The following is a 70,983-nucleotide window of genomic DNA, read 5'->3' on the forward strand; positions in this document are numbered from 1 at the left end:
TTCTAACTTATAGTGCATCAACCAGACTTACTTGACCTTTAAGCTATTTAACAAACAAGTTGTTAAAATCTTGATAGTCACTTGAGTTAGAAAAAATTAGTTTGAACAATTACTAAGTATTTTCTTGACCTTGTGTTTAAGTACCATAAATACTTTATCATTCATTGTTTAAGAAGTTGAACTATCGTGTTAAACTCAATCTTTTTGCAATTATATTGTTTAGATAATATGATGTATAATTTGTTTTTCTATGGTACTATGATAGATATTCGATCCACATTTATCAATAATGCAAGCATTATAAAATGAAATTGAACATCGTAGAATCATAAATGAGTTTAGAAACTGAATATAAATTCATTCTAAACAAGACTGTACCAATAAAAAAAATCTCTAACATCAAAACAAAACAATAAAGTGAGCATAAATAAATAGCTCCCACTGCAACAACTGCCCAACCGGATTAAGATCCCTCCTTTAGAAGTTGCATTGTTATCTAAGCCATTGTCATTCTTTAGAAGAGGTCAATCCAACTTACAATGTATCTTCTCTTTGCATTTTCACCAAAATTTTTCTTGTCTTTCTGGCTTTCAGCAGACATTGATGACAATTCAGCTCTTCCCTCTTTCCATTACTATTCTTCTGTTCAATTGAACTAAGACATAGGAAAGATGCAGCTTTAACGAATTTGTCATCTATCATGTTATCTTCCTCTATTACTAATAAAGTGAATATCATGTAGAAGGTTTCCAACTTTTAAGTAACAACATTCATATAATCACTTCCTATTATATTTGGCGATGAACTGAGTGTAGAAACTATTTGAGTAACTGAATCAGAAGATTCCTCAAAACATTCTATCTCTTGTGGATATTCCAATAGAATCTGGACATCGTCCTTATTGGATATTCCTCTTTCATCAATATAAACCAAGACGTGTCATACTACTTATAAGAAAGTAGTTTGACCTTCTATCTCAAAGAACTTGTCAGGTACATGCATGAAATGCATTCTTAAACTTTCTTTATAGAATTTTGTCAAGGAAATAGAGGACATGAATTGGTGAATACAAACTTTAAGTTTTCATCAATGAGAATCTTATCCATTTTATATTTCCAGTCTACATAATTTTGGCCTTCGAGTTTGATTTCTTTAAGGTTCGCAGACATTATTAAGAATTTGGCTGAGAGGAAATAAAACTGTTTATCACATACTATGCTTGAAACATAATTGCAAACAACCACAAAACAATTTATGTATCTCGCAACTGCCAAAACCAAAATAAGTACGCTTCTAGGGAGGTCATACAAATTCGGATTCCAACAATTTCCTGGTCACAATATCGACGAATAGTCCAGAGACCACTAAGGTGGCATGGCTGCCAAATATTGCCTAAGCATTTACCATAAATATTTGCATCTAGGAATTTCATTTCTGTTTTGATACTCCTTCTAGGGAAGGTCGTACGCCACTAACAAAATTCCGTAGCTATCTTATAAATATGCTTAAACATACGAACTTGCAATTTTGTAGGATTATGGCTCCCACTAGGGTGGGTCGCGATAATATTAGAAACAAGCTTCTAGTTTAAGCAACCTACTATAAAGAAGTCTAATCTTATGAACTTGCTATTACGTAGGATTATTGCTCCCACTAAGGTGGGTCACGATAATATTAGAAACTGCTTCATATATAGACTAATTTATGGAGACCATATACAACATATTGTTGTAATTATCGCTTAGTCATTTTAAATATGGCTTTTGCATAATTATCACATAAGTAGATAAGGCAGATAATCCACTTAAAACATATTAACACCAAATAAATAGATAAATCCATTTAATTCATGGTGATTAATCACACTCGATAATTATTGAAATTATTTAATAAATCTAGGGAGATTTAAATAAATAATTAATTCCTTATCTTATCCAAAATATGAATTTCGGATTTGATAAATTTATCTTGGATAATGACTATCCAAATTAATATAGGATTTATGTAGATAGAGTTGAATCTATCTAAATCCTTTTTGGGATTATTTTAGATTTTATAAGAATAAAATCAAATCCTTAAATTCAAGATGAGACTGATATTTGATTATCATTATCAAAATCGTACTAGGATGTTTCAGGATAGAATCAAATCTATCCAAATCATTCTAAGATTTAAGAAAATCTTAAATTATTTAGAATAAGAAACTAGAATATATCATATCTATTAGGATTTATTCTAGATAAAATTAACTTTATCAAAATCCAATTAGATTAGGATTATCTTGTATTATCTTTATCCAAATTTATCTAGGATATTTTCTAAATAGAAATAAATCTATTTATATCCATACAATTAGGATAAACTATAATTAATATTAATTAATTCAACTAGGATTTAACTAGATAGAACTAAATCTATCTTAAATCCAAAAGATAATTACAATACTGGATTAACAATTATCTAAATCTTCTAAGATATATTCTAGATAGATATAAATCTATCAATATCTATAAGATAGAGATACATTTAATTATCTAAATCTACTAGGATATTTTCTAAATAGAATTAATTCTATAAATATCCACAAGATAAAGATAAACATGGATTTTAATTATCCAAATCTACTAAGATATATTCTAGATAGACATAGATCTATCAATATCTACAAGATATGGATAAACTTAATTAATATTTATCTTAGTCAATCAAGAATTCAACAAGATAGAATAAAATCTATCTAAATCCACATGACAGAAATAAATTTAATTATTCATCCAAATTTATCTAGGATTTCTCTAGATATAATTAAATATATCTAAATCCATAAAATAAGGATAAAATCTAAATTTAATTAATTATTTATCTAGTCTATCTAGGATTCTTTTTCATAAAATTAATTTATATAAATCCATGAGACAAAAGAAAATAAATTAATTGTTATTATCCAAGTTTATCTAGGATTTATCAGGATATCTATCCAAATCCATAAAATAAGGATAAATTTCAACTAATCCATAATTTAATTAAAAAAATAAATTTTAGACCATCCAATTAAATTGATATATTCAAAACTTATTCTAAATTATATCTTGAAATTAACACCAAAACTAATCCCTAGGGTTAAGGAAACCCTAATTAATTTTGAATATGTCAACAAAATTAGTTCTTAGGATTTAGAAAATCCTAACTAATTTCAGAAAGCTGTGCCGCCACACGAGCCTGGGAATTGCCACCAACGGGCTCCCACTCGATCCGTAGCAGCAGCTGTTCGGGCGCTGCTGTGACAACATCGTCTGTGCAGTTGTCGGTGCTGCTGAGTCTTCAACCAGCTGCTGCACGAGACTGTCCAGCATGTATACTCGCCCAAGCTTGCGTCGCGTACAATTTGCAATTCACATATCACGAAGACACAAAATCGATCTTATATGTAAATAATTGCAATCAAATCACGCCGCATACAATTGCAAACAATTCACGAACATGCAATTACCCAATTATATAAAAATAAACATAGGTAATGATTACTAATTACGAGAATTGAATCTCCCAGAACATATTCACATAAATTGATCCTCACAATTTGGTGAGAATTGATTCTCGCAATATATTCATTGCGCAATTCTCCTTCCGTCGAAGCCGTGGCTGGCCAGTTCAGATCTTCGTATTCTTGGCGTTCTTTGTCATCGAATATTCATTCAAAAATAAACAACAAACACACAACGAAGAAATTCATGCATTCAAGCAATTCCAATAACATGAAATTAATCCACATAGTCAGAGCAAAAAATTGGCTCTGAGACCAATTGTTGGGGTTTGGAGCCCCTTGCACAGCGGAAGACATGCATAAACAAATAAATCAAATCTACAGATCTATTTGACCGATTATGAGTTTAATTGATTCACATGTTAAACAATCAATTGCATGCTAGAACGCACATTAATTCATGCTTAAGGAATTTAACCCTAATTCATGAAATCCTACGGTTTAGAATTACCGATCTGATTCTCCAAAGAATCGACGATTGCTTGCGCCTTCTCCACGTGATGTTCTTCATACTCAACCACAAACCTTCTAATCTGTATCCCGAACTCTGATAATGACCTTTGGGTGGGCAAAACTTGTCAAAATCGAAAAGGGCTTGACTAGGCAGAAGACAGAATTCCCACCAGAAGGGAATGAAAATTTCCGTCTCCTCAGGAAAAGAGGGAGCACGAAATTTTATGATTAAAATCATTAATTTTGTCTTCTATTTAGTCTCCTTTATATAGAGTTATGATGGGCCAGATTAGGGATCCATGGAGGTTGGACTTGGGCCAAACCCGTTGGACTTTTACTAATTAAATTGAGCCCCAATTTAATACAAGTCTAATAGAATATTATTAACATCCACTATAGTATAATAATATTGACTACCCGTCCAATCCCAAATTACGAGTAATTCGGGCTTTACCTCTTTAATTTATTATTTCTCGTGTTTAAGATATAAATATCCATTAATTAATTTAAGTATGCTATTTGACTTTAATTAATTAATATATTTTTCCAAGAGTTGTCTAGTTCAAAATCTTTATTTATTATTCTGGAATAAATTCCAACCGGCCGGGTTTCTGAATAATAAAACCTTTTTCGAACACCTCTTGAGGATATTATCAAACTGGACTCACCCAACACACGATTCATTGCAATAACAATACTAGCACCTCTAGACATTAATCACCACTACCCAAGATATCAGGATTCTTGGATTGTGAAAAATCCGCACCATTTGATAAATCAAAGTAGTGCATAATCAATATCGTATGCTCAATGTTATGTCAACAATGATTAAGAAATAACAATCACCGAGACCTCGTCTTTTAGTAAATAGCAAGAAAGACTTATCTCAACTGTTAGATCCTTCAGTGCTATTCCACACCAGTGTCGTTCATTTCCAAAGGTAAGGAAACATGCGGACTGACACTGCAACCTTTCACGATAGGTAGCCAAAGCCTATCTAGGTTGTGAAATTATTTTTCTCTTCTACAAAGAACCGACTGCGTCACCTTCTGTGAACGTCGTTCGCGACCAGTCTACTATGTAGAAGAATTAGACTTATTTGCTTCTTATACATTTAAATGTTTGAGATACATCTTATAAATGCACAAGCAAACATCAATGCGATAAAATTAATTCTTCTCGCCTTGGGTTAAAAGTGGATTGTAGAGTTTATTGTATACAAACAATTCTATCCGTGCTACATGCTCGAAATATGCTTTTCAGTATACCAATCCTAACACTATCCTAACAAAGTAACCAACTCAAAAACAATACAATCTCGTCTCTTATCATGGAGAACGTGTGAATCCTAACTTCCTTCCACTCTTCACGTTCAGTGAAGGACATAATCCTTGAACTTTCCAGGTCTTGACTTCTTCCTTGTGGGCTTGGTCTTCTTCTTCTTTTCTTGGGCCTTTTCGACGCTGGGCTCGTATTCTTCTCTGGCTGGGCTCGAGTTACGCCGGTTCTGGGCCTGCAATCCATCTACCTCGTCTTGTTGGGTGCAATCCGTTTCAATTCCCCCTCCCATAGGAAGCGCCTTGTCCTCAAGGTGAAGATGAGGAAATTTGGCACGCATTACTGCAGCAGGCTCCCAAGTTGGTGCGGCAGACTTCACCGAGGACCAAGAGACCAACCATTGCTCTTGCGGTATCTTGTCGACCAGTACCAGCCAGCTGTCTGTAGCTTGAATAGGAATATGCATAGGTGTGTGGAGTCGAAACTCCGCCGGAAGAGCAACTGAAGTGTCTGTAGACTCGATAAATGGCCGTAGGAGGGAAACATGAAATACATCATGGATTCGGCTATCAACTGGCAAACGCAGCCGATATGCCACTGCACCGATTCGTTCCGTAATTTCAAAAGGACCATAAAAGTGACGTCCCAACTTGGTCGATAGCGGCCTACCAACCGATTTTTGTCGATATAGTAGTAGGCGAAGTAGGACTTTTTCCCCGACGCAGAACTCTATATCCTTTTGATGTCGATTTGCGAATTCAGTCATATGCTTTTGAGCTCGTGCGATGCGATCCTTAAGGAATTTCAGAGTTGCTTGTCGTTCCTCGAGCAGCTCCGCCACTGTTTGATTATGTGACAGGCGGGAATAAGTTTGAAAGATGTTCGGCGGCGGGCGGCCATAGAGGGCTTCAAACGGCGAAATGCCGATACTCTCATTTGTTGAGCAATTTAGAGTGAGCTCTGCCCATGGCAACAAATCGAACCATCGTGAGGGGCGGTCATGTGTGAATGCTCGTAAGTATTGTTCAAGCTCGCGATTTGTAACCTCAGATTGTCCATCCGTCTGCGGGTGATAAGCCGTCGTGAATTGCAACTTGGTTCCACTTAATAACAATAACTCATCCCAGAAATCGCTCATAAAAATTGAATCACGGTCAGACAACAACTTGGCTGGGAAACCATGTAATTTTACCACCTTGTCAACGAACAAACGCGCCACCTGTTGTGCATCAAATCCTAGCCGAAGGGCTCCAAAATGAGCGTACTTCGAAAGGCGATCGACGACCACTGTAATAGCTGTGTACCCATGTGATGGTGGCAGCCCCACAATAAAGTCCATTGAAGCTGCTTCCCAAACCATGTTTGGTATCGGTAGTGGTTGAATTAGGCTGCTGAGGCTATATTTCGTAGATTGACATACGAAACAGAAGGCCACATAGTCGTGCTCGTCTCGGCGCATTCCGGGCCAATAAAATGAGCTTGCCACTCGTGTGAAAGTGCATTTTTCCCCTGGGTAACCAGCCGCGCGAGAGGAGTAGCATTCTTCAAGAATTTGTAGTCGGACTGATGAGGCATGACTAAGATAAATTCTGGTTTTATAGTACATCATTCCTCCATGTGCAGAGACGTTTGCAGGGGCATAATTCTTTTTGAGTGCTTCGTGTAGATGACATAAATCAGGCAATGTAGAGTTCTCTCGTTGGATGATCTGCATTACTTCGGGGATCGGTTGAGCAAACAAGGTGAACAGCTCGCCTTCGTCTCGTCTAGATAACGCATCGGCGACTTTGTTGGAGGCTCCCACTTTATATTTTATTGAAAACTTGAAACCCATGAGTTTTCGGAAATAGAATTGTTGATCCGGTGTTTGGATTACTTGAGATAACAATTCCTTGAGACTTCGTTGGTCGTTTCGAATTATAAACTCCCGACCTAGAAGATATTGCCTCCACTTGTGTCCGGCCTCGACAATTGCATAGAGTAGCTCCTTATGGTAAGTAGAGGCGAGACGTCGACGAGGGCCAAGTTTCTTGCTAAAGTAGGAGAGGGGATAGCCATTTTGTAATAAGACCGCCCCTATGCCAAAGTCGCTCGCGTCAGTTTCAACCACAAACTGTGAGTTGAAATCCGGCAGACTGAGGACAGGTGTTGAGCTCATTGCTTTTTTGAGCTCCTCAAAACTCGTACTTGCTGCGTCCGTCTAGGAAAATCCCCTTCTTCAAGAGCTCGGTCAGCGGGGCTGCAATCAATGAATAGTGGCGAACAAAACGGCGATAGTAACCCGTCAGTCCAAGGAAACCGCGGAGTTGTTTGACTGTTTTTGGTCGCGGCCAAGCCAACATTGCATCAATCTTTGACGGGTCAGCTAGGATTTCGCCCCTGGAAATTATGTGTTCCAAATACTCAATGGTAGAAACGCCGAAGGCGCACTTAGATTCTTTTAGGAAAAAGAATTTGAATGCAATACCGAGAGCACCAACCGCAGATGGACAAGGTGATGTTCAACGTCGGGACTATAGACGAGAATGTCGTCAAAGAAAACAATTACGAATTTTCATAGAAAATCCGCAAAAATAGCGTTCATTGCAGCCTGGAATGTTGACGGGGCATTCGTGAGTCCAAACGACATCACCAAGAATTCAAAGTGGCCGTCGTGAGTGCGAAAAACTGTTTTGTGGATATCATCGACGTGCATCCGGATTTGATAATAACCGGATCTAAGGTCCAGCTTGGAGAACACCCTGGCATCGTGTAGCTCATCAAAGAGCTCATCAGCTGTGGGAATGGGAAAGTGGTCGGACGTAGTGGCAGTGTTGAGGGCTCTATAATCCACACAGAAATGAAAACAACCATCCTTATTGCGCACCAAAAGGACAGGCGAGGAGAACAGACTTGTGCTTGGTTGAATGACTCCTTGTGACAACATCTCCCGTACTTGTTTCTCGATCTCCGTTTTCTGAAAATATGGGTATCGATATGGACGGACATTGACTGGTTTGGACGAGGGATGCAAATGGATGCGGTGATCCCATCGTCGTTTTGGAGGTAGACCTGTGGTAATTTCAAAAACCATCCAGAATTCGTCCAGTATCGGCTGCAAGGGAATGAGCGGTTGTGATTTGTCTGCGTCGGGAGGAGTCGGTTGCTCCACGAGGGGAGTGATCTCATATAATTCAGCTTCTGGTTCTCGCTCCAGGAGAGCGAAAAGTCCATGATAGGAAATGGACTATGGGGGCTTGGCTTCTCCCTACAAGGTGATCAGTCTGTCTTCCCATTTGAATTTCATGGATAAAGTCTTGTAATTCTTCGTCACCTCACCAAGATCTTGTAACAATTGGACACCCAAGATGATGTCTGGACCTTCGACTTGGAGAATAAATAGATCAATTGCAAACATATGTCCATGCAGAGAAATTGGTGTGGATAAGCAAACATATTTGCAACGTAAAGAATCACCGTTTTCGACAAACACCCGAAAAGGAGTAACCGAGTGAAGAGATAAACTTAGCTTTTCCGCTACGGCAGGTTTAAAAAAATTGTGTATGCTGCCGCCGTCAATTAGGACCGAGATGGGTGACTCATGAATATGTCTTGTTAGGCGAATAGCGCGCGGACGCAGTTTGGGCCCGATGACATGAATCGTGGATATATCACCCGTAATGACCATTGTATTAGCCTCGTCCTCAGAGTCAGAGGCATCTTGTGTCTCCGGAATTTCCTCCACATCGTCCTCACCCATGAAGGCGTAAAATTTTTTCTTGCAAATATGAGTACGAGAGTATTTTTCAGGGCAATAGAAACATTCACCTCGTTTGGCCTTCTCAGCCTTCTCTGCCGGCTGAGACCCGCACAATTGGGTAGTCACGAGGTGGACCATCACGATCGTTACGTCCCAGAGCCGGGCTTGGGTTACCCGTCGGTCGAGAGTGCGGTGGGGTATATTTTGTGATTTGTTACGTGTCGCGCGAATCCATTGAAGGATTCTGGACTGGCATCCCAATCGAAGCGGCTGAGTGACAAGCCGAAAGCTGCTGAGCGAGGGCCATAGCGTCGCCTAATGAAGTTGGGCACCGCGTTAATAACTCGGCATTCAAAGAGGGTGAGAGACTTGCAATGAACAGGGAAGTTAGAGTAGAGTCCCCTACATTGCCCACCTTCTGGAGAACCGGTTCGAACGCCTTCAAATAATCATTCAACGAACTGGATTGCCGAAGAGTCGCTAAACGACCCACATAATCTTCGTAAAGGTCTGGGTCAAAGCGCAGTTTTGCCGCGATGAGAAATTCATCCCAGGTTTTGCCGTTGTTATTGTCCTCCCAATAGCTGAACCACTCTGCTGTTGCGTCATCCAATAAGAACTCGGTGAGATATAGACAGTCTGCCAATGGCGTGAAGGAATGGTTGTAGTACTTTTGGATTCTTTTAATCCATCGGACCACGTTGTCATTCCCAAATCTCGGGGGATCAAATTTCAGTTTTGGCCATGAATCTGGGTCGAACGTCGGTGGTTTGGAGACTACTGACATCGGGATTGACCACCCACGTGAAGCCGGGACTGAAGCAGTGGGTTTAGGTTGTGTGGAGCCCAGGTTCTCGACCGCTACCAAGAGTTTGGATAAATGGTCTTCCAAGCTCTTATTAATCATTGCTTTTGTCGAGAGAATGCCTCCTGATCAAAACGGTTTGACATCATCGTCTTCTCATTATTCGACAATCGGACTTTGACGTCGAATAGCATTTGACCCAGCTCCTGAATAGAATATTCCGCCAACGCATCCTCTGATGGTTGCGACGCTGAAGCCATGGCGTACAAGAATGGAGGAAGAGGTCGAAATGAAGGCACCAAATGATACGAAAATGGGGTGGGTATGGTGTTTGATGAAATGTGTGTATGAAAGTGTTTGTTGAATTGTGCAAAAAGGACGTAAGCTGGGTTTGAGAAAGAAGAAACTGTATTTCCTTAATTCTCAATGCTGACTCGATCTACATGAATTCCATTATATATAGAATTCTCCCTACTTGGTTCAGACATGCGACTCGGGAAAAAACCAAGAAGAAAACCCGAGAAGTGGACTCGATCTATCCTAACAAAGTAACCAACTCAAAAACAATACAATCACGTCTCTTATCATGGAGAACGTGTGAATCCTAACTTCCTTCCACTCTTCACGTTCAGTGAAGGACATAATCCTTGAACTTTCCAGGTCTTGACTTCTTCCTTGTGGGCTTGGTCTTCTTCTTCTTCTTCTTCTTCTTCTTCTTTTCTTGGGCCTTTTCGACGCTGAGCTCATATTCTTCTCTGGCCAAGCTCGAGTTACGCCGGTTCTGGGCCTGCACTCCATCTACCTCATCTTGTTGGGTGTAATCCGTATCACACACTCACAATTCATTATTCGAAGTCTCAATTTCCCTACAACATTCAACGAAGCGGTAACCAATTTCCACCCATCTCTCTAAATCAAAGGTATAATTTCGATTCCCAATTTCACATCTTTCAATCATCATATGCTTATCATGAAAATTGAACCAATACCCACCAACTCGAACAACACAAATTAAAGAATGGAACTTTAGAAATAAAAATCGAATAAAGAACTTAACTTTCAACATGAGATGGGACTGCCTGAGCCATTTTGTAGTCCAAAATTTGGCAACTACAAACTTCTTTGTACCTACGTCATAACTACGGTACTTTGTCTCTATATTCTCCCATATTTATTTCGATGTGTTTACAATACAGTATAGAGACTATCATCTAAATCACTTGAAATAAAGTTCTTACAAAGATAGTCTCCTTTATGCCAAGTGTCATAGTCGAGGATGACTCCAAAGTTGGTCTCTTCCTCACTTGGAGCGAGTGGCTTGTCTTCCTTGAGGAAATGCACGACACTCAAAGTTGTTAGGTAATACAAAATCTTATGTTTCCAACTCTTGAAGTTAGTTTCTCCAAACTTCGGTGGCTTCTAGATAGGTGGCATCATTATTGGTGTCGAACTCGTTTCATGATAGGAGCTAGCATTTGTGTTGACCACAGAGGACCCCACATTTGTGTTGACTCTGAAGGGTCCAACACCCATGTCAAGCCCAAAAGCCCCAACACTCGATTCAATCAAGGATCCTAAGGAACCACTAACGGTGGAACCAATCGATCTACTCGATGTGGATTCACCAGTGAACCCAAAAGGGTTTGAAAACTCCCAAGGGTTGTTGGTGAAGTGGTAGAAGCGTCAGAATTGGTCATGATTGTTGGGATCGGTGATGAACTGATTGGCTTGGTGGTGGAGATGGTGGATGGAAAAGTGGTAGCGGTGATGCTTGATTTGGTAGACATTTCTAAGTGAAGGTGTTAAGTTTCGAAAGTTTTAAAGGTATATCTGGCAAGCATCTCGTCTTGCGATTGTTGTGAAAGCTGAGTGCACCTGATCAGACATCATACAACCAAAAAGAAGAACAAATAAATACACGAAAATAAACCAATGGAAACACAATAATCAAAACTGATAAACCTTAAAAGTAGTTTAACTGAGTAGAGGAGTCGTCTTTTGGCAAGACGAAATACGTCCAAGTAGTGCTCTCGGATTGACGTGTCGTCCCCAAAAATAAAATGCCTATGTCTTGTTTGACGCAACACCGCAAACGAAACAAACTCCGACGAACTGGATGAAGGCGATGTCAAAGCTTCGATATATGAGATAATGAAGAGAGAGAACATTTATCTAATGCTATGTAGTGAATGAGTTAGAGTGTAGAATGCATGGAATGACTAACCTATCTATAGACATAGTCCTTTGATCGGTCACGATTCCAATAAACCTTATTAGTTACATACTCATTCCGTCCTACAAGAGTATCCATTCTTTCCTTTCTAGTCTGTCCCATAACAGTGCATTTTTTAATTTTGAAAACTGTTTTTTATCACTACTGAGGTAGGACCCATTCTCCACTAGCAATACTAAAACTCGTGTCCAACAAAAAGTGCATACTCTTGTGAGACTGGAGAAAGTAATTGTTAAGACGCGACAGATATAAAACTCGCTTATGAGAAGAGTAATAATAATAATAGTAAAAAAAGACGATTCCAAAATTATATAGAGGTGCAATGGAATTTACATTTGTTGTTTCCTTCCACAAGCATTGTACATATGAAATGAACATATTTAAGCTTGATTTCCATTTTCTAGAGGTTGGCTATGATGAGTATCTCCTCAATTCCCACCTCGTTTCGTCCCCGCCGAGCCTCCAAGTGGCTCCACCACCCTTTCACCGCCCACCACACTGCCGATGGCCAAATTTCCGCCCGCAGCACCCAGGACGACAAGTGCATCGATATGCAGTATCTCGAAGCGATCAAGGAGCTCAAAAGATTAAGTCTTGATCACACCCCTCTTCACACCGTGTATATCTCTTGCGTCCCCGAAGAAGAAATCGGTGGATTTGATGAGATGACGAAGTTTGTTGAGACTAGAGAGTTTGAGGAATTGAATAATGGACTTGTGTTGGATGAAGGCCTAACCTCTGTAAGTGATGAGTTCAGAGTGTTCTACACTGATCGCACATCTTGGCACGTCGTGATCAGGGCGCGGGGTATGCCTGGCCACGACTCCAGGATGTTCGACGGTAGCGCCATGGAGAATTTGGTGAAGAGTGTGGAGATGATGACGAAATTTAGGTCAAAATGTAATCAAAATGCTTAATTGGGTAAAAAATCGGCTTAACAACCGTTGATCGTATTTTTTTCTCGGCATGGACTGATTCTGGCTCGATTTCAAATGTGTGGGATGCAATAATTCAAAATGTAATATCTAAGGCCAAAATCATAAAACTTCAATATGTTTAGGAGCACATTTGGCCCATACTCAAAATATTAACAAAATTGTATTTCTTTAAAATAAAATTAAATTTGGTAGTAGGATATATATATAGGGATGTATTCATTTCCTTTTCCTATATTTCCTCCTTTTTCCTTCTTAATATCAATCATTAGATTAGAGAAATGGACGGTCAAGATCAACATTGGGTAATTAATCCCGTGTTGCATTATTTGTCCTATTTTGTGCATTATGAGGATACAATAGTAATCTAATAATGGCTGGAAACCGCTACGAATAATGCACCACATGGTCACGAGTAATGTATATAATTGTCTATATAATGCACAATATGTGAACTGCAATGCATACGAACAAGATGTGTTGTGTTATGATGTTTGACACACGTTTCTTGTTTCCCCTAAGGGTTTAATAAGCATAGGGGCTAGGGTATAGTACGTAGACATGTATGTAATCTTCACATGGTAACGAGTAATGGATATAATTGACTATATAATGCACAATTTGTGAACTGCAATGCATACGAACAAGATGTGCTGTGTTATGATGTGTGACACACGTTTCTTGTTTCCCCTATGGCTTTAATAAGCTTAGGGGCTAGGGTATAGTACGTACGCATTAATAACAAATTATAAAACGATACGAATAATTCACCAAATTGTCACGAGTAATGGATGTTATTAACTACATAATGCACAATATGTGAACTGCAATGCATACGGATAAGATGTACCATGTTATGATGTTTGACACACGTTTCTTGTTTCCCCTAAGGGTTTAATAAGCTTAGGGGCTAGGGTATAGTACGTAGACATTACTAAATGCACGTATGTAATCTTCAATCCGTTGATTAACCCATATACACAATACCTCTAATAATGCATAATATACTGAGATAATGCCAATTAAAAGCTACATAATGCACTACCTAAACCAAATAATGCACATACGTATATTCCAATAACAACAATTTGTTAGTAATGTCTACGTACTATACCCTAGCCCCTAAGCTTATTAAACCCTTAGGGGAAACAAGAAACGTGTGTCAAACATCATAACATGGTACATCTTATTCGTATGCATTGTAGTTCACATATTGTGCATTATATAGTTAATAACATCCATTACTCGTGACAATTTGGTGAATTATTCGTATCGTTTTATAATTTGTTATTAATGCGTACGTACTATACCCTAGCCCCTAAGCTTATTAAACCCTTAGGGGAAACAAGAAACGTGTGTCAAACATCATAACACAGCACATCTTGTTCGTATGCATTGCAGTTCACAAATTGTGCATTATATAGTCAATTATATCCATTACTCGTTACCATGTGAAGATTACATACGTGTCTACGTACTATACCCTAGCCCCTAAGCTTATTAAACCCTTAGGGGAAACAAGAAACGTGTGTCCAAACATCATAACATGGTACATCTTATTCGTATGCATTGCAGTTCACATATTGTGCATTATATAGTCAATTATATGCATTACTCGTGACCATGTGGTGCATTATTCGCAGATACCAAAATGTGGCAGTTACTTTTCCGTCAAATGTCAATAATATCCCTGTAATGCATACAACCACCTTCTATAATGCAACACGGAACCAGTTTTATAGAATCAATCTGATCCGTTGATGCCTTAGATCTAACGCGTAATATTAAGAAGGAAAAATGATCTAAGATGTGAAAAGGAGAATAACGCTCCCCTATATATATATATATATGTATACATATATATAAATCCTATATATATATATATATATATTTATTATAGAATTGGTTTTATTGTGTTCTTCCTCCATTTCCGAACAAAAATTTTGATTTTGTATGAATAATAAAATGTAAAATGGAAAAGTTAATTCAATATTGATCTAATATATTGATTGTACTATAATATTTCTATTAATAGATTAAGTTATGAAAATATAGTACTAATTGCAATAAAGAAGAGACGTTACCGGTTTGGTTAATAAACCGCCGGAAGGAAAGAGTGCACTAAAATAAGCTTCTCGTTTTCAAAATTTTGAAAACCCCTCGCTCTGTCTCTGTCTCTGTCTCTGTCTCTGTCTCTGATAATTTCGGCGCAACTTTATCTCTCTAGGGTTCCAAATCCGACATTTCTGTTCCTCTCTTTATCTACTCTCCAACTCCAGTAAGTTCCCAATTTCTGTTCTGCTCTCTCTCTTTCTCTACGAATTTCGAAATTCTCGACCAATTTTGGACTTTATGCATACTCGGAAATATCTGCATCTTTTCTCGGGAGAGCGGGGTATTGCAGTTTATTGATTCTTGAATTCTAACTTAATTCAATTGTTTCTTGCACTGTAGGCGTTGAATTCGTAGGGAAATTTGGAATTCTCGACTGCTCTGGGTCCGAATTGTTATGTCACTATTCTTTGGTGGCTAGCGTTGCTTAATTGAAGATTAGATATGGTGGATGCTCTTAAAGAAAGTAATGGCAACGGTTGTCGAAGTTATTTTGAGAGTTTAGTAGAATCCTCTGATGTTGAGGAGGTGAAGGCTAATGGCGTTGCAGTCGATGCTGAAGCTGGTCCTTCTGGATTGGGAGGCGATAGTTTGCTTACTTACAAAAGGCGGAAGTGTATCAAGGTTATGGAGTGTGGGAAGGTTTCTGATGATTCGGCGAGTCAGCTGAGTGAGAAGGTGCGGTAATTTCTTATTTCCTAATATTTCACATTATAAGACTAGTAGCGAACTAAGTTTAATTTGTTCACTTTAAGTTTAAATTTAAGTATTTTGCTTTCCACTGTTAGTTATATAATTAGAAGTTATAAGCTGTAGACTCTCAGTTGGAACAATCTTGCAAGACTAGTGACTGCAGTTTTTGGAAAATGATATTTAGACTTTAGTTAGAAAGATAATGCTTTGCTGCCGCACTTTAATACTCCTACTAAGTTAAGGACTACTACTATGGGTGCACGTTAGAGAGTTATGCATATTGATGAGTCATATTTATCATTCCCTTGGTTTTGGGATTTAGTATTGGACTTCTTCTCTACTTCCTTTTCACTTCAAAGATGGCATGTTATAATATCACCCATGTTTACAAATAATTAGCTACCTAATTTTCATTTTCTGATTCTACAACCATCCATCTTTGTGGGTGTCTGTCAGTTTTATGTATATTCTCTGTCAGGCTGCTGAGGTACTTTTGATTTTCCCAGTCAATGAAGTGCTTACTTGACCTAGCTAAATGTTCTCAGAAAGATGCAGATTGTTCCAATGATTGCTCACTCAAGCACAAAAGAAACATTATTCTGGATCAAATCTGCCAGCCGCTCAATAGTGGTGGATTGAAGAAATGCATTAAAAATGCCCTTGTTTTTCCAGAAGGAAGTGGTACTGGAACTTCTGCGAAGGTATTTTTCGTCTTGGAGGCTAACCTTCAATTTATTCACTTTGTCATATTTTTATTTCCTATTTACCAGAACTAAGTACTCCTGATTTTATTTTTTGTGAAAATTTGTAATTAAATATTATTTGTACTCAATAAGACTTATCTTGTAACTTGTTTTAATTCAAAGATAACAAATTGGTATGTTTTGGTCTCTTTCAACCACATCCTCTATTTAGTTGTAGAATCTTAACTCTTTTATGCGATTTGTTTCTAGGATTCTGTTTGTTCTAGTGAAGACTGGGGCAAAAGCACATCTCAAACTGGGACTGTGCTTGATGGTCTCCAGAATGCAACTAAGTCCAATTTTGGTTTGACATCTAGCGGATTAGTCAATGGACCTAATACTACAACATTCACAGAGCGCTGTACTTCCACCTTTGTGGATGTTTTTATGTCAGAACAGTTTGCACAGCTATGCAGTTTACTCCTTGAAAATTTCGAAGGCATAAAGGCTGACATTTTTTTTGATTTGAATCGTATAAACACAAGGATGAAGGAGAAAGTATATGAAAAGTCACCACTGCTATTTCAGTCTGATGTTCAAGAGGTACTTTTCTTTGAAGTTACATATATCTGCTTGTTGGGTTGGGTGTGATTCTTGCTGCATTAGATGTATTTATTTGGACACATTCCTTGGAATTCTATTTATGGACAAATTATGGCTACTCTGAATATTTCATTGTGGAAATCTTGGATTACGAAATTGAAGAAGATACTTCATAGTTTCATATGTATCGCATTTGTTTGAGCTTCAGTTATCATTATTGAATTTTCTTGTGTAGATTTGGGCGAAGCTCCAAAAGATTGGCTCTGATATAACTGCTCTTGCAAAGTGCCTATCAGACAAAACTATAACTTCTTTCCACGAACAGGTAAATAATTTGAGCTGCAAATGCCGTTTCCGTGTTTTGTCTCCTGGTTCTTGCCTGATTGTCTTAATTTGCTGGCTTCCTGCTACTTATGCAGCTGGTATTGACATATATGTATTTTTAGTATCCTCAGGCAAGCAACCCTGATCAAAGCATCTCCGAGGGTGCAAAACATGAGGTATTTGTTTCTTTTTCTATACTTTTTCATTAAGTTAGAAAAGCATTGGGGACTTCAAACTCAAAGTTTTTCCTGTGCTAAATCCTTTTTCTTTGTTACTGTTTCATCACGATAATGAAATTAATGGGACTTCCACTTATTCAATGTATTTGATTTAGTTTCTGCTTATATGAGAATTGAGCTGAAAATATATAATCGATTCAGTAATATTGCACATTCTGCTGGCCAGAAATGCAATTTTCCTGTATCACTAATGTATTTATGATGATAATATGTTTTTACTTATTATGGTTGAAGTCCCTGACATTAAATTGTAGTCTATTTCGGAGCTAATTATGCCTTACACACTTACAGAGGTGATTGAAGACTTAGATGTCAGTGGAAAATATATTTGAAAACTAATTTGGCTTCTATCACATCTTGGGTAATTAAGGGGCAGATATGACTTTTACTATGTTTGTTGACAGTTCCTTGTGCACACTAAACCGGAGGTGGCAGAGACATGTGGTCTTGATGAAGCCCATACCTGCAGGCGTTGTAGGGAAAAGGCAGATGGAAGAACTGGTTTAGTCTGCGATTCATGTGAGGAGATGTATCATATCTTCTGTATTGAGCCTGCCATTACAGAAATCCCTAGTAGAAGTTGGCACTGTGCCAACTGTATAGCAAAGGGAATTGAAACCTCACATGAGAACTGCGTAGCTTGTGAGAGGCTAAATGCCTTTTTGTCACCATGTGATGGCAGTGGTGGAGAAGATGGGCTTGGGAATGACGTAACAACAGAAGAATTAGAGGGGAGTTCAAATGAGTTTGTTGCCAATGAAGAGTTTCAGCACTGCACAGTATGTCGAACTGAAGTTGGCGGTGATGAAGAATATAGAATTTGTGGGCACAACTTTTGTCCTCACAAGTTTTACCATGAGAAATGTTTAACAACTAAGCAGCTTATCTCGCATGGCCCATGTTGGTATTGTCCTTCCTGTCTGTGCAGAACTTGCTTGACTGATAAAGACGATGATAAGATTGTTCTATGCGATGGCTGTGATCACGGGTACCACATCTATTGCATGCAGCCACCACGCTCTACCATACCAAATGGGAAATGGTTCTGCCGAAAATGCGATAGTGGAATTCAGCGTATCCAGAGAGCCCGGAGGACATACGAGCATATGCAAAAGAGAACCTTGGATGGAAAACTGAAAGGCAGTGAGGCTTTGAACAAATCTGGTGGGGTGGATATGCTTCTTAATGCAGCTAAAACTCTGAATTACGAAGAGAATATGGCTGCAATGGAGTTAGACAGCTAATTGAGCTGACAAACGCTCTTTTTAGGAGGAAAACAAGGAAGTTTATGCTTGTACATTACTGCATCATTCGAACAACTGACATTTTTGCTACAGGCTAACTTTTGACTTCAATCATCCCTTTTGTAGGCAATGGGATCCTGCTTTTGTTCCTCAAGGTAAATTCTGTTGTGAAATTGTAGACACAGTGCAAGAATCGATTTAGGTGTTGTAGTTTGTAGTAAATATTCTTGTACAAGATCATGATACTGAGTGTTCCGTGATAAATTGATCGGAAAGAATCGCTTCTGCCCCTGATTTGGAGTTGAGGTAGGCTTAACTGGATATCCCTTGTATTGAATTGAATGGGTGGTTGTTGCAATTGTAATAAGCTTCCCTGTTTGTTGAGATATTGCTATATTCTTGTTTAACAGCCTAAGACTAGGCCAAATGCTCTATTCTGTATTTTATGCATTTTCCTCCTACATTATCGACAGATTTTCTCCTCCCCTATTTATATACTCTCTCTGTCCCATTGAAGATTGACCACTTTCCTTTTTAGTTTGTTTCACCTAAGATGATCTATTACTAAAATGGAAATCTATTTATCTCTACTTTATTTCCACTATTTTACTTTACTCTTTTCACCCAACACACAAAATAAAACTACATAAAATCTCGTGCCGCCCAAGGAAGGGGTTATCTTCCTTGGGATGAAGGGAGTACCTGATTATGTTGATAGGATGCAAATTTTCTCAAGTGAGAATATGAAAATTTGCTACATTCAACTTATTTGCGAGTATATGAGAATTTATTGATGAAAGATTTATCTTATTTGCAATGTATTGTGATAAAATTAAGATGTACTTCATAAAATATATGGAGAATGACTAAATTGGAAGATAAAGAACTCAACTAATTGAGAACTTAGAGTATATAAACTCAATGTAAATTATAGTTAATGAGAAATCCTAAACTTATGGAAAATAAAACTACAAGGAAAATAAATAAAAGCATAATAAACAAAAAAGGAAAACCTAATTTGGTTGAAGGAAAAACATTTAGGCCATCCATAATAGGAATAGCCCAGCAATAGCCCAGTCATAGCCTAGCCACTGCCACATCATCAGCACTAAAAATCCTCCTGCCACATCATCAAAACAAGCAAATAGCCCACCAATAGCCCAGCCATAGCCTAGCCACATACTATCTACATTACTATTAACAAATATATACAAAATGAAATAATTAACAATCACACAATATACAGAATTAAATTTACGACACAAAAACAAGAAAATTCACTAATATTAATAAAATTTAAAAAGTACATTAATTAAAAAAAATTACATAATTAAAAAAAACTAACGGCGGTCAATCCTCCGCGCCCATAACTCTTCAATTAAATCCTTTTGGAGTCGAATATGAGCCGTCGTTTGGTGCATGTCGGCATGTGCTTGTAGGAGGCCGGCTTCAACGTGAGGTACCCCACTCCATACGTTGGGGGCGGCCACGCCGTGGCTTGGACGGGCTTCATTATCGTCGTTGACCCAATTGGTCAGTTCGCCACCTTCATCTTCGACAATCATGTTGTGCATGATAATACAGGCGTACATTATATCAGCAATGCATTGGACATTCCACAAACGCGTTGGACCCTTAATTGCCGCCCATCGAGACTGGAGCACACCAAATGCGCGCTCCACGTCCTTGCACGCCGACTCCTGCCGTGCCGCAAAGTAGGCCTTCTTCTCATCTCCTGGGCATCGGATCGTCTTCACAAAGACGGGCCACCTAGGGTATATCCCATCCGCCAAGTAGTAGCCCATATCATATTGGTTGTCGTTGGCGACAAAACTGATGGCCGGACCGACGCCCTAGCACTGCTCGTTGAAAAGTGGCGACGAGTTGAGGACGTTGAGGTCGTTGTTCGAACCAGCTATCCCAAAATACGCGTGCCAAATCCAAAGCCGGTAATCAACTACGGCCTCCAGGATCATCGTGGGATTCTTTCCCTTGTAGCCGGACGTGTAGAACCCCTTCCAGGCCGCGGGACAGTTCTTCCACTCCCAATGCATACAATCTATGCTGCCTAACATACCCGGGAACCCATGCTGACTCCCGTGCATCCGCAACAGATCTTGGCAGTCTTCGGGGGTAGGCGTTCGGAGATACTGATCACCGAATACTTCTATCACTCCCAGACAGAAATTCTTCAGACATTGCAGGGCAGTCGTCTCACCGATGTGGAGATACTCATCCCACATGTCTGCTGCGCCTCCGTAGGCCAACTGCCGGATTGCCGCAGTGCACTTTTGAATAGGTGTGTGGTCGGGTCTGCCAGCCGCATCGTGCCTGAAGCGGAAATACAGATATCGAGACTCCAATGCGTTGACAATACGCATAAACAGGTCCCTGCTCATCCTAAAACGACGCCTGAAAAGGTTGGCGTTGAACCGAGGCTCCTGTGCGAAGTAGTCTTCGTATAGGCGCTGATGTGCAGCTACGTGATCCCGATCAATCACACTGCGGCGGTGGACCACTGGGGGAGGTCGAGGTATCGCCGGCTGCAAGGCCCTTTCCATCCATTGGTTTATCGCGTTGGTCGTATAGGCGTCCAACGCTTCGGCCATTCGACGTTCGTACTCCTCAGCATCCCCTCCGCTACCACCACTACCACCACCAGCGTTACTCATTTCGCATTGTTGCTCTTGTACAGATATTAAGATAGAGAGAGTACTCGTTAAAACAAGTGGTGCGAATGAAAATGACGAGCAAAGCGCGTATATATAGTGTTTCGGAAAAAAAAAATTTAAATTTCGCGCTAGACGGTGCGCTGGGCGATCCGGGCGCTGCAATAGCGCCGAGCGGATCGCCCAGCGCACCGCCCAGCGCCACGCGACCGCCCAGCGCTGCGCGGTTTCTCTCTCCATTCGCCCGCTGGGCGACTGCAATAGACCGCTCAGCGCCGGCGCTCGGCTGGGCGCTCGGCTGGGCGACATTGTGGATGGTCTTACTCCTAATATTTTTCATCTACTAATTCTACTAACTATGAAATATAAAAAATCTAAACTATAAGTCATATTCTAGAACTACATCATACTACCTTTCTTGGAAAAAAACTCCTCCTTGAGTTTGGTTTATTGAAATAGCATCTTAACCGAATCAAAATTTCTCCAACTACATCAGTCATAATGCCATCATCCCATTCTGCCCAATTTTTCAAACTGTCTTATATTTTTCCTCTTTTTATTATGATTAACTTCCAATATCTTTCGAACCCTACGGCCTTCTCCTCTTCTCACTCCCAAATCCACCACCATTGCCTTCTACAACCAACCTCCTTATATTGTACAAAAGAAAAGGACTGCCCTTCTTAGCAGCCAATAGAGCCGTAGCATCAAAATTATCGGGGTCGCTAACCACAAGCAAAGCCACATTCTTATCCCAAAGGAAAACATACCCAAACTCCCGATTAATGAATGGTACAGTATAATCCACTCTAAAAGTGACCTCCTTTCCAATACAAAGCTTCCTCATGAATTCTCTGCTCAGCCATGGAAATGGTTCATCGAGCCCACCCCTTCGGGGATCCAATGCATGAGCCATTAGAGAAGACACAGTAGTTGTCTTCCCTGGGGGAACCCATTATCACCTAGCAGTCACCAGATGGAATAGCTTTTACTATTCCTCTCAACCATCCTGTGGCTCCAGTCGTTGATGCCTCGTCGTACACCTCATCGTCATAGACGGCAACGCCCTCTTCCTCGGCATCGTCGTCAAATTTCACGGAAGGAGGCGGAGATTTGCTCATCAATCCGGGGAGCTTATAGAATATATCCTCGTCGTATACGGGCTTATCATATGCCTGCATCGACAATATATCCTCGTCGTATACGGGATTATCATATACATGTATCGACAATATATTGTTGTTACTATTCTTCGGTGGTTCGGGGAGCTCATAGAATATATCCTAGTCGTATACAGGCATATCATACACCGGTATCGAAAATATATTGCTATTACTATTCTTCGACGACTCATCCGCATCAGATGATGTGAAGACGTCGCTAAATAATGTATCGTCCATCGGACGACGCTCCAACGCATTAGACCTCATCGGGTTGGATTTCCCCCAACGCTCATCCAGTCGCGCCAATGTCGTTGTAGGTCTCGAACCTGTTGTTGCAGATCATCGTTTTCGATGTCTCGCAGATCACACTGTCGTGCAACCTTTTCGTTTGGGAGATCTCCACGTCCCCCACCACGACCGCCGCCACGAGCATCGCCACGTCTGCTGCCATGTCTACATTCAGCCATTAATAATCAACCTGGATCGTAATACCAAATGATGCAGAGACGTATGAAGACTGGTTGAACTGGTAGATAAAGAACTCAACTAATTGAAAACTTAGAGTATAAAAACTCAATCCAAAATTAATAATCAAAAGTCTGTTTTTTTAGTTGGACAATGAGGCCTTTTATATAGGCAAAGAAAAATCCTAAACTTATGGAAAATAAAACTAAAAGGAAAATAAACAAAAAGAAAACCTAATTTGGTAGAAGGAAAAACAATTACTCTTAATATTTTCCATCTACTAATTCTACTAACTAGAATATAAATAAAATCTAAAATATAACTTGCTTAGCCTCCAAGTCATATATTCTCGAACAGCGTCATACTCCATTAGTTCCGAATTACTTGAGTCATATTCTATTTTGGTTTACCCTAAGTTACTTGAGTTATTTCTTTTTATGCCTAAACATACTCTATTCGTCCCAATAAACATGAAACATTTGGTTTCTGGGCATGAGATTTTATGCAGTGTTATTTTGTGGGTTCTTGAAGAGAGAGTAAAATAAAAGAGATGAAAAAGTAGAGACAATATTGTTTCCGTTTTAGGAAATATTTCATTTTTAAAAGAACAACCTAAAAAGGAATACGTCCATTTTTAATGGGACTAAATGTGATTGCAAAAGCTCATTCTTTCCTCCCTAAACGCTGCCGTTTTAGAAACCTTCATCCATGCTCAAATACAGCAACCAAAAGGTAACCTAAAAATTCCAAAGATGCTGCAGCAAGAAAGGAATCGGGTCAAGATAAAATCCATCCGAAAAATATCACATTCCTTTTCTTTCAATCAAAAACCTCAAAAATCAAATATCAAGACATAAAAAAAATGAAGAATTCAGTCCCAAATGAGGAAACAAACATCTTCTAACCATTCCTCAACTTGTCATCATCTAAACATCCCATTCTCCTTCAACAATCATTTTTCTTGATCGTTTTCATCGTCGGATCGAGTTCCTCTTGTTTTGGTAGCTTAAATTTTGGGTGTTACTATGCAAATAAAACAAAGATATATTAAGGTCATTACAAGAAAAAGGTACATGATATAGATGACTATAATAAGAAATTACATCTTAAAGTATCAGCTAAAAAAAAGCTTCACACAAATTTCACAAACGAGAAAGTAACATGATACACATTCAAATCCACAGTGGGTATACACTATTTCGTGACAAATGTTTCTTGATTGTAATTGTAATTGTAATTGTAAGTGAGAGGGTGAGGAGGGTGTATAGACTCCCACTCAATTTGATATTTCGGTACTGACCAGATCCAGTCTGAAGACAATGAAAGTGGTAAGACTGATCGCAGTGATACATGGGTTTCTTTGGATGCATTTCCCTTTCGCAAAACTCGCAGAAGATGGTCTGTAGAGGCATCTAATGTGAATAGCAATGGGTGGTGATCCCACTCGGCCTTTCTTACAGTCGCCGGCAGCTGAGCGCATCATTCGCTAATGCTTTGCCCTTGTCATCTTCTGAAATCAAACTCAATGAATGTTTGTGATAATTGAATAAGGTTATGGTTCTTGGCATGTCATTCACATTTTATCACATCATCTATACTCCTAAATACAACAACACATATTCAATGCAATCAGTATTCGGGGCTGTTAAATTAACAAATTGCGTAATACGACTAATTAATACTCCCTCCGTCCGCCAATAAATGTCCCATTTTTCCTTTTTCGTTTGTCTGTCAATAAACGTCCCATTTCACTTTTACTATATTTGGTAAGTGGATCTTACATTCCACTAACTCATTTCATTCACATTTTCTTATAAAACCAATATATAAAAGTTGACTCCATATTTCACTAACTTTTCTATCCACTTTACTTCATGAATTCAAACAATTTCTTAAAACCCGTGCCAGTCAAATATGAGACATTTAATCACGGACGGAGGGAGTAATGATAATTAAGAATTACTAGTATAATGCAAGTAGTCTTACAAAATGTCTTGTTTGGTCTGAGTCAGTGACGGATCCAACGCATTTGAGATGGGCAAAGTATCTGCAATCACCACAGAAATAGAGCCAACATGCCATGTCAAACTCTTTATCACAAACGTCACAATTGTATATGTATCTGCGATGTTCCATTGGGAAACAAAAGGCTAGAGAAAGTTGGTGTTTGTGTTGGTGGCGATCTTGTGGGAGAAGGATAGGCAACGAGGCACAGCTCGCGTGCACCCAATATTCACACATGATGCATATGTACGCCATGTCCACATCTTCAGTGCCACAACCATCACAGCTAAACGGAAAGGTGTGTTTTCTCATCAGTGTCAACGGATGGATGTGGCTCAGGTGTTGCAGCTCCTTTCTCTCCTCCAACAACCCTAATTTGATGCATTCTACACGAGTGTCAAATTCACAAATAGGGCACCTATATCCTAACTTGCTGCCTATTATGTAACGACAAGGATTACAGAAGTATCCTTTAGGCATAAGTCTATAATCACATAGGTAAAGAGGATGATCAGGGTGTGAGGGATGAGAATGTATTCGACGAGGTAACTCTCCACACATTTTATGGATGATAATTCGACTATTACTATTATAATGAGGTTCTTTGCAAGTATATTCTAACTCACAATTAGTCACAACATTACCACATACGTAACAATTTAAAGTCTCCTCATCGTGTTGTTTAGTGAGAAATAAAGGATGTTCATGGCAAAAATGATGAATAACCTTCTCCATAGATAAATAAACTCCTAATGTACAAATGCAGTATATATAAGATCACAGAGCTAGAGCAAACATGTGTACATATATGCCAAATATTTGTGATTTGTGCGCATGTATCAATGGATCATGAAATCTCAATGGATCATGAAATCACAAAAGTTAGTTAAGAAAGATAGTAAAAAAATATAACAGTAATAATTAACGGAGAGCTATATATGGGATAGGAATTGTGTAAAAATTTGTATGAATAACAGGCCATAAGCACCACATGCAAAATATATAGACATGCATTCTGAAAAAGTATATATAAATGGTAGATTGGCATGAAAGCAAAGAACTCTTACATGGAGTAGCTTTTATTTTTATTTGTCCCACTTTTAACATTATTGAATACGATACCTTAAAAATACTTAATTAAAAATAAACCTTGAATAAGACAAATGGAAGATGTGTGTGTGTAATGTAAATTAATTTGTAATTATGAGACTTGTGTTTGCTTAATTAGTTAAATTTATAATATGGCGTGTACTGTCACAAGTTAGAACCACTATATTGACATCATACATGCAATCGTCTATGTAACAAAAGAATTGTGCTTGGATTGATAGCAAAGATAATAATATTTTCTTTTTTAAAGTATAAAGTGGATACGTATACTCATTAAAGTTAATGGTGGGCCTTTATTAGTACCTTATAACACAACGAAAGTTAACTATCTTTGATTGAGAAATACATGAATAACACTATTCTTTCTATCATGTGTAATAATGCATGGTGATAGGTATTAATTATGGATTCATTCTTCATAGTTCATTCTTAATTCTCATTAAATATTTTCAACATTTATAATATGTGGAAATACAAAAATATATTTAAAAAAATAAATCTATTAATTATATAGAAATTATCAATTCTCTTTCGGAATAAAATAAAAGTCTAGGTCCTATCACATGAGTCGTCATAATGTAAGTATTAATAGGTGTTTGGTTGCAAGATTGTATCTCAAAATTAATATAGTGTGTTTGGTTCATGAGATTAAATCTCACAACTCAATCCTAGATGGATAACCATAGGATAATTAGTCATAGTTAACCCCTCCAACTAAAATAATCTCAAAACTCAATCGTAGATTATATCTTGGTATTATTTTATCTAGTAAAACTGAACACCATCTAAAAGGATACTTGGGATCACCAATCCCACTTTTAATTAATATTCAGCTATGATAGATTTACCGCTGATTAATCTTCGTATTATCATTTAAAACATTAATTCAAATCTTCGTATGCCCGCTAATTCATCCATCTTAGATGACTCATTTTGACTCAACCTAAATTTTGAAATATGCTATTCATCTGTCCCTTACTCCAACTCATGCATACTGTGGTATCAATCAAAACAAAAGGGTAATTTTACCTTTTCCATATTGTAGGAATTTTTTTCTTTCTTTTAATCCCATGAAAATATGCACTTTGGGGACGATACAAATTTTAATGCAAAATTAGTTAAATACTCCCTCCGTCCCACATTTGGAGTGCCATTTAGTTATGGCACGAATTTTAAGAAATTGGTGGAGTGTGTAATTAATGAAGTGAGATGGTAGAGTGTATAATAAATGAAGTGAGTTGTTGGAAAATGAGATAGGTTGACTTTTAAAATTTTAAAATTGTTTATTTTTGACTTACAATAACTTTGGTTGTTTAAATTATTTAAACTTATGGTTTTTAATTTTCCAACTTGTTTATTCCATGATTTAAGCTATGCCAAAAATAAAATTAAAACAAATGTTTCACACTTTGCAATCCCATGATTTTCGGCCATCACATCAACACAAATTTAAAGAGGGAACCTCATTCCATTTTCATTAACTCAATCTCCAAATTATGGAGGGAAAAATTCATTACAATCCCAAGGAGGGAAAAATCCAAAATCAAATTAAAGCTAAACTACATCTATAAATACATTCACTCCACAATTACTCCAAAAACTTGAACTCCACCTACCTACAAACCAACCAAAGGTATTTATATCTAAATTACCCTCAGAGCAATTTCATCATAGGGGAATGGAAATGGATCAAGATATGGAGCAGGAGCACATTGAAGAGGCAGAACTGGAGCAAGAGATGGAGCAGGAGCATATTGAAGAGGCAGAACTGGAGCAAGGGCCGAGAGCAACCCTGAGTTTGAGCAGCCAAATGAAGAACCATATTGTGCAGTTCCTTCAACAGCAATGCCAAGCTGGAGCACTGCCACATGGTTCATTTAAGAGGCAGCCAAGAGATTCAAAGTGCATAGAAGGACAATGAGCCGCGTATGGGGGATAACCAAGCAGCAAATTGAAGATGTGAAACCTGTTATCATGAGGGGCAGAGCATCAGGATATACTAAGAAAACAAGTAAAGTACATTTTGATGATGATAAGTTCAGACAATTGTCTTTTCTTAAGAGATCTTGCTATAAAAAACTTGCTTGTAAAATGGGCGCTAGCAAGATAAGGCCACATACAAATGCCATAAAACCAGCACTCACTGAAGCAAACAAAATTAGTAGAATGAGATGGTGTCTTACTCATATTCAGCCAGCTATGGATGAAGGGAAGCTTCTTTATCATGCTATGCACAACACAGTTCATATTGATGAAAAATGGTTTTACATGACAAAGGCTTCAGACAGATACTACCTGTTGTCGGATGAGGATGAGCCTTACAGGTCTTGCAGATCAAAAAGATTCATCACAAAAGTGATGTTCATGTGTGTTGTAAGTAGGCCACAGTTTGGCACAGATGGGCAGACCATCTTTGATGGTAAAATAGGCATATTCCCATTCACAGAACAAGTTCCAGCCAAAAGGATGTCAAAGAATAGGCCAAAAGGGACACTAGAGACAAAGCCTATCCCATCAGTTAACAAGGAAGCAATGAGAGAATGTCTCTTGAATCAGGTATGGATATTTTTTCCCCTCGCATTCCTATAAGACATTGGTAATGTCATCACTTAGCCATATTTTTATTTATTCATAAATAATGCACAGATTATTCCAGCAATCAAGGCTAAGTGGCCAGCCAATGCAAGCAAGGAGATATATATCCAACAAGACAATGCCAAACCTCACCTGAAATCCTTTGACTCACAATTTGATGATCTTGCAAGTTCAGATGGATTTAAATTCCATCTAATTAGCCAACCAGCCAACTCCCCAGACACCAATGTATTGGACCTTGGCTTTTTCAGGGCCATACAATCACTACAAGATGATAAACTAGCCACCAATATAGATGAATTATTGGGTAATGTTTGGAGTTCTTTTGAGGAACTCACACCACAAACTCTGAACAATGTTTTTTTAACATTGCAAAGCTGTCTCAGTAAGATCCTAGAAGTGCATGGGGGCAACAATTACAAAATACCCCACTTGAACAAAGAAAGGCTGAGAAGGACAGTGGGGCTTCCTACATCACTTGAAGTTGAGGAGAATCTGGTAAAAGAAAGCTTAGAGTATCTACTACTCCCTCAGAATGATGTCAGTACCTCATATGACATATAGGGCATCTAATCAATGTTTTACAGATCTAGATAGGCCACTTGGATCATAGGGTTTACAGTATAAGCATCAAAATAGTTTGGTGTTTAGTATGTAAACTTTTTTTTTGGTTATAGTCTTCATTTTGGGTTAGGATAAATAGGCTGCATTCTGGGATAGGGTAACTAGGCTTGCTTACAACTCTAAAAGCTGCATTTTGTATGAATTCCAAGTGTAATTCATGGTTGGTGTGTGTTTTGTTAACAAAATTGCAAATCAAAGCCTCTAAACCATCAAAGAGGTGGCTAAGTTCACAAAAAACCAACCATTACAGAGGCATCATAGCTGAGCATGCATAACTCTTAAAAAAACATCATCACAGAGGAACAAAAGTGCAATTCAGAGCCAACAAACCAACCAAAGACAGTAAACTTGCAAATCAGAGCCTCCAAACCATCAAAGGGGTGGCTAAGTTCACAAAAAACCAACCATTATAGAGGCATCATAGCTGGGCATGCATAACTCTCAGAAAAACATCATCACAGAGGAACAAAAGTGCAATTCAGAGCCAACAAACCAACCGAAGACAGTAAACTCACAAATCAGAGCCTCCAAACCATCAAAGGGGTGGCTAAGTTCACAAAAAACCAACCAATGCAGTGAATACACAGATAATCAGATGTAATTCATCAGAAAAACTGCATCATGGAGTATCAAACAAACCAACACAACCAAGACTACGATAACCCTCAATCAATTCAACTGAAACAGCCTCCAAACCCTACACAGGGGGTGGCTTAGAATTGAAAAAATACTCACAGATTAGATGAGATCTTTCATGCTAGGCAACAAGATCAACAACATTGCTTTTTCATTCTCGGTGTACTCCACCTTTGATGAGGACTGTGGTTGAGGTTCAGATTCGTCAAAGGGGTGGGATGGTGCTTGTGTTTCAGAGTCTTCATAGGGCTGGAATGGTGGGGGATGTTCAGATCCGTGCAAGCCCTCCGACGGCGCCTGCGTTTCAGAGTCGTCATGGGGGTGGAACGGTGGTTGGCGTTCAGCCCCGTCAAAGCCCTCAAACGGTGGCTGGGTTTCAGATCCGTCGAAGAAGCCATTCGGTGGGGGAAGCTCAGTTTCTTCGACGACGTCAGACCCATCAAGGCCCCCAAACCATCTTCGATTTCCCGATCGGTGGTAACAATCGACCATTCGGTCGATTTCCCACCGTGCAATCACTTCCGGTGGTGTATCAAGGACGATTAGGGTTCTGGGAGGTGTATCGAAAGATGGCAACGATTCAAACTCCGGCAATGGATCCCATTCATCGGGCATGGGAAGCGAATAGAGAGAGACGGTGATGGAGTAATCGTCAGATTTAGATCGGCGATTATAGTAGGAACTGATTAGGGTTCCTACAATTAGGAATAGAGAGAGATGGGAAAGGTGGAGTGAGAGTGAAATGAAAGTCAAATGAGGGTATTGGGGGTGGGGTAGGGTGGGTTAAGATTTTGTTTTTTTTTTGTTTATTTTTGGGTAGATAATGGCATTTGGGTGTAATTTTGGTGAATAATAGGGTAAAATTTTATGTCCAAATATGAAAAATTCTAAATGTGACTCTAAAACTGGGACGGACTTTTATGGCAAAATGTGACTCCAAAACTGGGACGGAGGGAGTATGAGAGAAGTACAAATAAAAAGTGATTAGAGCATTGTTAGTAGAGAATGTGACTTACCTCATAAGGGAGAAAAGCTTACCAAAAATGGAAGATGACTATTTTTGTGGGACGATCCCAAAATGAAAAAAGAAGACTATTTTATAGGATAGAGGGTACGTATTATCTTAATTAATATTCCTCCGTCCCAACTAAGTTGAAACGTCTTCTTCTTTGGGACGTCATCTAAGTTAAGTAGTACTTCCTCCGTCCCTGAAAATTTGTCCTATTTTTCCATTTCTATCCATCCCACAAAATTTTTTTACCATTTTTGGTAGTTGGACCTCATATTCCACTTTTATCCTCCGTCCCAACTAAGTTGAAACGTCTTCTTCTTTGGGATGTCATTTCATTTTTTTACCATTTTTGGTAGTTGGACCTCATGTTCCACTAACTCATTTATACTCACATTTTATTATAAAACTAATATATAAAAGTAGGACCCACATTCCACTAACTTTTTCAACTCATTTTTCATTACATTTTTTAAAACCCGTGCCGGGTCAAAATGGGACAATATTTGGGGGACGGAGGGAGTATTTTTCTTACTCTCTCATATGTTATTTTATTTTTATTTAATTCACTATATATAAATTCTTAATTTTCGTGTTCAAAAGTTTTTTCCCAACTTAGTTGGAACGGAGGGAGCTGCTCTTTCTACTTTAGCTTCAACCTTTCATGTGAATAATAGACTATTGACCAAATGAAATTTTAAAACAAATGGATAACTTATAAAATTGATTTTGAATTTTTTTTTTTGATTTTAGGTACTGTATATAATTAGATAAAAAATAGTAGATGTAATATTATATAATATAATAATGAAAAAAATGAAAATAAGTATATGCAGGGTGATATAAATAAACTCAAATTAACACACATGGAATTACAATATCTTTTCTGATAACAGGGTGGTTTTTGTAAATTGATTCTAACGGGATCCAGATCCGAAACCAGATTTTAATAAAATCAACCCATCTTCATCCACTTAATGCCCATATAATTCTCTCTCAAAAAATATTACACCCTACCAAAACTTAACTACAACAGTTCTACGGAACAAGTGAATTTTGTTGTCACCTCTTCAAAATATCTCCCCTCACTCTCACCACACTCACATTTCTGCTCTTCACGTTTCATCTTAACCAGGCAGACGGCAACTGATCTACCGTAGGGCGAAGATGCTACAAGAACCTGCTGGTATTCATCATCTCTCTAGAAGGCACAGTAATTCCTACACAAGATACTGTGTGTCTAGAACCAATTTGAGACGCTGAAGTCACGAAGCTTTCGAAGATGCTTCTCCATTTCATCCCGTGTTTTGTTCCAGTCTTCCTTCTCGATGACTGTGGTTGGGTCGTCTCTTTCTTCCTGCAAGCATAAGCAGAATCAGTTAGAAGGGGAACAGACGCCATCAACAAGTTCCTTCCTACTTACTGAAGAAATTATTTTGAAGGTGTTCCCTTTATCTCGAACAACGAGTAAATCTTTTTTTCTATCCCGATCTTTGCCATCAGGAACAGTCACCTGCAGAAAGGAGACAATGATTTGTTAAGCATGAAGAGTAACAGAATTAGTGGTACGGTAATCATATTCTATTAGTCACGAATAAGATAGAGGTTTAAATTAGCAATTTATCTTTAGTATAAACCCAATACAAAATTAACTGCAGATAGAATATCAGGTGAGTAGCTCCATGGGAATAACCAGCAGCGTTTGATAAATTTATGCATTTAATAACTTAGTTCTTTACCTAAAGAAAAAGTGAGAGAACAACCCTGTTGAGTTTCTCTATTTTATGTTCGAGTTACAACTCACATTTCACTTTACCAACACACAGTTATGTACACATTTATCATATCATCCAATAAATTGCTATTGATATCCTCCAGAGGGTGGCGTGCGTTGGAGATGATCAAACATGAAATGCATAGTGTATCAGTGATGATAACATAAAAAATCTCACATTGGACAGAACAAAGAGCTTAAAAGAGAGTGCTACTACATGTCCAAGGATTTGAAGTAGTTCTTTTCATAATTGAGGAATCCAAGAGAGCAAAAAGCAATAGAAAGCAGAAAGAAAGGTGCCTACCATAACTGTTGCTCTCGAGATTGATCTAGTTTTTGAGTCAATGACATAAATCTCTTCAAAATCCAGCATAAATTCTGGATCACCATACCGCCGGTTCCTATAGTGTTTCGTCAAGAAAACCTGCGAAACAGCAACATGGTTGCACTAAGTCAATATCGTAATTTTGGAAAAGAATGTCTGTTTTCTTCTTTTTTACTCCCTCCGTCCCGCTTAAGATGACACGTTCTCCTTTTTAGTTTGTCTCAATTAAGATGACACATTTCCTTTTTTGGAAACTCTCTCTCCAGTTAATATACCCAACAACTTTTTTTCACTCCTTTTAAAATATTCATCTTTCTTCATCTCTCTATTTTAATACTTTCACCCACCTTTCCTCTTTCCAATTAAACACTTTAACCCATAACTCCTAAATTCCCGTACCGGCCAAGAAATGTGTCATCTTAGCCAGGACGGAGGGAGTAATTTTCTCCAGAAAAGAAAGATGCAATCGACATTTTCTTGAAAATTAGAAAGCAACTCCAAATCCCAGCAGATGTAAATGGGAAGCTCAGACTACTCATTTGATAGAAAAGGCTCCATCACTTATTAATTTGGAAAGAGTCCTAATATAAGATTGCAGATGCTAATGCCTAACGGTATGATGATATGTCATGAATCATCCAAACTCCACAAGCAATTATAATTTCAATATTTAGGAAGTGCACCCAAACATGATTACAGTTTCAACGATTCTATGTAGGGCTAGGATAAGCAAAATAACACTATTTGCTCAAAACCAATAATAAACCACTTATGATAAAGTTCAAAGGTTTTTCCTAACCTTTAGGACTTCCCTCTCCGATTTATACATGGGATCTCTAGGTGCATCAATCGGTGGCTCTGTCACATTGTAGCAGCCGTAATCACTTTGAGCACATCGGATATACTGCAAATCGAAACAAAGTTACTAATGTCCAATAACGATGCATCTGTTGATAACTTTATAGTCAATCACGGTCACTTCCAGAGCTATAAATTCATTCTCATCAACATCCTATAAACCAGAGGCGTAAATATGAACCATCACCAAACAAAAGAGACTACCTTCTCAGGCATCGGCGCGAGAACCTTTGGAATCGCATACACGTCAGTGTCTGGAGGCGTGACATACATCTAAACAGAAAGATATAAGCAAATCCATAAGCATCGATAATAAAGGAGAGAAATATATCATCAAACAATTCATCTTCATAGATTAATATTAGAATCCGCCTACAAGAGAAAATTGACCGATTCAAGCAACAATTACAACAATCTTTGCAGATACAACTGAACTAGAATTATCTTCAACAATCAATGACCTAGAATTGTCAATAATATCTTAGTCTCATAGTGAGCAATCAGGAACATAATTAATGACCTAGAATTGTAAATTACGCAACTAATTGAGGTAGAAGCATCAATTAACTAATTAATCAAGTAAAACAAGTCGAATTCTACCTCACGGAAGTCGTAGACGTCATTATCGGGATCAGGCGGCTTCCGAATGAAAAAATCGCAATCCAGCAAACAAATCTTATGAAACTCATCTTCGTTTATCCGATAATCGACGATTTTCTCAGAATCCCAACCCTGAATCGACACGAAGCTCTTGCTGTGGACCATCGCGATTTCCTCCTCCCCGACGTTGCCGGCGGCGGCGATGGCGAGAGCGGCGGCGGTATCGTAATCGACATCGAAGTCCTTCTTGTTGTCGACCTCCTCCACCTCGTCGTCGTCCATGTCGTAGTCGTCCGGGCCTCCGCCGTCGGCATCTCCGTCGTCGGCCCGGACGCGGAAGCCTGGTCTGGAAGAAATTGGGCGGGTGATTGACAGGGAGCGGATAATGTTGGGCTTTGGGATGGAAAGCGTCGGAGCGGCGTTGGAGTTCACCGGGAAGAGGGGCGTGAGGAGGATAGCGGCGGCATTCATGGCGGAGAGGCAAAGTGTAGAAGTTTGGATTACATATTTTATTTTATCTGTTCCAACGGATTAGTAATTATCCTAAGGGCAGTGGCGCGCACTAAAGCTCGTCATATGCACTGTCATGTCAACATTTTATCCTCCTCCCCTTGCAGCCTTTCACCTGCAATGGAATACCCTAAGGGGCGCCCTATAAGTTTTACTATTGTTTTATTAATTAATTTAAATATATTCAAATATATAAATGCAAACTAATTAAAAAATACAACGAAGCACAATGATTATATAGAAACGACAAATAATACATTGATTAAAAAAAAGTTACAATGGTTATAAATAAATAAAAATTGACTATTCTACAAAAGCCCCAACTTCCGGCGCAACTCATCGATCAACCCCTGAGAGGTATTCGGCTCTGGTCGGATCCGTACACTTCATAAGGGCGTTGTGCATATCCAACAACGTCCGCGCCATCGAGGCCGTTGCCAAATACGAGTAGGCAATTGTCGTCGGGGTCGGGATAGGAGTCGGGATCGGCGATGGGGGGCGGCGGCCGAGGAGGATGTCGCATTCGCCTTCCCCTTGTTCTTCGTAGCTTTGACGCCTATGGGACGCCGCCGGGAGGACATCGGTGTGCAGGAACTTTCTTCCTCCGTGCACGTCCGGTTGAGGTCCACCGGACGAGTTCCGCTTTCGCTGGTCGTGTAACCACCAGTGTCGGTGGTCTTCGTCCTCTTTGTCGGCACCAGTGTGTAGAATCCCGCCTAGAAACTTCTGCTTGTCCCTCAAGAGCGCCTAGATGCTGAAATGCTTGAAGTCGCCGTACATGGACTGGAACAACAACAACGCTTTATCTCGCACGTCACTCAAGCTCTCGTCGCTTCCCTGATCCCTCGAACACTTCTCGTACTCCGCCGCGAACAGGTTGACTTGCTTCTTCACCTGATCTCAGTGCTTGCGGAGCTGCTCCCTTTGGCGCTTGTACGCGCTCAGCGGCTTCACCTCATTGTAGCGCTCAGCGATGCGCTCCCAGTACACGAAGTGCTTTTGGTTGTTCGCGAATATTGGGTCCTCCGATATATCCACCCAACACCTCGCCAAGACGTGGGTTTCATCCGGCTGGTAGTTCTCGTACGGCCGGGGGCGTACTCTTCATTCGTTGCCGGAGGTGGCAACTTGTACGCGCGGTGCTTGGTCTGCTTCTTTCTGGCGGGGGCGGCAGCGGCGGAAGGGGCGGCGGCGCGGCGGGAAGGGGCAGCAGGGCGAGTTGGAGATAGCTCCATGTCAGAGAGACCGTGCGAATCCGTACTGAAGTCGGGGTCGTACTGCGTGTTGTCGTCGAACGATCGATATTCGCCAGGTTGTGTACCTGGCCACCATGCGCCATCTCCAAATATCGGGCTACCAGGACTTGAGTATCCACCGGAATCCATTTTATTGCGTAATTTGAGAGTTGAAAAGTGAATCGAAAAGTTACAAATGAAATATGAGGATGGGGTATTTATATAAACAAAATTTTCGAATTAAAAAAAAACTAAAACGCGTTGCATCGTCCACGCCATCGTCTGCGTCGCCCACAGTGGGCGGACGATGGCGCGGACGATAGCGCGCCCGATGTATCGGGCGCGCTATCGTCCGCCCCATTGTGGATGCTCTGATTCGTTGTCGTACGACTGCAGCACTAAGGCCACCTTCAACACGTCACGTGGGTGGCTCGTAACCCGTCACGCCGGGACGAGACAGCGGCGAGACGCGTTGCAGCGTCTCGTCTCGTCCCCAGCCCGCCGAGCGTCCCGTCCCATCGAGACGGATGGCGAGCTGTCTCGCCACGCACCAGCGCGATGTGGCGCGCTCCGGCGCCACGCGTGACGCCCACTCGCCGGCCCGCGAGTGGGCATCGTCACGCTGATGCAATAAATCCTTTTTTTAAAATTCGAATTTAATAAAAAATCGAAAATTGGTAATATTACCGTTATTATTACCATTTTTTCTTTTTTTATTTTTATTTTTTTACTCTATAAATACTCCTAATTCATACTCATTCCACACACAAATACACATCTATTCTTTTCAAATCATCTTCATTTCCTCTCCAATTTTCATCTAACTTCTTATCACAAAATGTCCGACGACGGAAACTCTAGCGGTGGCGGCTCCAGCGGGTTTGACATCAACGCGTTCGGCGACTGGGGGGCATGACAATGTCCTGGGTGGTGGTTCCGGTTCGTCAACGCTGGGGGGTACCAACCACCCCATTATTGATATGGATGCATACGCATGTCCCTCCGGCCCGAGGTATTCACGGGGATTATCCCAGATTCGGGAGGATTATTCAGATGAACCCACTCCGGAAGGAGGCCGAGGCGGTGGAAGCTCCAGGGCGGAGGCGGAGACGGAGGAGGAGGAGAATCTAGGCCGGCATCCGTACAGCCCCAAGGGAACGCTGGCTGTGTACAACGCCTGGATCAGCGTCTCGTACGATCCCATCTTCGGGAATCAACAATCCCGGAAGTGCTTCTGGGAAAAGGCCACCGAGGCCTACCACGAGATTAAGCCGAAGGGGTCCCGCCGCCGCACATTTAAGATGCTCCGCGCTCATTTTGATCGAGTCGACAGAGAGGTCAAAAAATTCTGCTCCATCTACAAGAGTGAAGCGGCTCATTACCAAAGTGGAGCCACGGGAGCCGACATTCTGAGGTCGGTTTTGCTAGTCTACTTCGGCGACACCGGTAAACAATTCAAACATGTCGATGTTTGGGAGATCGTCAAAGACGAGAAAATGTTGGCCAACGGTGTCCGGTCCAGCTCAGGCTCGACCTCGAAGCGCACGAAGCACACGACGGGTGGCCAATACTAGTCTAGTGAGGGAGGTTCGGGCAGCGCCGCACAAGAGTTTGCCTCGTAGGAGGTTGAGGGCACGACAGACGATGTCGGGGAATCCTCCAGTGGGCGCCGTCAGCCTCAAGGGAGAAATGCGGCGAAGGCGGCTAGAGGGAGGAGGGTCCGAGCCGAATCAAGCCAGGCGGGCTCGGGGGCACCCTCTAACTCCCTAATGTCCATGTACATGACCGCCACAATGGCAGACACTTCCCGCATGACGCCTTCTCAATACTAAGTCTATCTTGCCGGAATTGAGTTTATAGCAAGATAACTTGGTATTCCGCCTCCAGGTGGCTTCAGTGCACCTCAACCGCCTTCGGGGGATGATTCGCCGGCGGATTAGTTTTTTTTATTTTCTATAAAATTGTATTTTATATTATGTAATTTTTATTTTTTTAGAATTTTAATTATATGGTTTTTTTATTTTTTTGAATTTTAAGTTGTACTTTTATTTTATGTTGTAATTTTATTAATGATGGGGGATTTCATAGCAAAAGAATTTTATTCTGAGTTAGGAGTGATGGGGGATTTCATAGCAAAAAAATTTGCAAAATAAATAAATTAGAGTGGAAATTTATTTTTGTGATTATTTGAATTACTTCAAAAACAATTAATCATAATACATGAATGTGTGAATTTGAAACTTACGTGTAGATTCTCCAGTGTATTCAATGAATAAGTAAGGACAATAGGATAATGTTATTTCTCATATCGTGTTAAATTGAGTTCAACATTTACAGCTATACAAGCAATTGTTCGGGTTGAAAATATGTTTTTTCGGTATACCAAGGCATAGTTGCCCAGTTTCTCCCCCGTCGTATTCATGTCGATGGACGCATCTCCATTATTCGTTGAGTAGAAGTTGACAGCGAGACTTTTGATCATCTTCAGCGCGTCATATCCACCCTAAGACGTATTGCTTAATTTGGGGCTCTTCTTGAATAGTGCACGTTAAGGTATATGCTGAAAAACATACTTTTATGTTGTTTTAATTACTGCAATTTTAAATAGAAATATATTTATTTTGTTATTTATCCCAGAAGCTGAGTCAGTTCCTAGGGTGAAGAAGAGGTCTAATAACTAGAAGAAGTCTAGAAAGTCTCGCTTCAAAATGGATTGCACTGAGATATATTATGATATTATTACGATTGTCCGGTGAGAATTTTACTGATTCCTTCCAAGTGGACATTATACTCAAAGCCTTTCACCGTATCTTCATCAATTTATAGGATTAAACTACTATTACTACAACATAAGCATAAATAATACTCCATCCGTTCTTGTTAATAGTCATTTTTCTATTTTGAAAAATTCCAATATAATTGAGTGATTTATATTTTTATCAAAAAAATCTCCAGTGTTACTTTATTATCTCTTCATTTCTCTTAATTTATTCTCTTATTCTATTCACCATTCATTTACACATTATTCTTAAACTTTATGCCAAAAAGAAATATCTCTATGGAGTAATTTAGAACGGTAAAGTACTCTCTTGTTAAATATTTACATAACATCAATCCTCTAAGGACTCGTTTGGTTGGACTGATAGGCCTTGATAGGGCCGCCTATCAGAGGTATATCAGGTGTTTGGTTGCCATGATACTACTATCTCTAAGCCCGAAAATTTGCTAAAAGCCCGCCTAGGCCCGATGGACTATCCACAAATGTGTGAATACACTATACCACACAAAAGCAGTGATAGTGTACTGTTCCCCTATGATAGTCAATATTGCCCTCTTTCTCTCCCACTTTTATTCACTCTCTCTCTCTCCTGCAACTCTTCTCTCACCCCCAATTTTACTCACTTTTCTCTATCTTCTGCAAATCTTCAAAGCTCATTCTATTTAATGATTTTGGTGATGTTTTTATTTTATTTTTGGAGTTGGGCTTCTCAGAGCTTGCAATTGAGATCGCCGTCGAGAAGTACGTTCGAAGGCTTAACGTCGGCGTGGACGATGTGAGGGGCGCAGGTATCGTGAAGGTGGGCGATGGCGGAGGCGAGCTGGAACGAGACGGCGGCGCGTTGATTCCACGTGAGTGGAGGAGTGTGGGAGGCGTGATGGAGCTTGTGGTGCAAGGTGCCGTTGGGGACGAACTCCATTATCAGGGCGCCTTGATCTTCCGCGTAGCCGAGGAGCTTCACGATGTTTGGGTGGCGGATGTGGAGCAGGATTTGGAGCTCCTGGTTGAAGGCGGCGTACACGCGCTGGCTGCTGCCGCTGCTGCGGTAGAGCTTGACGGCGACGGTGGAGTTGATTTTTTTACTATTAAATCATTATGCAACTAATTAGAGGCATATAATTATTTTTAGAATTTTATTATCATTTTTAATAATTAAAAACTCGTAACTATTAGAGTTGATAAATTCAAAAGTCAGAATGTTATTTCTTCAAAATCAATCTTTTTTTCAAATTTTCAATGGAAAATTTAATTTGTTCATCTTTTCTTGGGACATTTTAATTATGATTTGTTGATTATCGTTACAATATAGATTATCGTTAATAATTTTGTTGATAGCATCATCATTAACACCAATTTACTTAACTTAATCATAAAATAGAGATACACATTTACATACAAATATATTTACTAACAAGGACATTTCTATCATTTTACATCTTATCTATAAAACACTATCTTGTCAATCAAACAACATCATAAAAATACTATCAGACACTATCTCATTTTCGGCCCGAAAATGCTATCTTAAGATAACTATCTTGCTATTTTCTATCATGGCAATCAAACGAACCCTAAGATAGCAATGAATGCTGCTAAGGAAGTCTTAATGGTGTCCAATCCATCTTCCTTATGGTACAACCTTAGAAAGGGAAAGAAACTAGAAATGAAAGTACCCGAGTCAATTCATATGCCTCAAACAATAATTCAACACTCTTTTTCAATTGTTTTAACTTTCACAATTGTTTCAAAATGCGCAACTCAAAAAAATATTCACAGTTTAATTAAATACTCTATTTATATTTTAAGGGCACTCTCAATGGCACCCATAAATCCGCCCTAGGCAATTAGCGAGTTTATTGATGCCACGAGTTTGGACGATAAACCCACCTAGCCATCCGACCTTGGATAGGGCGCGCTGATCGGCACTATCGCAACACTTCCAACCAAAAACTCTACAGATTTTCATTTAACTTTCCTTTTTTCACATTATTCACTCCAATCTCTTTTCTCATCTCTCATCTTATTTATTTCTCTCAATAAAATAAAAAATGAATTTAGGTGATTTTCCAACAAATCTCAACGAAACTCCGATGTTATCCATTTTTAATTTATATTATTGCTATTTTATTTTACTAATAACATAAAAAAATGAAATATCTAGAAATAGTACTACCAAGCCAGAAGCCATTGTTATTGGGCTGCGTGATTATATTACGTTCAAGAAGCCATTGTTATTGGATTGTGTGATGAGTTTACGTGCTAGACGTCTAGCACGATAGTGAATCAGACCATCTTTGCAGAAACATTCATCAATTCTTCCATATTTCGAATTTTCAACTTACTTTTCTAGAACGTGCAAATTTAGAATTCGGCAGATGAGTGTGTATACTATTTGTCAATTTCCATTTTTTTTAAAAATCATCTGGAAATTATAAATTAAATATTTGAAGAAAATTATCTTAAAAAAAAAAAAGAAACGCAGAAGAGGAGAAAAAACAAAAGAGAAAATCAAGCACGCCATGGCTGCGAATCACCGGTTGCGTTTCCACAACGCCTTCCGGGTGGGTCCGCCCAGCCAAGATACGGCCGAGATTCTCAATGCCCGATCCATTAGCTCAGATAAACCATAATCATCGTCACAGCCTCAACTAGTCTATCCAGCAACAACAACAACAACAATAGCAACGGCAACAGCAACAGCAACAGCAACAGCAACAGCAACAGCAACAGCCTCTTTTGATTTCCACCCCTATCTCTCTCCCTCTCTCTATACATACATATACGTATATACAAAGGGCGTTGGATCATTTCATACTCCTTATTTTATTTATACCACTTTTTCCTTTTATTTCTGAAATAAAGGGCGGTTGTTGGTTATTGAATCATCGGCGGCGGAGAGGGCCGGGTAACCACCCTCCAAAAAAATCCCATCCCTCCGCTGTCTCATTTATTCATTTCTGACCTAAAATGGAACGGTAAACGGGTACAATGCTTCTGTGCTGTTTATAAATTCTCTCACTTTACATATTTGAGGAAATCGGGTTTCTAGGGCACTTTGCCTTTAAAATAACGCAAATGTACCCATTTTGATAACAATTCCATTTATGGGAAAAACGCCGATGAAATTGGCGTGTTTATAAGTAAAAACGCCAGTGACATTGGCGTGTCTATACGCAAACACGCCAACATAGTTGGCGTTTTATACTTGTGCCGTATTTTGGGCGTATTCTTTCCAATGATCATTACGTTAAAACACGCCATTGGTGTTGGCGTGTAGTATATAAAACACGTCAATGACATCGGCGTGTTTAAAAGGAAAGACGCCAATAACATCGGCGTGTTTAACCAAAAAACGCCAATTTGAGTGGCGTGTTTTAACAGGCTGATATAGCAGCCTCCACCCCCAAATCGCGAAAACATCACAGCACACCACACTTTACGATTTTTCTCCGAGCAGCGCCAATCTCCGCGAATTCGCCCTCCTCTCCGTCATTTCGAACTCCATTCATCAATCGGTGCTATTCTTCTCCAGATTCATATATTTTCTTCGGTTAGTATGCTTATCTTTTACAATATTAGTTGAAATATTGTAATGGGTTGTGAATTGAGTTGAAATATTATGCATTTTGGATCGGTTGAATGACATTATTGTTGATTATTATGTTGGATTGTTTGGGTTTAAGTGAATTTGTGTATAAAATTGATTATAAACCTAAACCCTAGGGTTGTTATAGCTAAAAAATGGGCAAATTGTTTTGGTTTATGTGGGTTTTGGTTGATGTATGTTGATTAGTTTGAATTGTTAAATTTGTTTATATTGTTAGGTTTGTCAAATTGAAATTGGACAAATTGAAATTGTTAGGTTGGACAAATTTGTAATTGAAATTGTCAATTTTGTGTAGATGAATTGTGTTATGATTTTGGGTGTGAAATGTTGTGTAGGTGAATTTGTGTATTGTGAATTATTTGATTTTGGTGTTCCATTTTGTGAAATTGGATTAAATTGTATGTAATTATTGAATGCTGTGTAGGTAAATTATGGCATCATCTTCGACTTCTGCTCGTCGGCTTGCGTGTGGTCATGCGGATCCTTCTGTACTGTATCTTCAGAGACAACACGTCTCTAATAACATATGGGCAGGAGTTCCATCCGAATACGTACGCTGCCGACGATATGAAAGAATAATTTGGAATGTTCCCATACATCACCGTGTTTTGGCACTAGTGGACCAGATGGGGTTCGGCGGTTTATTGAGGTGTTGTCAGCCAAAGGAAATTGACCACCATCTGATCACCGCTTTGATTGAACGTTGGAGGCCAGAGACTCACACGTTTCACTTCCCAGTCGGTGAAGCGACTGTAACATTGGAAGACGTGGAGGTTGTATGGGGCCTGAAAGTTGATGGAGAGGCTGTGACGGGTTACATCCCCCCGACACAACCGGGATATTGGCAGGATAGGTGTTTGGATTTTCTAGGATTCATACCGGACGCATCCGAGTTGAAGGAAATGTCTTTTAAGCAGACAAGCTTATCGCGTCAATTGAGGATTGAGCTGAATGATGAGCACGAACACAACATATATGCTCAGCGGGCTCGTATCTACTGTCTGCTATTACTTGGTGGTCTGATGATCCCGAATGCCACCGGAAATAAAATTCCGTTCTTCTACTTGCAATTTTTCATGGATATAGAACGGTGTTCTACCTATAGTTGGGGTGGTGCGACGCTTGCTTGCTTGTACCACAATTTGTGTGAAGCTGCCGTTGCTAAGAGGACGGATGTCGGGGGAGCCTTAACTCTATTACAGCTGTGGGCTTGGGAGAGAATCCCAAATATTAGACCGAGGATGCTAGATCCCGTGCATACAGACTATCTACCATGTGCAAGCGCGTAAGTTGTTCACTAATTCATTTTTTAAGCTTTATGTTCATCAGTCTTCGTGTTATTCGCTCATAATTTACATTTTGTAGATGGAATGGTCCGGCGTCATATGTAAAAGCACCCGGACATTGTATTGAAAATTTCCGAGATCAGTTCTCCATGATGCATGCCAACCAGGTACTTCATATACTTATAAATTATTTTTTGTTTGTTGTTTTTTTTTTAAATTAATTTGAATAAATTTGTGTTACATGTAGTTTATTTGGATGCCTTATCTCCAACGGCAGTTGCCGGAAAGTTGTGATGCCGGTCGTCCTGTATGGATATCGATAACAACGCTTATTTGCTGGAATCTGGCTGAGCCACACCTGCCACACCGAGTGTTGCGCCAATTTGGGATTGTCCAACCGTATATCCCGCAACTCCCCCGGTTCCACGGTACTGATTTTGCGAAACAGGATCGCCGAGGAAAAGCTGGTCGAAATTGGGTTGATTGGCACGCCAATTATATACAGGAGTGGGACAACAGGCACTTTTTGGTGTGGACTGATCTGGAGTACAGTGATGAGCCCGTTGCAACCGAAGAATATATGGATTGGTTTCGGCAGATAACTGTTGTGTATTTAACCAAACCCGGCGTGCATGCTGAACAGGGCTTCCACGAAACGGCATCTTCTCATAGATTCGCGGTAAATTATTCATACTTAACCAAACCCTAGTTAATTATTTAAATTCATATTATGATATGTATTTAACTTTGATAATTGTAGGTGGAGACACTTCACAACGTGCGCCACTTTCTAAGTGGCCAAGATACGACAGAACATCCGGCTTTGGGAACCATTTCGAGGATGATTGAAGAAGGACTGCGGATATCCGGAGAGGCTGAGCGGATGGACTACCGTCCTTCGCAGCGCTCTGCAATGGACGTGGACGTACCCGTAAGGCAAAAGGCAAAACGACGAACCAAAAAGAAAACCGCCTGCGGAGAGTCGTCATCTCAGCCCGTACACCGCTCCGATGACGATTTTGTGGAACCACCTCCACCTACATCTGCAGTTCGAGGCCGTCATTCTGTCAGCCACACAGGTGGTACCGGCGACGACATTGGCCTCAGTGATGTCCCCACTTCTCCACCGCGGTCGTCTGTGCAAGATGACATTTTTGGGGTGGATCTAGAGAACGCTGTTGTTCAAGATACTCCTCCCTCAAGGATCCCCAGATCTACATCCAAAATTGGGAAGGGGATACGGGGTTTGTTTATGCGGAAACGGAGAGATGATTAAACTAATTTGATACTTTGTATTGATATTGGTTGTTTTTCATTGATTTGAACTCGTTATATTAGACGATTTGATCCTCTTTTTACACGTATTCATATTTATATTTTGAACTCTTTATATTACTTATTTGTCGACGATAGGAACAAACACGCCATTCCCAGTTGGCCTTTTAGTTGTACTAAGATTTTGTATAAAACGCCAATATTATTGGCGTTTTTACCTTGCTAAAAATTTTGCCAAATTTTCCAACGTCGTGCCCATTCTGCATAAATACGCCACTGACAGTGGCGTGTTTTAAAAGACGCCAATAATATTGGCGTTTTTAGTGGAAAACGCCAACGAAGATGGCGTTTTTACCTTGGGAAAAATTTTGCCAATTTTTCCTTAGTTGAAGCGGACATTCTGCATAAACACGCCACTGTCGTTGGCGTGTTTAAAAAGACGCCAATATTATTGGCGTTTTAAGTGGAAAATGCCACTGTCGATGGCGTTTTTACCTTGCTCAAAATTTTGGCCATTTTTCCTACGTATGAGCGGACATTCTGAAATAACACGCCACTGTAGTTGGCGTTTTTAGTGGAAAACGCCAACAGAGATGGCTTTTTACCTTGGGAAAAATTTGGTTTCGGAAAATTTTGACGAGTAACACGTTACAATGCTCAATTCAATAAATAGCCACAATTATAAAGAATAAACAGAACAATGTTCAATTCAACTAAATAGTTGTTACACATTCAATTGTCTCGCCTTCTCCGGGTAAAGAAGCTACGGATACCCTTCCCGATTCTGGCGGTGGAGAGTCTAGACGGAGGAGTATCTTGCACAACGACATTCTCTAAATCAACCCCGAAATAATCGTCTCGCACAGAAGACCTAGGTGGAGAATGTGGGATATCACTGAGCCCAATGTCGTCGCCTGTACCACCAGTGTGGCTGACAGAATGCCGACCTCGAACTGCAGATCTTGGTGGAGGTGGAGGCATAAAATCGTGATCGGCATCATCAGTGTGGCTGATAGAATGACGACCTCGAACTGCAGATCTTGATGGAGGTGGAGGCATAAAATCGTCAGCAGCATCATCTACCAACTGAGTATCCATCCTTGAAGAAGCATTCGGGCAGTTGCGTCTGTCGTGCCCTGGTTGACGGCAATGTTTACATCGGCGTCGGGCGCGTGGCTGGTCAGCTTCACGGACATCCATCTGATTAGGAATCCTAGTAGTATGATATCGACCTCGACTTTTAGGCATTAACTGGGCTCGTGAACATTGCAAAGTCCATTCAGGCACAGCCCAATAATCTTGGTGTCTGATTGGATTGAACACCGTAGAATACTGGTGTACCCAAACACTTGTGCGGTATACGTTATCAACAAGCGACAGCATGGGCTCGTTTCTAAACCGCGCAACTGCCGCTGCATGTGAACATGGAAGTCTCCACATCTGCCACTTTTGACATTTGCAGTTCGACTCCAAGTACTTTACCTTCCATTTATTACCGCCCTTTCCACCAATTCGACGCTTTGTTCGAACCACGTAAAGCCCTGCAATTGTGTTTGGGACTCTCACATTATGTAATTGACCTTTTACATCATTTTTGCACACCTTTTCATGGGCCCACGGGGTAAGTGGTGTGGCACACTGTGTTGATGCAATTGACCGCTCATTAAACCATTCTATTGTCCTCCAAAATATCAGATCAATGCAAGCTTTAATTGGGAGTTGTCTAGCGCCTCTCAACACATTGTTGTAAGATTCCACCATATTAGTGGTCATCTCACCCCATCTTTTGTGTTTGTCATACGCCAAACTCCATTTTTCTAACTCCACGGCATCAAGGTATTGCGCAGCCTCGTTGTTGATGGTTCGAAGTAAACGACGTCTGATCTTAAACTTGCGTTTCTTTGTAGCAATACCAATTTTCCAAACAAGTCTTTTTACCATGATGCCTTTGTGATTCTGCAAAACATTTTTTCTAACATGTACCAAGCAAAATCTGTGATGCCCCACATTGGTTCTTCTTTCCATATGGGAGAATTCATTGCATCTATGATTCCCACATGCCTATCAGATATTACACATATTTCATGCTTGGCTACGTGAAGTCTAATGCGTTCCATAAACCAATTCCAACTTTGTATGGTTTCCTCAACAATGGCATATGCAATAGGCAAACATTTCTTATTAGCATCAAATCCAACGGCAATAAGAATTTTACCTCGATATCGTCCACGTAGATGAGTTCCATCAACGGTTAAAACTGGTTTGCATAGTTGAAAAGCCTCCACAGCTGGACCAAAAGCCCAAAATACGTACTTGAAAACCTTGTTCATACCGTTGCTTAATCTTTCATCATGTAACCATTCGACAATTGTGCCAGGATTTTGTCTTTGCAACTCATTCAAATAACATGGTAAAACTTTGAAATTCCACTCCCACGAACCATACACAAGCTCAATAGCTGTCCTCCGAGCATACCATGCTTTCTTGTAACTAACTTTCACATGATATCTATTTTCAATATCCGCCACAATTGCTTTTACCTTGTAGCAAGGATCGTTTTCTATCTGATGTCGAACACTCAACGCTATCATACCCGACGAAAGATTAGCGTGCCCATTATAATTACGATCCCCCATGCAAGTATGAGCAGTGCTAAACACTCTAATTTACCAGTGTTCATCATGCTTCCTCAATGTTGCTCGGCACTCCCACAAACATGGCGGTAAGGACTTATCTTTCGGATTTCCTTGTGGCCACTTACAAACTGCATGCCATCTCTTTCCTTTACTTTCAACAACCGTATATTGTCGGATTTTTTCCAAATGCCAAAAAGTCACAGCTGACTTCAATTCCAATTTGGTTTTAAATTTAGTATGCAAACCGACATTGCTCGGATCTTTTTCACTCCAATAATGCACATTGAGATCATCAGACTCAAAGTTTTTTGGATCAAAACTATCATATGGACCTGGTAAGGTGCGAAAATAGTTCATACCAGGCTGTGGGAACTGTGGAACTACTCTTTCTCGTACTGCTCTTCCTCCAATTGATGTTTCTCCAACCGGAATGGATGTTCTTGGAGCAACAAATTGGTCCTCATCCGACGAAGCACCATCTGAATCTGTACTATCCGGATCGACATCTTCAGAATCATAAGGTGATTGTGGATCAAGAAAGTCGGCTTTATCAGGACCAATTATGTCCTCAACCACATCACAGTTGTCACTGTCCCCTAAATGCACGCCACCAATATCAAAATCTTGTGTTGTATCGAAGCATGGTTCTTGGCCTCTCGTTGACGTACCAACATCAAAATCTTGTGTTGCAGCGACATATGGTTCTCGGCCTCTTGTAGACGTACCAACATCATTACTCATGAGATGATGACTATGTTGTTGAGTAATTGACGAATACTCAACATACAATTCAATTTGATCTCCTGTAGTCATACTCTCACTAAACATTAGTGCATGTATACTTCTTCTAGTAAAATACCTATATACGTGATTGAAGATCCATAGAATATATGACGTTTCCATACTATTTGAAGTTTGTTTTCAAATATGTTTATCCCCATTCTTTCACAAATTGTTTCCACAAGCTTTTCGTAGGAAATACTTTCATCCAACATAATCAATCCTTTTGCAAAAGGAGGATCATATGAAATAACTGTTCCGGGAATTATATTTCCACCCCAATATAAATGGACACACCACGTCATACTATCTACATTAATGTCAAACACAAATATTGGTCAAAAATATTTCTTTACAGTACACTAAAATATATACTATCATAACAACCTATCAAATATGGGTAAAAAATTAGATATACTACAACATATAATACCATAACAATTGGTCAAAATATTTCTATTAATTACAATACAATTTATAATACTATAACAATCTATCAAATAATTATATAAATTACACTACAATATATACTATCATAATAATCCATCAAATATTGGTAGACTAATGTTTGGAAGAATGAGTTAAAAATTAGCTATACTAACCGATTGCGAGTACTAATATTTGGAAGAAATGAGCCAAAATAGAAATCTACACGCTTCAATCCACCACCGGGTTGACCCGACCAAGGCAAGCGTTTTCGCGTTTTTCAGCTTTGGGAAGGTTTTTCGCGTTTTGGGGAGGGAGGAAATGTGATTAGGGTCTGCGATTTTGGGGGAGATCTGAGAAATATAGTTCAACCCAAAAACGCCAATCAGATTGGCGTTTTTTACGTTAAACACGCCAATGACCTTGGCGTTTTATATCGTAAAGACGCCATCAAGATTGGCGTGTTCAAATTTAAGTAGTTTGGTAAAAATACGAGCAAGATACGGTCCCTATGTAACACGCCAACTATGTTGGCGTGTTTGCGTATAGACACGCCAATTTCACTGGCGTTTTTACTTATAAACACGCCAATTTCATCGGCGTTTTTCCCATAAATGGAATTGTTAACAAAATGGGTACATTTGCGTTATTTTAAAGGCCAAGTCGCCTATAAACGCGATTTTCTCTTACATATTTACCCTTTCGCGGATATCAATTGGACTGGGCAGGACCGCTTCAATAAACCCCAGTCCCTTCCTCTTCATCCAATCTAATCTGTAGGTGGATCTAAACAACATCAATTTTAAATAAAACCATTTAATAAAATCAAGAAATACATTAGTAGAGCCACTGTATAAGTATTACGCCCGTGGTTTATGTTTCATATTCGAATTAAATTATAATATTAAATTTTTGTCAGGCTCTTGATGTTCAAAGCCCATGTTGCTATTTAAAGTTGGAATAATTATATAAACAATACGGGGATATCTTCGGTCGATAACTATCTCAACAAAATACATTGTCGATGTCAACACGAAAATATTTGTATGTCAACTACATTTTGTTTTTTTTTTCAAAAATTTAACTCCTATACGAAGGAGGAAATTACAAATAAATTCCTATACTATAGAAATGAGGAAATTATAACTGATGTCAAAATAACTCAAACTCGGCATCTCATACATTAATGTCTAAGCTCCTTGCTGCTAGGGCAAAGACTCTAGACTGTCAATTGCATTTTGTTGACATACAAATATCTTCATGTTGACATCGTAGGTTATTTATGTAGTTATCACTGACATTCCAACTTGAATATGGATAAATTATCTATCTTAATAATAACTATGCATTTATCATGCCGTGTGGTGTATCTCATGCAGTAGTCCTCATTTAGTCCTTGTGTGTGTATATGGATACTAATTGGAATTAGTCCCTCCGTCCGTGATTAAATGTCACATATTTGATCGGAACAAGTTTTAAGAAATTGTTAGACTTTATGTAGGAAATTGAGTAGAAAAATTAGTGGAATGTGGGTCCTACTTTGATATATTAGTTTTATAATAAAATGTGAGTGGAATGTAGGGTCCACTTACCAAATAGAGTAAAAGTGAAATGAGACATTTAATGACGGACAGAGGGAGTATATATAATTAACATGACTCTTAAGTCTTAAGTGTGAAATGATGACAAGATTTTGTAACAACACATGATTGGATTCACGTTTTAATTAGCAATCTTCTTCACAAGCAGAATGATAGCTCCCAACAGAGGCTTTGCTTTAGGGACTCAAATCTCACACAATTACCACACCTATCTAGAATAAAATTACAAAAGCAACTGAAAAAAAGAAGCAAAACATCAATAAATTAAACTCCCCATCCAATTGATCCCATCTCCTAAACTGCTCTCACAGCATCAAATCTTGGCTCCTTAGGCAGAAACTTCTGTTCCACATAAACTGACATGTAATCCCCAAACTGAAACTTAGGATACTTAGCCTCTGACAACTCCTGGCCCAGCCCGGGCGCCGGCTGGATGGTGGCCTTGTAGGAGGGGTTGTAGAATGAGGCAATCGACCTCCGGTTGCCATGGGTGTGGACGAGGACGCGGTGCCACACGCTCTTGTACCTCCCATTGCTCAGCACCTCAATCTGGTCCCCAGTGTTTATGACAATGGCATTCTTGAGAGGCTGAACGTCCACCCACGCTCCGTCTTTCAGGATCTGGAGGCCACCAACCTCGTCGTCCTGGAAGAGGAGGATGACCCCCCCGGCGTCCGTGTGGGCCCGGAGGCCCTGGACCTTGTCCGGGTGGGGGCAAGGGGGGTAGTGGCTCACCTTGGTGCCGAAGAAGGCTGCGTCTGTGGAGTCTTCCCCGGCGTTGAAGGCCCGGTTGATGTAGCCCCTTTCTAGCCCTAGATTCTCATCCATGACTTCCATCACTTTGATTGCAAGCTTCTTTAGCTCATCTCTGTATTCCTTCATTGTCTCCCTGGGTTGAGAGTGAAGACATACATGCATGGTTAGTTAGTGTGTTTTGTTATGTTTTGTTTTCTTTCTACATTGGTAATAGGAGGCAAGGTTTAATATTTTTTATTATTATTCTAGTTGTCATGTCCCAACATGCATTGACTGACTCAAAATCTTGTATTTCATTAATTTTAATATACATGCCCATGTAATACACAGTTCATTCATAATGCTATATACTAACACCATATGATTAACTACCCATTATTGTTATAATGTTTGTATGTATGGGTGGACACAAAAAAAATATTGGGAGGAACTTCATTGAGCCAAATTTCATATAAATATATATATAAAATAACATATTATATAAAAAAAATCATACTAATATATTCTAAAATTAGTAATCTAACTTAAAACTATGTTTATGTAAGACTGTTTCTTCTTTTTTTGAACTAATTTTGTACTTAATCAAATTTATCTTGGATTATTTCTATAATTTCAGCCCCTACTTATAATCATCCAATTTTGGACAGTTTCGACAAAATAACAATAAGAAATAAATGATGCTTACTTGAATTGAGGGGTCTTTGAAGGCCAATCATCAGAATTGTGATCAGAGAGGAGGAAAACCTCCTCCCAATCTGCTTCCTCAACTCTTCCATCACTCTTCTTCTCCATCAACTCATTCAACAGTTGGACCGCTTTCGAGTCCTTGAAACCGGGCTCTCTTTCCACCCGGTAGCATTCCGATGCCACCTTCTTCACCCGCTCCAGAAGCTCCTCCGATATTCCATGGTTTATCAACTGTCAAAAACAAACAACAATAACCATCAAAAACATATATACTCCTTTCGTCCCAGTTAAGATAACCCATTTCTTTTTCACGTGTGTTTTGAAAAAATGATAATAAATAGTTTAAGTGGAGAGAAAGTAAAGTAAGAGAGAGAATAATATAAAGCAGACTGCAAGTCTTAAAAGTACCTGAAAGAATCCCCACTCCTCACAGCAAGTACCAATCTCACTCAAAGTTTTCGCCCTTTCTTCTCCGTTGAGCTTTGAGAAATCGATCACAGGAATCGCCATCGGACTTGTGATTTCAACTGCTATCTCTCTCTCTTACTCAACCAGTTAATGTGTGCTTAAAGAAGTAAACCTTGAGGCCTATTTATATACCTCATGTCAACTTCACACACATACACGTAATTAGTGTGTGTATATATATGTATAAAATGATTAGCAGCCGTTGAACAAACGGAATGGACGGTGACAGAATGTCAATTAATGATAGCTAGCTCACAAGGTCAAAGCGTCTGATCATACCACATTTTTTAATTCAGTTTTTCATTTACCATAACTATGGATAAAGTGAAATTAAATGGTGAAAATAATCATATACCCTAATTGATATTACAAAATTAAATAAAATTGTTCAAAATTGGAATTGAAGATAGAAAAAACTAGAAGTGGGTGCGAGTTTGCCATGTGGCGGGATTGCTCTTAATTAATTGTATTATTATGGTGCTGATTCATGTTCCCCATGGAGTAATTGTTTTGATTGTTTTTCATGTTACAACTGTCATGTTTCTAACTGTCGATTATAATTAATATCACAACCGTTACATCATTTCTTTTTCTTTCTGTTGCATGTAAATGTTTAAACGTTTAATCAATAATTTTCACCATTGGTAACTTCTTAATTTATAATGATATGTCCATGGTTTTGAACAAAGAACAGTCTGTCACCACCACATGCACAAGTGTTGGATCATTTATTTATATTTTTATGATAATATTCCTCGAAATATATAGAAATAGTACATTGCATGCAATCATATGAAATATAATGTTATCTAGATCTAGAAGTGGCATGACTAATCCTCGTGAATTTACTTTTATTACTTTTATCGAGAAAAACAATACAAAAGCGGATATTATATCACATTCTAGCTCCAATTTTATATAAATTCCAAAATTAACACATAATTCAAAAAATTACAACAAGAAAATAAATACTATACTATATACATCTGAAAAGAAGTAGATATTTATAATTACAGAAATGCCATCTAAACGAAATTAACCGATCTGAATTCGTATGACTTAATATTCAAATATGTGCTCCATAACACAGTTAATAGAGTTGACTCTGAACTAACTTTTTAATAAATTAATTTCTCTCTTTTTGACTTTGTAACACATGCTTATGAGATAAATAATTGATGTACTTTCTTATTTGTAGGCATAATTTGTGGGTAAAGAAATAGAAGTCCATTTCACTAAGCAAGTGTAAAATCGGAGAACGAAATTCAATGTACATTTGTAATATAAATATGTAATCGTCAAATTTTGTTACTTGTTCTGTTAATTAAAGAAGCTCTGTGGTATGAGTCATGGGGTTCTGATTTGGATACTCATTGTTAGAATATTGGACACATCTATAGCTGTCACAGCTAATCTTGACGGTTCGATTAACAACATTAGCATTAATGTATAAATGAATCACAATCATTAGAAAACTATACATCACAACCTATAGAGGACCTTGTTGTAATTAGACTAATTTCTTTGATTTAAAGTAAATTCGCCTCTGGTGTTTTGTGTTAGAATGCAGCTGAAACAATTCTGATTTTTTGAAGCTAATTATCTAGTTTTTTTCTCCGTTGTTGTTAGTTTTATCTGAGTGGGGAAAAAAATACCGAAATATCGATATACTAGAATTATTGTATCGGAAAAGTACCGAATATAGTACTAAAATTTTCAGTATACCTTGATTTGCAATACGGTATGATACCTTATCGATAGGTTTTGGTACGATAACGGTATGACTTTTCATGTACAGCAGGATATCGAACTTTCGGTATGCACAATAAATTACAACATATATCGTAATTTACGACATACCGTGTATATACCGACATCAATAAATACAATAAAAGTGTATATTGTCTTGAATGGGATAATCGACATAATTGAAGAATAGGGGAGTAATTTAATTGATAATTCTTTTTTATTGTTTTTATTACAGTGGAGACTGCCCCATTATATAGGGTTGATACATTTGTAACTATGGTAAAGTATCAATCAGAGATCAATTTCCCTATTCTATTATTGTAGTATAATTGATTGGAATATTTTCCTTGATTGCTTGGAATATTCTCCAATTGTCAACTTTCCTTTCTCAACACTCCCCCTCAAGTTGAGTGGTGGGATCTCCAAAGCTCAACTTGCCAAGTATGTTCATGAGGCTTCTTGAATTGACGGCTTTAGTGAGGATGTCGGTTAATTGTTCTTCAGACCGGACAAACGGTAGTTCCACAACTCCACTTTCCAATTTTTCTTTGATGAAGTGTCTGTCGACTTCAACGTGTTTTGTTCTATCGTGCTGTACTGGATTCTCGGATATGCAGATTGCTGCCTTGTTGTCGCAGTATAGTTGACTCTTGTCTTGTGTGAGTCCAATCTCGTCCATCAACCTCCTAAGCCATAAGATCTCCATCAATCCACTTCTTATTCCTCGGAACTCAGCTTCTGCGCTCGATAATGCCACCACCTTTTGTTTCTTGCTCCTCCATGTTACCAGATTTCCTTCTACAAATGTGAAGTACCCTGCGGTTGACTTTCGATCAATTGGATTACTTGCCCAATCAGCATCGGTAAACCCATAAATTCCTCGGTGTTCATTCTTTCTAAACATTATTCCATGTCCAACTGTTCCTTTGAGGTACCGCACGATCCTTAACGCAGCATCATAGTGATCTTTTTGCGGTCGGTGCATGAATTGACTTACTACTCCTACTGCATAGGCAATGTCTGGTCTAGTGTGAGAGAGATAAATGAGCTTTCCAACTAGGCGCTGGTACTTTCTTTGGTCTGCTAATTCAGCTTCATTAGAGATCTGTAGCCCGTGGTTCACTAAAATTGGTGTATCGGCTGGTTTGCAATCAATCAAGCCTGTCTCCGCTAGAATGTCCAGGATGTATTTCTTCTGTCGCAAGAAGATTCCGCCTGCAGACCGCAGTACTTCTATCCCCAAGAAGTACTTAAGGTTTCCCAAGTCTTTCATTTCGAATTCTTGGAATAAGCTCCCCTTTAGCCTCTCTATCTCTTCTGTATCATCTCCCGTGATGATCATATCATCTACATAGATAATCAGGCATGTGATTTTGTCATCTCGCTTTTTCAGGAACAAAGTATGATCAGAGTTGCTCTGCCGAAATCCGTACTTGGTCATGGCTTCTTTGAATCTTCCAAACCAAACCCTCGGAGACTGTTTGAGCCCATAGAGTGTTTTCTTTAGGCGACATCCTTCCCCTTTTGCAAATCCTTCTGAGAATCCCGGGGGTGCTTCCATGTACACTTCTCTTTTCAGTTCCCCATGTAGAAATGCATTTGTTACATCGAATTGGTGAAGTGGCCAGTTCCTGTTGGTAGCAACTGAGAGTAGCACTCGAATGGTATTCATTTTTGCTACGGGTGAGAAAGTCTCATCGTAGTCAACTCCGTAAGTCTGTGTGTAGCCCTTGGCGACTAATCGTGCTTTGTACCTCTCTATAGAGCCGTCTGGTCTTCGTTTGATAGTGAATACCCACTTGCATCCAACTGCCTTCTTTCCGTCTGGGATTTTGCATTTCTCCCATGTACCGTTTCTCTCCAAGGCTCCCATCTCTTTCATCATTGCCTCTCGCCAGTGTTTGTGTCTCCATGCTTCTTCCACAGTACATGGAATCTCCTCTTCTTCATATAGGGCGGCCTCGAATGCGTGTGCCATTTCTGAGAGATGTCCCCTTGCCAGGTTTACGACTGAGTATTTGGCTTTCTTGCCGACGAATTCGGGGCTATATCGTTTTGGCGGAACTCCTCTATTGGCTCTTGGTAGAAGTTTGTATCCTCCAAGTTCTTCACTAATCTGTTCTTCCAATAAATCACAAATTTTCTGATCACAATGCGAGTCTGCTCCGGGCCCATTATCTGTCTCTGGGTCAGTTTCACCAAGTATAGTCGAGTCATCAATACTAGGAGGAGTTTCAGAGGCACTTACAGGAGATACCAGTAGGGGATGTTCTTGGATAGGGCCACTATTCGGTGCGGGCTGTATTTCTTCTTCATCTCCTGCCGGGCGTTGTTCTGAAAGGCTTGTTGGGATTTCATAGGTTGGTGACTGGCTTAGTGGATCACTATGGCTCACCCCCTGACCACTAAGCTGGCTAAAGAAGTAGTCAGTTTCAAGGAAGTCGCAATTCATGGTAGTGAACAAGCGATTAGTTTTAGGATCGAAGCACCTAATCCCTTTTGTGAGTTCCCATAACCCACGAAGACGGATTTAATAGCACATGGAGAGAGCTTATTTCGCTCATGTTTGGGGATGTGCACAAAAACCGAGCATCCGAATACTCGAGGCTGTAAGGTCAAAGGTAACGGTATGTGGGCTAGAGTCGAGAGGACCTCTAGTGGTGTTTGGAGGTTAAGGGTCCTGGAGGGTAAGCGGTTTGATAGATAGACAGATGCGGCGACAGCTTCGGGCCAAAAATGTCTGGGGGTTTTAGACTCAATGAGCATGGCTCGAGCCATTTCTAAGAGGGTGCGGTTCTTTCTTTCTGATACACCATTTTGTTCTGGGGTGTACGGGCATGTGGTTTGGTGGACAAGACCATTTTTGTGACAAAAGGTTTTCATCTTTGAGTTGACAAATTCCCCCCCATTGTCGGAACGAAGGACTTTTATGTTTTTCTGAAATTGGGTTTGAACTAGTGCATGAAAGTGACTAAAATGTTCAAAAACCTCATTCTTTTGTTTCATAAAATAGACCCAGGTCATACGAGTGCAATCATCTATAAAGAGGAGAAAGTATTTGAATCATTGACCGCCCACAGTCGGAGAGGGGCCCCACACATCAGAATGAACTAGTGCAAATAGGGAATCAACACGGGTATTATTTGATATATATGGATGTCTATGGCTCATGGCCAATGCACAGGTTTCACAATACATATCTTGACTAAATTTAAGAAAGAGGATTTTTAAATAACCCGTAGAAGGATGTCCCAAGCATCGATGCCAGAGCCAGGCCTCTCTATCAGTAGTCCCGTGAGTTAGTAAAGCAGTTCCTCATTGTGTGATTTCATCCACGTAATACAGCCCGTCCCGTTCAGTGCCACGTCCAATAATTTCCCCTGTCCTGATATCCTGTAACAGACAGAAGGTCGGTTGCATCAGTAAAGTACAATTTAATTCTTGTTACATGACTGATTGACAACAGTTTATGCGACATTGACAGAACATATAAACAATTAGATAACGTCAAGGCGGATGAAACTGTGACTGTTCCTGCTCCTTCAACAGGTGTAAACTCGCCACTGGCCGTTTGGATATGACTTTTTGGTGCCCTATGCATATTAGATATATCAGAGATATCATAGGTAATAGTGTCAGTGGCTCCGCAGTAAAAAATCCACTTATCATTTTTTTTTCAGAGGAAACATTCAAGGCATAAGATACAGGTAAATTGTCAAGTATCTGGAACTGATTTTTACAGAGTATAGGGGCTGTTTCGGAATTTTCAGCAACTATCGGGGGTTTTTTCGGGAATTTCTGAAGTGGGGTGGCTATTCTGCAATTTCTGGGCTCTTTAGGGTTGGTTTGCAACTTTCGGGGTCTATTATGCAATTTGTCGGGATATGGGGGGTCCTTTTTAGAGAGTTTGAAAAAGGAAGGGTTTGAGAGCAATTTCTCATCCTCAAACCCTAATGTACCTGCCGTCTCCTCATTTTCACTCGACGGAATTGCTCCGTCTCCTCCTCTGGCGAAGGTTGCGACTCCGGTTGTTGCACCTCCAGTTTCCAGGTTGCCGCCTCGGTGGTTAGCGGCTCCCACGTTGCTCCCGATGGCGGCGACCGGTTCTCCTCCGCCTATCGCCGCTGCTGCTCGGCCATTTCCTTTCGACGGGGTTGGCGGTGGTTTGGTCTTCCTCTCCTGCCACCACTCCGGGTAACCGTGAATCTCGAAGCAAGTCTCACGGCTGTGCTTCTTCTTTCCACAATGAGAGCATATAAGCCTCGATTTGTCTTCTTCGGTCCGTTTATTCCACCCACCGCCAATTCCGCCGCCGCTTCGTTGAGGATGGCTTCGATGCTGCCATTGATTGGTCACGGCCAGACATGCTCCGATCCCTTGTGTCCCGGAGTCCTCCGTCTGGAGCACACTTGATCGAACATCTTCTCTCCGGAGAATGGCGTACGCCGCTTCGGCTGAGGGAAGTGGCTCTGTTCTCAGGATTTCCTTCTTGATGCTTTTATATTTGCTGTTTAGGGCAACTAATAGCTGGAATAGTCTCTGCTCTTGTTTCTCTGTGTTGTATATATCTATGTCTTCTGCGTATTTCATCGGATTTGGATGCCTCCGATCTATGGAGATCCATAAATCGTTGAGTTTGGTCCAAATCTCCTCCAGTGGTTCATCCTTTTGCTTTAACGTGATTGCCTTTGCATACAGGTCGTATACTTGGATCTTGTCACTCCCACTGGCATATGTGACTTCGATGCTCACCCAGATGTCCCTGGCTGTTGGGTATTGAGTCAACCGACTCACTAGCCTTGGTTCTACATTCTGGGTTAGCCATGTGAATACACAATGGTCAGCTTGTAGTCACCTTCCGAAAGTTGGATCGGTTTTCGCCGGGGGGGTGGGACTCCAGTGATGTGAGACATCATCCCCCTTCCGCCAATCGCTGCTTTCATAAGGATAGACCATTGGGGATAGTTGTCGCCATTTAGTTTCTCTGCAATAACTAATGGCGATGAATCGATTCTGTATGGTGTTGGATCTGGAGCTATGGGATTTGTGATTTGCCTCTGGTTTTGTGCGATACTCACACGCATAAACTCGGCAAACATTCGAGCGAATTGCTCTGTTTCCGTTGGCTTTGGTGGTTCGTCTGACATGGTTTTGTTTTTTCAGGGTCTGCCGGATTTTGGCCGGAAGGTCTGAGATTGGTCCGAGACAGTGATGAGACTACTCTGGGTCATATTTAACTGACCCAGCAGTATATCTGGGCTGAAACTGAAAAAATGACTGACCCAGCAGTATAACTGAGCTGAAAATTTGGGCCAGTGGTCCAACCGATCGAAAAAAAAATTGGGTCGATTGTCCAATCGATCATAAAAAAAGTCCAACCCCTCCAAGATTCACCTTGAAGGGTTTGAGGGAGGGTGTTGGCAATTGAAACATAAAATGAATATAAAAATATCCCACATCGGTGTACACAAAGAGCTTAATCCACTATATAAGTCTCATGGGCCTCTCCTCCTATCACCAATTGGTTTTAGGATGGAACCCATGGATTTCTATCATATTGTAATTTACGATATACCATGTATATGCGAACATCAATATTTACATTAAAAAAACAATGTATATGTGAATACTGAATATATTTATATACACTAGTATTAAATATATTTACAATATAATACTCCGTAAAATTTCATATGCCGTAAAATTTCGGTATACCGAATTTTAGTATGATAAATCGAAAAGGTGGTACAACATCGGTACTGAAATTGGTAATACCAAATTATGGTATATCAAAATTTTCGGTAAGATAAACATATGGTGTTTACTTATACTGAATTTTTGGTATATTATACAATATTACAGTTTCGGAACTGTATATTGTACCAGGAACGGAGATAGCATATGCCAAGCCAACGCTTCAGCGGGGGCTTGGCCAGCCGTCCTCCTTAATTCATCTATAATGTTTTTGGATTTTGTTTCTAAAGAGAAATGGACTAGAGAAAGAAGATGCAGAAGAAAGAAAGGGGAAAAGAGTAATAGAGAAGTATAATTATGACCTAGGGAACATAAACCACTCGTTTATAATATCCCTTTCTTCTTTTGTGTGATTAGGAGTATATATATGATTTCTTAATTATTGTGATTATTAATTTATGAATATACTGCCATCTTGTTCTTCTTCTTTTTTAAAAATGTTTTAAGAATCAATTACTACTTGTATCATTTGACATTTTACGTATCAATTTATTTATTAATTTTTTTATCTACGATATTTTGTTAAATATTTTCTCACTCTTACTTTCCCCAATCATAAATAGTAGAGTCATTTTTTTAGTTAAAGATAACACAATTTCTCATTCTTACTTTTCCCTTTCTCCTATTTTATTATCTTTACTTTTTCATCTCTCCTAATTTATTACCCCATCCGTCACATTTCATTTTTACCATAAATAATAAGTAGGTCTCACATTCCACTAACTCACTTCACTCACATTTTATTATAAAACTAATATAAAAAAGTGGGTCTTATATTCCACTAACTTTTTCAATCTACCATTATTTACATTTCTTAAAATTCATGCCTACAATAGGAGTGACTCCCACTATTGTGGGATGGAGTGAGTATCTTTTTATTTAATATACATCTTTTTTTAATCTTTGTGCCGAAAAGAAATGCATCCACTAGGGATTAGAGAAGGCAAACCGCTACTGTAGATTCTAGGAGCATCACGCGTCCTGCCATATTTGTTGTAAAATTTCAGCACCGACTCATTTTAAGTTCTAGTTCCGTCTCTGTATTGTACTAACCCGCCCCTAGTTTTGTTGGATATCGACTAAGTTTATGAGTTGAGACTTGACGCAGTAGATAAAATTGTAATTCTAAATATTTGATGATGAAATATTTGACGATGCAAAATTAGTTTGCCGACGTCTTAGCTCCAAACTCATCCAAAAAGTGGGTAGAAGTTTACTTCAAATGAAAATATTCAATAATACTGATATGTTTCAAAGTTGTAAATGTGTTCATGCCACCTTGAAACCGAGTGAAGATCGATTAATTTTGGATTAATGCATAAATTTCTCTAAAATTAATTAATTGAAACCATAGCTTTCGTGCCACCTTGCATGATTTAGACAATAATTATTGTTTAGTACGTAAAGGTACACCACGTCCACGCGGGTCCGCGACAATGATTTATTATTATTGTTATCTCTTATTATATACTATTATTATCAATACTTTATTTATCATTGACTCAATTCATGTTAATTAATGAAGGGAGAAGGTGTGTGATGGGGTGTAATGTATTAAGCATTAGGTAAGGCAAATTAGATTATTGAGTTTGAATTAGTATATATTTTATTTTCTTTCTAAAGCTAACCACGACGATTAATTTGTATCTTGTTTACTTAAATTAAATGAATGGAGTTGGTCGGATTTGAGTTCCTAAGAGCATCCACATCGGCGAGCACAAGCTCGTCCGTCCGTGCCAGCGGCGCAGATGAGCTGTCTACCGCTGCGCTCTTGCCGCTGGCACGGCGTTGCTCGATGCATCGAGCATGTCTGTGCCAGCGAGCAGGCGACGTGGCAGCTTCCTATTGCCGTCGGCAATTTAATTTTTTTTAAAAAAATCAGATTTTAATTAAAAATCTGATAAAAAATAAAAAAAAATCCCACTTCCCAAAAAATTATATCCATTGTCTACCCACTTTTAATTTATTTTTCAATTTTTTCCCCAAAAATACACATTTTCATCTATAAATACCCCCACTTCCACACCAAAAATTCACACCACACTACACAATTCTCATCTAAATTCTCTCATTTCCATTCTCAATTCTCTATCTTTCTTTCACTCTTACTCTTACAACAAAACAATGCCCGGTCACAGCGATCACCCCCCGGCTCCCATGGTTGGAACCCCGATTGGTTCGGTTCACAACCGTTTCCTAGTCCGGAAATGGAATATTCGGCCCCTCCTCAAACCCAAGGTTCGGAAGTTCCGGGTGGCTACCGGCCTTACCCGATCGACGACCAAGATGCCCCCGAAGGGCAATACGGGTGGACACGCGAGCCTAGAGCGAGGTCGAGCGGCCCCTCCCAAACTCCGACTCCTCCTACTCGCGGTGTCTGTACACCGTACACTTCGACGGAGATGGAGCAATTGTTCAAAGCGTTCTTGTCAATCTCTGAAGATCCGGAGGTTGGCACGAACCAATCCGACGATCATTATTGGTGGCGCATCTGTCGCCGATACAATGAAAACCGGCCGGCTGGAACAATTGTGCGCAACGCCATATACAGAGCCAACGAAGAAATCCAAAAGTTCCAGGGGTATTACCTCCAAGAAGAGCGGTCGGCGGGGAGCGGCCGGAGCGAGGTCGACATCATCAGTTCCGCCCTGTCGACCTATCAATCCATGAACTACAAGTAGTTCAAGTACCTCAACATTTGGCAGGAGACGCGGTCGCATCCGAAGTATAGGGGAGGCGTAACATCCTCCTCTAGTGGCTCCTCCAAACGGTCAAGGTCGGTATCCCTATCCGACGCCGGCTCCGAAGACGTGGCTAGCCAACTTGCCGGTGCTAACTTGGGTAGCCCCGACGCCGGCCCGAGCGGTTCCCAACGCCGACCGCAAGGAAGGAAGAAGGCGGCGGCCAACCGTCGTCGCGCCGCGACTCCATCCGCCCCCGCTCCCTGTGTGCCACCTCAACCCCCCACCAACTCGTTGTGGGGGGTTTTGGCCCAACTCAATTTGGCCGATAGGTCAAATATGACCTCCGAGCAACTTCGATCGCATGTGGCCATGATACGGGGTCTCCAAAGAACGTTGGGAGTATTGCTGGATGATGACTAGTCTTCCCCGAGGGCATTTTTACGCTTAAATTACGTAATTTTTAGTTTTTAGGAGTTTAATTATGTAATTTTTATTTTTTAGGATTTTTAAGTATGTAATTTTTATTTTTAGTACTTTAATTATGCAATTTTTATTTTTTAGGAATTTAATTATGTAATTTTTATTTTTTTATAATTTTTAATATTATTCCGGGTATTTTTAATGTATTTTAATTGTGGAAATATTTTTATTTAAATTGAATAATGGAATGGTAGGACCTTTATGCTCGTCCTTGCTGAAGAGCACGAATATGGGTGTTGTGCTCTTGCCTAAGAGCAAGCAGAAAAAGTGTGGCTGGGCCCACATCCATGCTCGTTGGCAAGAGCACGGAGGTGGATGCTCTAATATCTCTTATTTAAGGGAGCGTCGCTATCAGAACTAGTATGATGAAGAGAGCGCTACACAAATATATATGACCCTGAATGCATATATATAAAGATTAAATATTCATAGTATTAGATAAACCGATAATGAGTACAATATAAATAGTGATAGAAAAAAGTGTTAGTTGCTAACAGTGTAAATATATATATATCAGTTTTAATGAGAAATTATATTTAAAATGTGAACGAAAAATTATTTTAGTTTACTCTCTTGATATTATATAAATTTATGGTGGATGCTTTTCTTTTATTTTAGTAAATGTGTGTAACAACAGGGTCTAAATCCCATAATAAATAAAAGTTTTAATTAATTAATTTTTAATGCAACTAAGTTTATATTTAAAAATAATTTTCTTTTCATCCACTACTAACGTCAACTTGATAGTAGTATATAAATTTTAATACAAAATTAAATATGAGATAAATTAATGAAAAGAAGTAATTTTTTTACAGTTATTGCTCTACAGGGGATGTGATCAATTGCTAACTAATTACCAATTCAAAATTGAGACCAATTTTTAATCATTAAATTAAAAGATTTAGTGGTTAAAATAGTGCTAAGTGTATTATATTTTAAATTTAAATTATAATTAATTAAATTTAAAAGATATTAATGTCTATACTTATATATAGTAACTAACTACTTTCTTGCCAACGAGCACGGTTGTGGGCCCGACCCCACTTTTTCTGCATGCTCTCTGGCAAGAGCACAACACCCACAGCTGTGCTCTTCCGCAAGGACGAGCACAATTCAATTTAAAATTCAATTAAACAAAAACCTAATATTAAAATTCATTAAAAAAACCTAAATAATATTACAAATGACAAATAAAATAAAAATGACAAAATTAAAATCCTAAAAATTAAAAATTACATAATTAAAATACTAAAAATAAAAAAAACCACTACTCGTTGCCGAATTTCGCCCACATGTGTTTGATAAGGTCTTCTTGTAGCTCAATGTGGGTTCGGGTATCGCGCATTGTGTGCCTTGTCTCGATCCTCTGACCCACCGTCGTATGCACACCTCGGCATGGGGGAGACCTCGCGGTTGAGCTTCCGGCTTCATCCTCGTCGTAGAAGCTAGCCGCCATCGGTCCTTCGTCGGCTATGATCATGTTGTGTAAGATAATACATGTGTACATGATGTCGGCGATATTATTCACGTACCAGAGCCGAGCCGGGGCCTTCACAATGTTGAATCGGGCTTGAAGGACCCCAAAGGCTCTTTCGGCGTCTTTCCGCGCGGACTCTTGACGCTGAGCAAAAAGAACCTGTCTCGGGTCGTGCTGGTTGCTGAGCGTCTTCACGAAAGTCGACCACCTTGGGTAGATACCATCGGCGAGATAGTAACCTATGTGGCATGTATTTCCGTTGATGGTGAAGCCGATCGCTGGTGCTACACCATTCAACACATCATTGAAGAGTGGTGAAGAATAGAGCACGTTCAAGTCGTTGTTGGATCCGGCAATTCTGAAATATGCATGCCAAATCCATAGGCGGTAGTCGGCGACCGCCTCAAGGATAAGTGTTGGGCCGCCGCCTTTGTGACCGCTTAGGTGTTGCCCCCTCCAAGCAGTCGGACAATTCTTCAACCTCCAATGCATGCAGTCAATGCAGCCAAGCATTCCGGGAAAGTCATGGACTGATTCGTGAAGACGAAGCAACCGTTGGCAATCATCGGTGGTGGGTACCCGAAGGAATTCATCACCGAAAGCTGAACGAACGCCCTCGCAAAAATTTTTTAGACAAAGGATTCCAGTGGACTCACCGATATGCAAATACTCAACGAAGAGGTCGGTCGTTTGCCCAGTAGAGAGTTGTCGAATGTTACACGTACACTTCTGCAACGGCGTGATACTTTGTCGGCCGGCTGCATCTGGACCTGTTTGGAAGAACTCAACATGTGTGGACAATGTGTTGACAATTCGCATAAACAAGCGCTTTGACATGCGAAAACGGCGCCTGAAGTAATCTGCCGGAAACAGCGGCTGGTCGGCAAAGTAGTCGGCAACGAGCCTTTCGTGGGCTCCCTCCCGATCACGATGGATGTAGCGGCGAGTTGATCTAGTTCGTTGAGGAGGAGGAGCGGGGGTATTTGCCGCGACATATGCTTCGTAAGCGGCACGATGTTGTTCGTAGTATTCTTGTTCTTCGCGCTCCGCTTCCGCCATAAGATGGGTGAAATCCATTTGAGGTTTTGAGTGAGAGATGAAGGTGTAGATAGTATGTATGAGAATTATTAATGAGAGATGATTTGATGTGATAAATGGATGATGAATGTGTGTATTTATAGATGATTTTGGAGAAAAAAAATAAAAAAATAAAAAAATTTCAGAAAAGCGTTCAAAAAAACGACCATATTTTTGGGATTTGAAAAATATTTTTTTTTATCGATTTTTAAAATTAAATACCAATTTTTTGAAAAAAAATAAAAATATTCAAAGGCAACGGCTATGTCGTTGCCCAATCGTTTGCCGCCACGTCACCTGCTCGCTGGCACGGACGTGCTCGATGCATCGAGCAGCGCCGTGCTAGCGGCGCGAGCGCAGCAGCGGACGACCTTCTCCGTGTCGCTGGCACGGACTGACGGAAGGCGTCCTTCCATCGTTGCAGATGCTCTTATGCTCGTCCTTGTGAAAGATCACGGATGTGGGTGTTGTGCTCTTGCCTAATAGCAAGCAGAAAAAGTGGGGCCGGACCCACATCTATGCTCGTTGGCAAGAGCGCGGATGTGGATGCTCTAATATCTCTTATTTAAGGGAGCGTCGCTATCAGAACTAGTCCGATGAAGAGAGCGCTACACAAATATGTATGACCCTTAATGCATATATATAAAGATTAAATATTCATAGTATTAGATAAACCGATAATGAGTACAATATAAATAGTGATAGAAAAAAGTGTTAGTTGCTAACAATGTAAATGTTGGAATCGTGCTTGGTCAAATGATTTTTGACTAATAATAAATATTACAAGACATTTAATTTTGTGAAATTAAATGCGATAACGTCGATCTACGTTCCGAGTAGATGACTGTAGTATATTCATTTTTTCAAATCCGATTCCCGGTGAGTGAGAAATAATATATTAAAGTTGGTTACAATAAAGCTATAAATGAGCTATGTGAAAAACTAAGGGATTAATTAACTAAGTGTTAATTATCCCACATCGGAGATGATGGACTTATTTGATGAAGTATTTAATCAGATGAATTATTATGTGTAATAATTATTGTGGAATAAAATGGGTGACAGAGCCCACACGCGCCGCCACGCGCCCGCGAGTCGCGAGCCGCGCACCGTGACCCGTGACCCGTGTCCCGTGACCCATGCCCCGGGTGCCTGGTGCCTTGTGCCTTGGCAATTGGTCTTTGGTCTTTGGGTGGTCTTTGGAGCTGGTCGTTGAGCGTGGTTTGAGCCCCGCTTGTTCTTTTTAGACCACCCTAAACTCCACGCTATCCCCGACGGGTCTTGTCCACGTCATGGTCCCGCTGGACCCCGACGCATGACGGGAGACAAAAGGTCCCAGCTGGACCCCGACGCATAACGGGAGACAAAAGGTCCCCGATGGACCCCGACGGTCCATGGTGTATCCCGTCGTGTAGCATGTCCAGGTGCGTCGTGTCTCTTCAGCTCCCACTGGCTAGTGCACCAGTCAATAACCCCCGGCGGTTATGGTCAAGCCATCATGGCACACATAATGGTTGTTGACTCCATCAATGCCCTGCAGGTGGACTTGGCCTATAAATAGGCATGCATCCATTGCATTCTAGACATAGAATACACAAGCATTCCTGCATACACGCTCTCTCCCTCTCTTCATATCTTCCCGTCGAAGCTCTGCCCCCACCTTACTCCCGTTCTTCGGAGCTCTGTTGCTAGCGGTGCTGCTACTTCAGAGATGAAGCCGTTTTATCTTTGGGGACGATACGCCAAACCGAGAGCACTACCGGGGCGTATCTCGTCTTGCGGAAAGAGGACTCCTCGACTCGGCTTACCGCTTTCCACAGATATTTTCCCGTGTAATTGTTTCAGTTTTTCCGTTTAATTTTCCTTTGTTTATTTTCATTGTAATTTTCACCCGGCAAGACTTGTATCTCATTTCGACAACAATCGCAAAACGAGATATTCTTGCCACTAAAGAACTTTACACACACCAACTAAACTGAAATCAACACCTTTGCTTGGAGATGTCGACTGACCCGTCTACCGCCGCTGCCACCGTTCCATCCACCGTGTCCCCCGCCGCTCCCGTCAACACGTCGTCGGACATAACGATGATTCCGACTCCTGGCTTCTCAACCTCTTCATCAACAGCCCCTTGGGTGTTTGACAACCCATTTGGGACGGTTTCTGGATTCACCTCGAGTGGGTCGGCCAGTTCCACTTTTAGTGGTTCCATTGGATCCTTCATTGGGTCAAGTGTCGGGACCTTCGGGCAAAGCACGGGTGCTGGACCCTCCGGGGTCGGCACGAGTGTTGGACCCTTTGGGGTCGGCACGGGTGCTGGATCCTTCGGGGTCGGCACGGGTGCTGGATCCATTGGGGTCGGCACGGGTGCTGGATCCATCGGGGTCGACACGGGAGCTGGATCCTTCGGGGTCGTCACAAATGCGGGGGCCTCCATGCTCCACGCAACTGTGGGGGGTACTGTGCCCCAACCAATTGTTAGCTCCTACGGGGGCAACGGATTTGGTCCATTCCATGGGACAAGCTCGGCACCAATGGCACCAAGGATGATGCCACCCGCTGAGAAGCCGTCGAAGTTAACTGGAACGGACTTCAAGAGATGGCTACAGAAAATGTTGTTCTACCTAACAATGTTGGGCGTCGTTAACTTCCTCAAGGAGAACGAGCCAACCCCGCCAAGCGAGGATGAGGGACGTGTCGAGATGTACGTCGAGTATGACGCTTGGCGCAAATGAGACTATCTTTGTAAAAACTTTATTTTAAGTACTTTAGATGATAGTCTCTATAACGTGTATTGTACTATTCCCACATCAAAACAAGTGTGGGAAATGCTAGATAAGAAGTACCGTAGTGATGATGCGGGTACTAAGAAATTTGTAATAGCTAAGTACTTTGACTACAAAATGGTCGACACCCGACCAATCATGGACCAAGTGCAAGAGTTCCAGCTCATCATCCACGACCTCGCCGCCGAGGGAATGGCCCTGCCTGAAGCTTTCACGGCGGGCACGGTCATTGAAAAACTTCCACCCTGCTGGAAGGACTTCAATAGCTACCTTAAGCACAAGCGAAAGGAGATGAATCTTGAAAACTTGATCGTGAAGTTGTGCATCGAGTCAGACATGCGCAAACGCGATGGTTTGGCTAAGGGCCATGGCCCACCTGTTGCAAAGGCCAATCTGTTGAGCGGGGCGGTCCCTCCAACAAACGCTCCCGTCCAATTGCAAAGGACAAGGGCAAGAAGAAGCAGCCTGTGATGAAGGTTGAAGGCAACTGCTACAACTGTGGCAAACCTGGCCACTTTTCCAAGGACTGCCGCAAGCCGAAGAAGAAGTCAGCTGCTCACGTTGTTGAAAAAGAATTCAAGGACTGGGATGAAAGTGACCTTGTTGCTGTGGTCACGGAAGAAGTCAACCTTGTTGATAACAAAGGTGGCTGGTATATCGACACTGGAACTACTGCCCACGTTTGTTCCGATAAGAGCAAGTTTGCCTCCTACACCGCTGTTGAAGGGAGGAAGATCAATATGGGGAATCAAGCCTCGTCTCAAGTCCTCGGCATTGGAGACGTCATTCTCATGATGACGTCCGGCGTCACCATCACTTTGAAGGATGTGCTGTACGTCCCGGACATCCGGAAGAACCTAGTGTCAGGATCAATACTAGTGAATAAGGGGTTTAAACTTGTATTTGAATCTGATAGGTTTTCTTTGTACAAGTTTGGGAAGTCACTCGGAAAAGGCTTTGTAACCGACAGACTATTCAAGCTTAGTGTAGCTGTACGCCATGTCCCTAAGCCGTTGGATAATAATTAGAATGCATCTACTTCTTCTTACTTGGCTGAGTGTTCTAACTTATGGCACAATAGATTGGGACATGTAAATCAAAATGTCATTAAAAGATTAGTAAGTTTAGATTTACTAAAGGCAAATGAAGTAGAAACTCAAAACAAATGTGAAATTTGTCTTGAGGCAAAAATGACTAAGTTACCGTTTCATTCGGTTGAACGGAACACGAAACCCCTTGAATTAATTCACACGGACGTATGTGACTTAAAATTGGTGCAAACGAGAGGTGGTAAAAAATACTTTATCACATTCATAGATGATTGCACAAGATATTGTTATATCTATCTTTTAAGAAGTAAAGATGAAGCAATAGAAGCGTTCAAAAATTATAATAACGAAGTCGAGAATCAACTTGGATGTAAAATCAAAATGATTCGAAGTGATAGAGGAGGTGAATACGTAGCCCCGTTTGAGGAATTATGCAACGCAAGTGGTATAATTCACTAAACGACTGCACCATATTCACCACAATCTAATGGTGTTGCAGAACGCAAGAATCGAACTCTCAAAGAGATGATGAATGCGTTACTGATCAGTTCGGGGATGCCCCAGAACATGTGGGGGGAAGCTGTTTTGACAGCCAACTACATCCTAAACAAAATCCCACTCAAAGGTAAGGACGTTACTCCTTATGAGTTGTGGAAGGGAAGGAAGCCATCCTACAAATACCTCAAAGTGTGGGGGCGTTTGGCTAAGGTGATGGTTCCTCCGCCCAAAGAAGTTACAATCGGTCCTAAAACGGTTGACTGCATCTTCATTGGGTATGCACTTAATAGTAGTGCATATCGATTTGTTATCCATAAGTCTGAAATACCGACTGTGACCGTGGGAACAACAATCGAGTCAAGAAATGTTGTATTTCTTGAAAACATATTTCCTCGCAAAGACAAGGAAAATATTGTACCCTATTCTGAGACGAGAATTGAGGACGAAGCCACTAGTTCTAAATCAGCGGATGAAGAGCCAGAATCGCGCAAGCGAACACGGCCTGATCCAAACGATGCGGTACCAAGACGTGGTAGCAGGGTCAGAACACCAAAGACATTTGGTCCTGACTACATTGCATTCGTGTTGGATGAAGAACCAACATCGGTAAAAGTAGCCTTTGCTGGCCCAGACGGGTTGCATTGGAAAGAAGAAGCTGTTCAAAGC

The 70,983-nt window shown here is 40.1% G+C and overlaps 7 protein-coding genes across 9 annotated transcripts; 4 read left to right on the plus strand and 3 right to left on the minus strand.

The window, feature by feature from the left end:
• Positions 1-11,514: 11,514 nt before the first annotated feature.
• Positions 11,515-12,969, plus strand: LOC121754620 (aminoacylase-1-like). Its single transcript, XM_042149947.1, has 2 exons — positions 11,515-11,598; positions 12,457-12,969. The coding sequence occupies exons 1-2, from the start codon at positions 11,515-11,517 to the stop codon at positions 12,967-12,969; spliced, it is 597 nt and encodes a 198-aa protein (XP_042005881.1).
• Positions 12,970-15,123: 2,154 nt separating this feature from the next.
• Positions 15,124-19,335, plus strand: LOC121753955 (PHD finger protein EHD3-like). 2 transcript variants are annotated; one of them, XM_042149262.1, is made up of 7 exons: positions 15,124-15,265; positions 15,442-15,777; positions 16,338-16,493; positions 16,746-17,078; positions 17,314-17,403; positions 17,525-17,578; positions 18,046-19,335. In XM_042149262.1, the coding sequence occupies exons 2-7, from the start codon at positions 15,544-15,546 to the stop codon at positions 18,883-18,885; spliced, it is 1,707 nt and encodes a 568-aa protein (XP_042005196.1). In that variant the 5' UTR covers positions 15,124-15,265; positions 15,442-15,543; the 3' UTR covers positions 18,886-19,335. The 2 variants fall into 2 exon arrangements, with proteins under 2 accessions (XP_042005196.1, XP_042005197.1); XM_042149263.1 differs by lacking the exon at positions 17,525-17,578.
• A 2,554-nt stretch (positions 19,336-21,889) lies between these two features.
• Positions 21,890-26,142, minus strand: LOC121755251. 2 transcript variants are annotated; one of them, XR_006040680.1, is made up of 5 exons: positions 25,169-26,142; positions 24,483-24,692; positions 24,088-24,205; positions 23,795-23,937; positions 21,890-23,170 (listed from the first exon to the last, which is right to left on the minus strand). XR_006040680.1 is itself a non-coding variant. In XM_042150526.1 (2 exons), the coding sequence occupies exons 1-2, from the start codon at positions 25,919-25,921 to the stop codon at positions 24,669-24,671; spliced, it is 777 nt and encodes a 258-aa protein (XP_042006460.1). In that variant the 5' UTR covers positions 25,922-26,142; the 3' UTR covers positions 24,215-24,668. The 2 variants fall into 2 exon arrangements, 1 of the variants encoding a protein (XP_042006460.1); XM_042150526.1 differs by lacking the exons at positions 21,890-23,170; positions 23,795-23,937; positions 24,088-24,205 and having other exon boundaries at positions 24,215-24,692.
• A 2,071-nt stretch (positions 26,143-28,213) lies between these two features.
• On the plus strand, positions 28,214-29,455 carry LOC121754621. Its single transcript, XM_042149948.1, has 2 exons — positions 28,214-28,852; positions 28,943-29,455. The coding sequence occupies exons 1-2, from the start codon at positions 28,214-28,216 to the stop codon at positions 29,453-29,455; spliced, it is 1,152 nt and encodes a 383-aa protein (XP_042005882.1).
• A 2,543-nt stretch (positions 29,456-31,998) lies between these two features.
• Positions 31,999-35,242, minus strand: LOC121756319 (PLASTID TRANSCRIPTIONALLY ACTIVE protein 6, chloroplastic-like). The gene is made up of 6 exons (XM_042151827.1): positions 34,718-35,242; positions 34,322-34,390; positions 34,059-34,163; positions 33,239-33,358; positions 32,584-32,673; positions 31,999-32,517 (listed from the first exon to the last, which is right to left on the minus strand). The coding sequence occupies exons 1-6, from the start codon at positions 35,186-35,188 to the stop codon at positions 32,401-32,403; spliced, it is 972 nt and encodes a 323-aa protein (XP_042007761.1). The 5' UTR covers positions 35,189-35,242; the 3' UTR covers positions 31,999-32,400.
• A 9,003-nt stretch (positions 35,243-44,245) lies between these two features.
• On the plus strand, positions 44,246-45,410 carry LOC121754622. The gene is made up of 3 exons (XM_042149950.1): positions 44,246-44,301; positions 44,382-44,813; positions 44,895-45,410. The coding sequence occupies exons 1-3, from the start codon at positions 44,284-44,286 to the stop codon at positions 45,408-45,410; spliced, it is 966 nt and encodes a 321-aa protein (XP_042005884.1). The 5' UTR covers positions 44,246-44,283.
• Positions 45,411-50,965: 5,555 nt separating this feature from the next.
• Positions 50,966-52,836, minus strand: LOC121754211 (1-aminocyclopropane-1-carboxylate oxidase 5-like). Its single transcript, XM_042149577.1, has 3 exons — positions 52,704-52,836; positions 52,294-52,526; positions 50,966-51,741 (listed from the first exon to the last, which is right to left on the minus strand). The coding sequence occupies exons 1-3, from the start codon at positions 52,803-52,805 to the stop codon at positions 51,147-51,149; spliced, it is 930 nt and encodes a 309-aa protein (XP_042005511.1). The 5' UTR covers positions 52,806-52,836; the 3' UTR covers positions 50,966-51,146.
• Positions 52,837-70,983: the final 18,147 nt, after the last annotated feature.

Source organism: Salvia splendens, chromosome 11, assembly GCF_004379255.2.
Source record: "Salvia splendens isolate huo1 chromosome 11, SspV2, whole genome shotgun sequence".
Lineage (NCBI taxonomy): Eukaryota > Viridiplantae > Streptophyta > Magnoliopsida > Lamiales > Lamiaceae > Salvia > Salvia splendens.

What these genes read in the sequence shown, in the direction of transcription:
- LOC121754620 (XM_042149947.1), top strand. Translation starts at nt 11,515, where the DNA reads ATGATTGTTGGGATCGGTGATGAACTGATTGGCTTGGTGGTGGAGATG. An exon ending in TAGCGGTGATGCTTGATTTG is followed by an intron (nt 11,599 to 12,456) that starts GTAGACATTTCT and finishes TCCATTTTCTAG; the next exon opens with AGGTTGGCTATGATGAGTAT.
- LOC121754621 (XM_042149948.1), top strand. Translation starts at nt 28,214, where the DNA reads ATGAGCCGCGTATGGGGGATAACCAAGCAGCAAATTGAAGATGTGAAA. An exon ending in GAGAATGTCTCTTGAATCAG is followed by an intron (nt 28,853 to 28,942) that starts GTATGGATATTT and finishes AATAATGCACAG; the next exon opens with ATTATTCCAGCAATCAAGGC.
- LOC121754211 (XM_042149577.1), bottom strand. Translation starts at nt 52,805, where the DNA reads ATGGCGATTCCTGTGATCGATTTCTCAAAGCTCAACGGAGAAGAAAGG. An exon ending in AGGAGTGGGGATTCTTTCAG is followed by an intron (nt 52,527 to 52,703) that starts GTACTTTTAAGA and finishes TGTTTTTGACAG; the next exon opens with TTGATAAACCATGGAATATC. An exon ending in TCAAAGACCCCTCAATTCAA is followed by an intron (nt 51,742 to 52,293) that starts GTAAGCATCATT and finishes CTCTCAACCCAG; the next exon opens with GGAGACAATGAAGGAATACA.
- LOC121756319 (XM_042151827.1), bottom strand. Translation starts at nt 35,188, where the DNA reads ATGAATGCCGCCGCTATCCTCCTCACGCCCCTCTTCCCGGTGAACTCC. An exon ending in ACGTCTACGACTTCCGTGAG is followed by an intron (nt 34,391 to 34,717) that starts GTAGAATTCGAC and finishes CTTTCTGTTTAG; the next exon opens with ATGTATGTCACGCCTCCAGA. An exon ending in TCGCGCCGATGCCTGAGAAG is followed by an intron (nt 34,164 to 34,321) that starts GTAGTCTCTTTT and finishes TTCGATTTGCAG; the next exon opens with TATATCCGATGTGCTCAAAG.
- LOC121753955 (XM_042149262.1), top strand. Translation starts at nt 15,544, where the DNA reads ATGGTGGATGCTCTTAAAGAAAGTAATGGCAACGGTTGTCGAAGTTAT. An exon ending in GTACTGGAACTTCTGCGAAG is followed by an intron (nt 16,494 to 16,745) that starts GTATTTTTCGTC and finishes ATTTGTTTCTAG; the next exon opens with GATTCTGTTTGTTCTAGTGA. An exon ending in TAACTTCTTTCCACGAACAG is followed by an intron (nt 17,404 to 17,524) that starts GTAAATAATTTG and finishes ATGTATTTTTAG; the next exon opens with TATCCTCAGGCAAGCAACCC.
- LOC121755251 (XM_042150526.1), bottom strand. Translation starts at nt 25,921, where the DNA reads ATGGAGAAGGTTATTCATCATTTTTGCCATGAACATCCTTTATTTCTC. An exon ending in CAGACCAAACAAGACATTTT is followed by an intron (nt 24,693 to 25,168) that starts GTAAGACTACTT and finishes GTTTGATTTCAG; the next exon opens with AAGATGACAAGGGCAAAGCA.
- LOC121754622 (XM_042149950.1), top strand. An exon ending in CATCTTCTCATAGATTCGCG is followed by an intron (nt 44,814 to 44,894) that starts GTAAATTATTCA and finishes TGATAATTGTAG; the next exon opens with GTGGAGACACTTCACAACGT.